At 43.4% G+C, this 72,089-nt stretch overlaps 2 protein-coding genes and 1 pseudogene across 4 annotated transcripts; all 3 read right to left on the bottom strand.

Annotated features, from left to right (window-relative positions):
• Positions 1-1,063: 1,063 nt before the first annotated feature.
• Positions 1,064-11,308, bottom strand: LOC311101491 (Na(+)/H(+) exchange regulatory cofactor NHE-RF3-like; the record flags this gene model as incomplete). The annotated part of the gene is made up of 11 exons (XM_084142643.1): positions 1,064-2,066; positions 2,206-2,430; positions 2,720-2,938; positions 3,214-3,410; positions 3,737-3,944; positions 4,116-4,252; positions 5,320-5,524; positions 5,946-6,157; positions 6,330-6,391; positions 6,550-6,577; positions 10,822-11,308. 11 exons carry the CDS (start codon positions 11,306-11,308, stop codon positions 2,034-2,036), a joined length of 2,013 nt encoding a protein of 670 aa, XP_083998769.1. The 3' UTR covers positions 1,064-2,033.
• Positions 11,309-13,138: 1,830 nt separating this feature from the next.
• On the bottom strand, positions 13,139-27,770 carry LOC311101492 (NLR family member X1-like; annotated as a pseudogene). The gene is made up of 7 exons: positions 27,731-27,770; positions 27,535-27,550; positions 16,596-16,657; positions 16,359-16,422; positions 15,884-15,984; positions 14,714-15,313; positions 13,139-14,494 (listed from the first exon to the last, which is right to left on the bottom strand). The product of its transcript is annotated as an NLR family member X1-like (transcript).
• Positions 27,771-32,389: 4,619 nt separating this feature from the next.
• LOC311101770 (ATP-binding cassette sub-family G member 4-like) lies at positions 32,390-53,140 on the bottom strand (the record flags this gene model as incomplete). Of its 2 annotated transcripts, none has more annotated exons than XM_084142955.1 (14): positions 32,390-32,615; positions 32,917-33,035; positions 33,323-33,481; positions 33,628-33,728; positions 34,230-34,398; positions 34,658-34,756; positions 34,949-35,094; positions 35,308-35,422; positions 35,713-35,836; positions 36,596-36,741; positions 36,871-36,921; positions 37,300-37,432; positions 37,962-38,079; positions 52,915-53,140. In XM_084142955.1, the coding sequence occupies 14 exons, from the start codon at positions 53,138-53,140 to the stop codon at positions 32,390-32,392; spliced, it is 1,932 nt and encodes a 643-aa protein (XP_083999081.1). The 2 variants fall into 2 exon arrangements, with proteins under 2 accessions (XP_083999081.1, XP_083999082.1); XM_084142956.1 differs by having other exon boundaries at positions 34,658-34,749; positions 34,945-35,094.
• Between the last annotated feature and the right edge of the window lie 18,949 nt (positions 53,141-72,089).

Here is a 72,089-nt window from a genome sequence, read left to right on the forward strand (position 1 = left end):
CGCTGTCCTGGCGTCGTGAGGGAGCTTGTTCCATAATTGGGGTGCCAGAGCAGCGAACTGTTTTCACTGGGCTGAGCGGGAACTGTGCTTCTGCAGAGGTAGGGGGGCCAGCAGGCCAGAGGTGGATGAACGCAATGCCCTCCTTTGGGTGTAGGGACTGATCAGAGCCTGAAGGTACGGAGGTGCCGTTCCCCCCACAAATGCGACGACCAATAGGCATGGATCCACTTTCTCCACTAATCGTACTCCCACTGTGCCAGAGTCATCTCGGACATTTTCCTGATCACTGGGGTGAGGCTCGGAAACCTTCACCTCACCTGATGACACAGGTTCTTTCTCCTCACTTTTGTCAGGATCAATTTGAAGTTCACTATCCGTCGGCTGCTCAGGGTCTTCAGGCGCGTAACATGCATTTTTCTCTCCTGTACTTGACCCAAAAGAGAAAGTACTCGGTTTGTATTTTGCAGTCGGTTCGGGTTTGCAACATGCGCCTCGCTTCTTCTCGCCATCCGCCCTCTTCTTCGTCCGGTCCTCCGACACAATGTCTTCCATCTCCTTGTGGGACTTCAGGAAACTCAGTATCGAGCTGCCCGCTGCTGCCATGCTCCCTTAAGAAACCTTTCCACGTCATCCACAACAAAGCTATTGCACCATCCAGGGGTGTATTTCAATAGTCCAAAGTGGTTTCCTCTCTACGTGTCCTTGTCTGGACTGATAAAGTAGGCCTCAACTAAACCTCAACTAAATCTCACAGAAGATTAAGGAAAATATAGGTAATTGTTGACTACTGAGATGTACACTATGGGGAATCAATATAGTCTAAAGATGCTTTATCTCCTCTTCTGTTATCCTTCATTGACAATGATCTGAAAATAAAATCTGGACAGGTTGAATCAGGTTCCTTGGTAGGTTTCCATATATCTTCTCAGATCGTTGCAGCAGAAATAGAGGAGATGAGGAAATGCATGAGTGCGACCTTAGTGATTGCACGACCTCGTCAAGAGGTTAAGACCTCTTAGTGTAATGGTAAATGTATCGAAGGAATCCAGGTTCGAGTCCTGGTCAGGCTATCTTCAGAATTAGCTTTAATATGAAATTCTGCAAAGGTTAAAGTAGGTCTTGTGCGTGCACTGTAGATACTCACTGAATCTCCTTCCACCTTTACCCATCAGAATTCAGATAATTCAGCTTGTAATGGACTTTATAATTTTGTGTTGTTTGATGACACAAACAAGGATCATCAACACATTAGAAGCAAAAAATGTAAATACTCAAAATAAACAAGACATAATTTTGTCTATACTTGCATAGCTATATACTGTACATTGAACTAGTTTTATGCAATTGTATGGCTCGTCAAGTGCTTAATGATAGATCTTTAAACTTTGTGCACCTCCTTGAATCATCGCATACAATAATGATCATATATTCTCAAATGAGCCCCACTGATGTTTTTCCCATCTTATTTTGTTTATCCTGATTTCACCTTAGAATAAACCTAAACTTCATTATCCCATCACATACACATGAGATATCAACAATTTAAACAGTGTGCATTCTACTCTGCAAATCCTCCTTTGCAAGAAGCAGGTCATGGCATAGCTCTATCGGCATAGTCCTGACAAAGAGGACATGTGAGATTGGGAGATTGGGAGATGTGGAGAGAAGGGATTAAATCATCTGACATGTTTCAAATGGAAGCAGACTCACCATGGTTGTGCCCCCAATGGCACCCTTTCCCCCCCATAGGGCCCTGGTCAAAAGTAGTGCACTATATAGGGAATAGGATGCCATTTGGGACGTAGCCCAGGCCAAGCATCTATTTCAGCCCTTCTCTTTCAGGTTGTATTCAGAAGTAGAGGGAACAGCTTCATTGATTTCATCCTGCATTGATTAGCTGTGTTACCATTGGCACAGGAATGAGTGACTGCAGCTGTTTGTTGTTGATGCTGTGTCAGTGCCAGATCCTCCTCTGTTAGGTGAGATGCCTAATGTTGTCTTCATAATGACTTGGGTCACTTCTCAGCATTCCATCACAAGAAAGCGTCATTCGTTTTCTCTAAAACCTGCAACGTATTACATGAATAAGTATTATTTATCTCATTCTATAGTATTAATATTTGTATCTGTGTGTGTGTGTGTGTGTTTGTGTGCATGCATGTGTGTGTGTGTCTGTGTGCATGCATGCATGTGAGTGTTCCTCACCTGAGTGCTGTGGAGTATGACCCCAGGAGTGATTGGAAGCCCACTATGTTTGAATCTCTCATACCCTGACCTCTCCACAACCAGTAATTTCAAAGACGACTCGCTCTTCTTTATCAGCATCACAACGTCCTCAAAGTACTCATTCTCTACATTCTGGCCATTCACTTCCACAACTACATCCCCTTCCCACAGTCCAGCCCTATGTCCTGAGCCCTTTACCACCACCTGCAGGACAAAAGAAAACTGTAGTCATAACCGTGCCACTCATTTCTCATAGGAACCATCTTAACACCTGCCCTCCTCCTTATAGGAATGCTTGTGGAAAACAACACAGCAGATCAATATCAGGAACTTTTGATTAATGATAGCTGTTACTCATTAGCACAACTTTGATTGGGGATGTTTCCAATTGCCTATTTATGTCAGGAAACATCAATAATTATAGACATCAAATAAATGAGCGAGCGAGAGATAGATGACAAGGGTGTTATGTTGTTGATGTTCAAAGGAATACCTGGCCTATGAAAGTTCCTGGCTCATGTTGAACACAGCCCAGATTAAACCCAAAGCCAGATTCTTCTCTCTGGAGGACACAGAGTCTTGGACAGGGAAGTGAACCATGCTCGCTTTTCCTCAGCCCATCCTGAATCTCAGTGCAAGGGGACTGTGTCTTCCTCTTCCCCTCTCCTTCTGGCAGATTGTCCTCATGAAATAGCAGGGGAGATATACCCAACTGCAGTAGGGAACAGAATAGGCTGTTTTTGACTGGGAAGGTATTTTTAGTTGACATAATTCTAAGACAATCTTGTATTTGGTCTCAGCATTAATCTCAGCAACATTTTAACATAAGCATAATCTTACTGTAATTTCCTCCTGAGGATCAATACAATAAAATAAAATTCAGGAAAACTCAGAGGATCCTACTAACTACAGTATCAATATTCTAGCACCAGAACTTGCTTAACTCCTATTCTCCAAACTGCACATGACCTCCGTCCGCTTACACACCTGTGTGTAGAAGTCTCTTCCATGTATGGGTATGGTGGTGAGGCTAACCTGCTTGCCACTCTTCCTCACTTTCCTGACAATATCCTCATGCTGCATGGACTCTGAAGGCTGCCCATTGACCGCCAGCAGCAAGTCTCCATCCTGCATACCAGCCTCTTCTGCTGGACTCCCCACATCCACCTCACGGAGTACGTGAGCTGGAATCAACAGCAAAAAAATTCAGCTCAGCCAGCAGGTATAATGCTTATTACTTGTTATAAGCATGTATGAGTCTTTCTAATGTCCTATTACAAGGTTTGTAATGTGTATAGTATGTCTGTCTATGCAGCACATTTTGTACGGACTTAGAATGACTGTTATTTAGTCAGGATCATTAAGAGATGATAATAAGATATTATAAGGTGGTCATAGTAGGTGCTTGTAACATGGCCATGCATGCTTAAAACAAATGGAAGTTTCTAGCAAAAAAAGCATATGTATTGTTAGATGATGTGTGCGTACTGTATGTGTGCATCATTCTCACCAATACGACCCCCTGATGACAACCTCTCTTGTCGTAATAGGAAGCCGTATCCATCTGACCCCTGCACCAGATGCATCGTTGTGGGTCTGTGTGGTAGGTTGTGAGAGCCGGCCATGATAGGCAAGATGGGCAGTTTCCGCCGGATGTAGCTCGCTTCACTTTCTCTGTCGATGACTAGGACGGTCACATAGACGCTACATTTCTTCACCTGAGCAGTATAAAGAGCTAAACTTTAGGGAGAAATGAGGAACGTGCTCGCACGTGCACACACACAGACATACGAAGACACATACAGAGACACATACAGAGACACACACACATCTGCCATGTGAGTTTGTTTACCAAGAGCAGTTCCGAGAAGGAGGGTCTGTATGTTTACCATTTTACTGATAGCTGAATGGGTGAGCGTTGACACCATGGAACCGTTGATCCACACCAGTCTATCTCCACTACGCACCCCTGCCCTCTCTGCAGGACCCTCACTTACTGTGCTCAACATGTATCGACCCTTCTGACCTGGAGAGATACAAACAGACACAATCAAACATCTTCACAGAGATCCTCTCTTCAGTAATCAAATAAAGTCTTATTTGTCACATACGCCGAATACAACAGGTGTAGACTTTACCGTGAAATGCTTACTTACGAGCTCTTTCCCAACAAAGCAGAGTTAAAAAGTATGAAAAAAAGGAAATAGTAACGCAATAAAATAACAATAACGAGGCTATATACAAGGTACCGAGTCAATGTGCAGGGGTATGAGGTAGTTGAGGTAATATGGACATGTAGGTAGGGGTAAAAGTGACTAGGCAATCAGGATAGATAATAAACAAAGTAGCAGCAGCGTATGTGAAGAGTGTGAAAGTGTGTCTGTGTGTGAGTGTACAGTATGTGTGTGGCGTCAATATGCGTGTGTGTGTGTGTGTGTGTATGTGTGTGTGTGTGTGTGTGTGTGTGTGTGTGTGTGTGTGTGTGTGTGTGTGTGTGTGAGTAGAGTCCAGTGAGTGTGCATTGTGTGTGTGTGTGTGTGTGTGTGTGTGTGTGTGAGTAGAGTCCAGTGAGTGTGCATAGAGCCGGTGCAAGAATGTCAGTGCAAAAATAAGGGGGTCAATGCAAATAGTCCGGGTAGCCATTTGATTAACTGTTCAGCAGTTTTACGGAGAACCCTTTTTGATTCCAGGTAGAACCCTTTTGGTTCCAGGTAGAACCCTTTACACAGAGGGTTCTACATGGAACCCAAAAGAGTTCTACCTGGAACAAAAAAGGGTTCAGGGCCCATGCCAAATATTTTCAGCCTCATAATCATACTATGCAGGCCTAAACATTTACATGAACTCTGCACAACATTTTGAGATAGAAGCCATAGTTTGATTGAGTGGCAAACATCATCATTTCTCAACCTTCTCTCGACCATCTCTCGACTAACCCTAACCCTATATCAACCGACGTTGATAACCTGGGATCAATTCCACAGTCCGGCGTTTCTTAAATTTGACTCCACCCTTATCTGCCTCCCCATCTCCCCCTCTCTCCTTCCTACTGTCTAGCCAAAAAAGATTACGGAATGAATAACTCATAGCTACCTTCAATGGGGATGATGCTGATCCCCAGACCTAAGACAGGGTCTCTGGTGATGTGGCACAGCCTGGGCCGGGAACACGTCTCCCCTCGATAAGCCCTGGTCAGAACCTGGAGGTCCAGTCCCTGGGCCAGTGCCTCCTTATACTCCTCCCCCTTCAGAACCAGCAGGAACAGCTGCAACCCACACGCCTGGATCCTCTGCACCACCTGTCAATCAAAGCAGAACATGCTGCAGCTAAGAAACAAAGACTCTGTTTAGACCAAGTAGGTAAGCCTTGTCGGAGCCAGAATGGCCCATAGGGCAGGAGCCTGTTTATGTAGCGAGGGGCAGCTTTATGTGCATGTACACCCCCTGGACAGGACGCTAGTCTGTTGTATTGAGGCCAAGTATTTGGCACATATTGTATACTTTGAACAATGTGGCTCATTTTCAAATGAAAGTGAGGCAGAGGACACTGTTGGAGACATTGTAAGAGAAGTGGTTCTCTCAGGTCTCTTAAAGTCTGGTTCTGACCCACATGTGATGAAGCAGACCCACTTTACATACAGAACTCAAATCTGTGTGCCAAAGCTTTAAGAAACGTGTGCACAATGATTCCACTGGCATAACGGGACGTCTGGTTCTCACCCTGGGGAACTCCATGTTGTCGACAAAGTCCTCGTTGACCTCCAGCACATGGTCCCCGTCCCTGAGCCCACCGAGCTCTGCAGGACTCCACGGATCCACCTGGCGGACAACATAGCCCCGGCAGCTCCTCTCCATACTCAGGTGGAAGCCAAAACTCTGGCCCTCTTTGCACTTTATCTGGCACAGGCAGGGTACCGGACTCAGGTCTGGCTCTAGAGAGCAAGACAAAACACTGCCATTGACATAGGATGGGCATTGTGTGTGGATACCTAAAGAAGTCAGGCTTATCTTGATTACTATGATTGATGAACTAGTGTTAGACAGATCATTTTCCATGTGTTGGAATGGTGGATCATTTTGGATGTGTTCATTCTCAAACCTTACCAGGGTCGTCCGAGATGACCAAGGCTGGATTGTCGATCCCCTCTTTTGGATTGAAGGTGAACCTTCGCGTAAGGAACATGAAAAATATAAAAGTTGAAAGAAGTGGCTTTAAGGATGTGTGTTAATGACACATTCGCTAATGTCCTATTTTGTATTATGCAAATTGTCTCCAGTCCAATTCTTAGCCATCAAAACAAAAAACTATAATCACTCCTCCTACCGTGGAAATTCCATTGCATCCTCAAGACCTAGAATGACAGAAAAAAGAGATTGACAAAAATCCCTCAAGTTTTTTTTCTCTGCAGTAATGATTCCAGGAATGACCTTCTCCCTGTGGCTTTGTGTCCTTGGTCCAAACATCCAGCTTACTCATCTCCAACTGAGATATAGTGCCTTCAGAAAGTACTCACACCCCTTGACTTTTTCCACATTTTGTTGTGTTACAGCCTAAATTTAAAATGGATTAAATGTTTTACAAATTGTCACTGCCCTACACACAATACCCCATAATGTCAAAATTGAATTATCTTTTTTGACATTTTTACAAATGAATAAAAAGTGAAAAGCTGAAATGTCTTCAGTCAATAAGTATTCAACCTCTTTGTTATGGCAAGCCTAAATAGGTTTAGGATACCTATTGGTAGATGGGTAAAAAATGAACAGATATTCAATATCCCTTTGAGCATGGTGAAGTTATTAATTACACTTTGGATGGTGTACCAATACACCCAGTCACTACAAAGATACAGGCGTCCTTCCAGTTGCTGGAGAGGAAGAAAACCATTCAGGGATTTCACCATGAGGCCAATGGTGACTTTAAAACAGTTACAGAGTTTAATGGCTGTGATAGAAAAAAACTGAGGATTGATCAACAACATTGTAGTTACTCCACCTAATTGACAGAGTGAAAAGAAGGAAGCCTGTACAGAATACAAATATTTCAAAGCATGCATCCTGTTTGCAACAAGGCACAAATAAAATGTGGCAAAGCAATTAACATTCTGTCCTGAATACAAAGTGTTATGTTTGGGGTAAATCCAATACAACACATTACTGAGTACCACTCTCCATGTTTTCAAGCATAGTGGTGGCTGCATCATGTTGTGGGTATGCTTGTAATCGTTAAGGACTGGGTAGTTTTTCAGGATAAAAAATTAACGGAATGGAGCTAAGCACAGGCAAAATCCTAGAGGAAAACCTGGTTCAGTCTGCTTTCCAACATTGGAGTTGCTTACCAAGAAGACAGTGAATGTTCCTGAGTGGCCGAGTTAGGTTTTGATGTAAATTGACTTGAAAATCTATGGCAAGACCTGAAAATGGTTGTCTAGCAATGACCAACAACCAATTTGACAGAGCGTGAAGAATTTTGAAAATAATAATGGGCAAATGTTCAGGTGTGGAAAGCAATTAGAGACTTACCCAGAAAGACTCACAGCTGTAATCACTGCCAAAGGTGCTTTTACAAAGTATTGAATTACTGGTGTAAATTAGATAATTCTGTATAACATTTAAAAAAAACATGAAAATAATTATAAAAACACGTTTCACTCTGTCATTATGGAATATTGTGTAGGTGAGAAAAAATATATATTTAATCTTTTTTGAATTCAGGCTGTAACACAACAAAATGTGGAATAAGTGAAGGGGTATGGATACTTTCTGAAGGCACTGTATGATCCCCCGGCCCAGTCCGGGTGCATGAGCATCACTGGACACAGTCAGAGGTGATCATTAGCTCAAAGATTTCATGTCTCTCCAGCATCCAGCCCTTCTATTTTTCTATGTTTAGCTGTACAGTAAATATCCTTACAGATTACTTTGATGAATGAATCGTACTGAGAGAAAAACTTGTGACCGTGTCAATATAGCATTTGATAGGCACAGTCAAGTCATTCATTACTTATTACTGTAACGTCATTCTAAGGTTAACCTTCATCTTTCATCATAAATATCCTAACCTGGCCTTATTGACTAATATTAGGATGAGGAGGATACTCACACTCACACGCCCCAGCATGCCAGTCCTTATACAAGCATTTCTCATTTGTAAACAGAATTCATCCCTTCCCTTCCTGCTCGACTGTTGCACACACACACACACACACACACACACAGACAACACATACCCACATTCAACCTCTTGGCAAGGAGAGGTCTGTGCAGGCTATCAGGTTGTTAGTGGTGATATCTGCAGTGTCATGTTCCCAGCTATCTGCTGACTGTCATTATTCTAGCTGTGGAGGGACCAAGCAGCTTTTATCACAGGGCCTTTATTAAAGGAATGCTGTCTTTTTTCATTCTCTATTATAGATAGACATAGCAAGGACTGCCCATGTTGTATGTTGACTATCAACATGTTTATTTTGGATACAGCAGTCAATGTAGGCTAGCATATTCATGTATGCTGAGGGGGTAGCAGTTTACAATTCATTATTCATCCAAAAAACGCTAAAATGTACAATCCAGTCTTCATTCTCATTTTGGAATGAAACTTGTTACCTCGTAGAGGTAGAGACATTCATTCCCAGCACTGTCACATAGCACAGAAGGCTACCTTTTATCACCAATGATTAAACACACTTTAGAACACACTCACACTGACTCACAGAGAGAACGCATGTCAGAATATACCTAAAGGCTATTGTAATGTAAAATGCTATTTAAATATACAAATCTCATATTGTGTACTCGTTCGATTTCTAAAGCAAGACCAGCCTAGTGAAGCAGAGAAGCATGTCTGTGTCTTGCCATAGAAAACAATGGAGACTGGTCTTGAGAAAGGCATTGTGCCAAAACGTATACATTAAACATTATATCCTCTTGTCTTTGTTGTGTCTAGATGTAGAAAAACAGACTCTTACCTGTGGTGTACTTCATGGCTGCTGTCCTTGTGTCTGGACGTCCTCCTGGCTGCCTGAGGTTGTATGGAGGTGCAAGGTACACAGCAGATTGGGATGTTAAGATTCCGCTGTTATGTCAACATTTGAGACGGTAACTCCTTCCTCCTCCACCATAACACTAGGCCTCCTAGGCTTAATGTTTAGCTAACCTGTGATGAGATCTGGTAACCCATCACAACACTAAACACTCCCCAGGTTTCTTAGATAACAGTGTTATCATAAAATGGTTTACGAGCTTAAACAACTCTTAGCTGATACCAACAATTTGACAATATTGACTATACTGTGGTCCTCTGTAGCTCAATTGGTAGAGCATGGCGCTTGTAACGCCAGGGTAGTGGGTTCGATCCCCGGGACCACCCATACGTAAAAATGTATGCGCACATGACTATAAGTCGCTTTGGATAAATGCGTCTGCTAAATGGCATATTATTATTATATTAAAAGGCCATTGGGGGTCATGAGTGCTACACTGCAGGTGAAAGAATGGTTCAAAACTTTGCTGGTTGATTATGGACACAATGCGACTAAAACAATAACGAGCCCATCTGGAAATGCTATGAGGATCTAGGTTAGAGCTATGGTTTGAATGCGTTGGTGTGGGGACCTTGAGTAGACGAGGGGACACTCCGGAGAGTCCACAATGAAAAACTGGATATGCTCCCATAGCCCCCCTGCCACCCGGACACGCACGGGGAGAGTGCGCCGGGTGATGAAGCCCGACGTCAACTGCCGGCCGTCCAGGCCCATGACCGGAACCGGCTCGGAGAGGGAGAGTAACGGAACGCTCCACCCTTGGCCAGCCCCGTGTCCATCAGGTTTCCCCCAGAATCCACCAGTGCATGCGAATGATCCCGGGTGAATCCACCAGATCATGGGTGAATTGGTAGGAGTCGGAGCACGCCGGAGTTTGGCTCTCCCACTCCATGGTAGCCTAGGAAAGGGCGCCATGCCCACATGAGGGCGATTGTTTTCCTTGTCCCGGCCAGAGACGCAGGCCATGAGGGAGGGTGCCCAGGAGGGACATTCTGGACCCAGGGCTGATAACAACATTCCATTGCTCCACCCGGAGGCGCCGAGGTGAACGGCTGGGGACGTTCGTCGGGGGGGGGGGGCACTATTACAGGAGGGGGTCGCAGTTCCGGAGCGATCCACTAGGTGTCCTCCTCCTCCAACAACCTTAGGCACCTTCTCACTCACAGTCTGGACTAATTATGATCCTATTGGTGTCACCTGTGTCTACCTGTTCACCTGTGTATTTATACCCTCAATTCCCTGTGTTTGCTTGCTCCGTTTTCTCTGCTAGTTTCTCTATGCTCAGCAGTACTAATCAGTGTCTGATCGGAGAAGTAGGTACAGGTACTCGAGAAGTGTTATCCCTGTTTCTTTATTATTTCAGTCGTAATTACTATTTCGTATTTTGGCTGTCAGCCTGTTTTTGGAGATTTATTTGCTCCACCTTTCTGTTATCGTGTTAAGTCCGTTGTTTTGTATCCTGGCTTTGGGACCACCAGTAAAGATCCTTGTTTCACCATCTCTGCCTACTGTCTATCCTGCACCGCACCTGGGTCACACCTCACACCAACCCTTACAGAAGGCTGTCTTCCACTCGTATCCTTCCCGTATCTGAATCAGATGGTAGGCGTTCCGAATGTCCAACTTGGTGAAGATGACCGCCCCCTGGAGAGGCTCGAAAGACGAGGAGATGAGTGGTAGCGGGTAATGGTTTTTAACCGTAATGTCATTAAGACCCCGGTAGTCGATACATGGATGCAGGGCCTTGTCCTTCTTCTCCACAAAGAAGAACCCTGTGCCGGTGGGGGAGGCAGATGGACACATAATCCCTGCAGCGAGAGAGTCCTCATCGTACCCTTCCATCGCTTTGGTCTCCGGACCCGACAGGGAATAAAGTTTCCCCCAAGGCCGTGCGGTGCCCAGGAGAAGGGCGATAGCACAGTCGTAGGGCCGATGCGGAGGAAGAAATGTGGCACAGGCCTTCTGAAAGCCTCCCGGAGGTCCTGGTACGCCGCAGGAACGGTGGAGAGGTCCGAAGCTTCTTCCGAGCCCACAGGAAGACATGCCGGGGCAGGTTGCACTGACTTCAGGCAATGGGCATGGCAAAACAGACTCCAACCCATGATGGAACCCATAGCCCAGTCGACTAGGGGGTTGTGCCTCTGGAGCCATGAAAACCCCAAAACCATGGGTACACGAGGAGACTCCAGGAGCAGAAACTGCATAGCCTCACTGTGGTTGCCTGACACTCGCAGGTTGATAGAAACCGTATTGTGAGTGACTCTGCCCATAGAGCGCCCATCCAGCGCTCTGACGTCCATCGGGATGGAAAGGGGTTGAGTGGAGATGCCCAGCTCCAACACCAGGGTAGTGTCCATAAAACTCTCGTCAGCCCCAGAGTCAATGAGACCCGGATGGATTTGGACAGGTCTCCCCACAACAGGGTAGCATACAGGGGGTTATGAGTAAAGGGAGATTGGAAACTCCCCTTACGGCTCACCAGTGTACTCATACCTACTGATGAGCCTGGTTTTTTAATGAGCAGGTAGATAAGAAATGTCCCGTAGCTCCACAATACAGACAGCTCTTAGTGTTTAGTCTGCGTAAGCACTCAGCAGGAGAGTCTTGACATAGTTGGAGCAGCTTACGAGCAGCTTCTCTCCCGGACAATGGAGAATCGAACACTTTTTGTACCTCTGCCACGAACTCCTCCAGACTGAGGCAAACGGTGGCCTGTTGCTCCCACACTGCCGTAGCCCAGGCTAGGGCCCTCCCGGACATCAGCGTTATCAAGTATGCTATCTTTGAGCGGTCCGAGGGGAACGAAGAAGGCTGCAGCCCGAAGATGAGGGAGCACTGGGAGAGAAACACCCGGCAGGTTCCAGAATCTCCAGCGTAGCACTCCAGAGGAGGTATGCGAGGTTCTCATGACACCAGGTAGGCTGGGAAGAAGCGCCACTGGTGGTGGGGTTCCTGAGAGTCTGGGGGGTTACTGTTGTGGCTTGCTGTCTAGTTGGGAATCCGTGGAATTGCTCCAGCAATATATTGAACGCATGGGCATGGCGTTCTGCCAGGGTATGGAGTCCCTCCATAAGGCTTTATAGTAACCCCTCGTGTCTTCCAATGGTGGCTCCTTGGAAGGAGACAGCGTTGCGGAGCTGGTCCGAGTCTGCTGGGTCAGTCATGGCCAGTTCGTACTTTCACGGCTGGGGGGGATCTTGGAGGGCTGGTGGGGATCTTGGAGGGCTGGTGGCCTGGCGGTTGGAAGCTTGGGCCGGTGGCTGATGGATCGCTGGTTCGGGTCCCAGTTTTTGACTTTGTTGGAGATCTGTCGACGTGCCCTTGAGCAGGGCGTTGACTGTGGTTTCTTCTGTGTGTCGCTCTGGATGGTAGTCTGTTAGATGACTAAAGTGATGTAGTTGTTGAGCGGCTTCACTGCAAGTATATTGTATGTTTTAAATAAAAAATTAAAAAATAAAAAGACCCAGATGCAGACACAGGAGGCGGATAGTACAAGTCTCAGAGTTTATTACAGTACAAGAGGCAGGCAATCGGTAGGTCAAGGCAGGCAAAGAGTCATAATCCAAATCAGAGGTTTGGACACCTCTCAGTAAATAGAGGATTTGGAGTGTTATTGATAAGGCTTTGGGTCACCTTAGATTTACCATCTGTATTCTGAAAATGATAACATAACTTAGTGAGGTGAACAGAGGGTATATGTAACTTAGTAGGTAAAAATACACTAGTAATATGACGTTTTTACTGTGGTAAGTAGTGACTGTTACCATGGACAGATACAAGAGGTCAATCTTGTGAGTTGGTGAGAATCCTATTTCCCTAGCTCCAATCAAAAAAAAGTTGACTTGACTAAGGCCACACAAATCGAGGCTTCTCTCACTTGAGGTTGTGCGTGTGGTGGAAGGCGGGCCACAGCATGGTCAGCAGGTCATTGGTCAGGTGACAGGAAGAAAGATCCAGCTCCTCCAGGTGGTATCTCGAGGGTGCGCAGGCCAGCACAGAGCTTAGGACGAAGCACTTGAGGGGCGTCATGCGCACGGTGGACAGCTTGATGCTGCAGATGGAGAGCAGAACCTCTGCCGTGGATCTGGAACACGTAGAGGAGCACCATCAGGTCCATGAGCTCCTCAGGGGGCTGCCACTTCACGATCTCCGCAGCCAGGTGCTTCTTGAGGGTCCGTTTGATCTGAGCCACCGTGGTGCTCTTGATGTTGCAGTCCAGCTGCTCCAGCAGAACCCGGTTCCCGTAGTGAAGCAGGCTGCCCATGAAGATGGGGTAGAGCTCGAAGGCCCGGCTGTCCAGGCGCTCCTGGGGAAGGCTCTGCTCTACTTGGTCCAGCACGTCTTCGTTGAAGCTGTCCTGGGTGCGGAACATCTCTGCCACCATGGTGCGGGCGATGCGGACCTTGCTGCGGCTGCAGATCATCTCAAACAGGCTTGGAAAGAGCTTGAGCAGGTTGAAGACAGCGAAGACCCTGAGGGGGATGAACTTGGAGATGATGCTGATGAGGGTGTTGACGTCTCCGCCCACTTGGCCGATGGCCACGGTCACCTCTTTGCTCAGCTTCTCCAGAGCTGTCTTGTTCTCACTGAGGACGACGTACAGGGCAGCCAGGTACTCTTGCATGGCGAGAATGGCAAACACGTAGCGCATCTTCTTTTCATCAACCTCTGACCCTTTGGTCTCGACGCAAGGCACCAGGTAGAAGTCGAGAACATCAGTGCGGGAACACGGCCAGCTGACGCAGTTCCTCGTCTGTTTTGGTCTGTTCCAGTTCTTTGGAGAAGGAAGTGTGCTTTTTGTTGACTCCGTCAAAGGCCAGTTTGCCCACAGTGCAGACTACATAGAGCATCAACGAGTTCTGGTGCTCTAGAGAAGATACTCCCCCACCCATGTCAGCACCTCCTCTCCAAAGTTGAGCCTCAGGAAGCTGGTATAGATACCAGTTAGCGTACATATGGGAAATGTAAAAAGTGGAGGATGGCACAAGTCAGCCAGCAATAGGAAGGTAAAAAGTGGTTCTCCCTCTGTAGGTTGAGGCAAAGCAGCTTGATGAGGGACTGGGCCTCCTGGTTTCTCGGCTTCTCTCCAATCTGTTGCAGCAGTCGGCTTGTGAAGTATGCTCGCTTGCGATTTGGGTCATTGAAGCCACATATCTGTGCATAGCGTTTCACATACTTCGTAGGGCTGTGGTCAAGGGCAGACAACCTGGTGGTGACCAAAATACTGGCCTAAGAAAATTGAGTTAAATTATCAATAAATATACATTACTGAACATTTTTCATAAAAACTTACTGGGGTTGGAAATAGACATACTGAATGGTAACATAATGTATTTTTCTGTTTTATTTTATGGTAGTACTGTCTCTGCATTGCTCAAACAGCACTTCCTTAGCACACATCACATTCTACTGTAAGTAACTGACTAAACGTGTGTTGTGGGCCCTTACCTCAGGCAGCAAGTATTTCCTGAGCAGGTTCACCACCACTGCCCCGGAGGGGAGGGCCTCATTGGGGTCGCTGCACAGCTCCGTGTTGCCAATACAGAAGTCCAGTTTCATCTTCTCCATTTTGTTAAACAGAAACAACACGTCCTTGGCCTGGTCGCTCTCTCCACTCAGCATGGGGATCTTCTTCAGGTGCAGGTATTACCTGCTGACCAGGTCTCTCAGAGATGCGGACTTGGATAACTGGGAGAGGTCCTTGCAGGAGAAGGACACCAGTAGTTTGAACTGGGTCAAAGTGAGCCCGGCACACCAGTCTAGAACCAGCTTCCGCACCACCGTGATCTTCCCTGTCCCGACTGCCCCATACAGCAGCACGTTAAGGTCCTGCTCCCTTCCTCCTTGCTGAGTGGGCTCAAAGAGCTGCTCCACGGTGACCAAGGCGCTCTGAGGGGCCTGGGATGCCTTGAGGAGGGGGGTGATTAAGGGCCCTTTCCTCTCCTCTGGCTTCCTTTCCAGGATGAGGGGCTCCACGTGCATGGTCTCTGGGGTGAAGTGGGTGGCTGAACCATAAGGTAAACTTCTTCTTGTGGATCTCAAAGGGGTCTGTGAAGGAAAGGACCAGTATTTAAACACAGCAATGAACGAACACATGCTCTTGAATTATCAAGAGCACTAAGATTACTGAAATACATAAGCCAAAATCTCTATTGTTGCAGGATTCTACAGGATAGTATGTCCACACATTGCATTACCTACAGTAGGCTTAACTATCTTGTTATAACCTATCTAACTACCCTATAACAGACCAGTCAGTACAGTATAGTACAGTACAATACAGAACATGCTGTTATGGAACACTTACCACTTTGCTCTTACTTTTTGTTTCTTTTTAGTACTGGTCTGTTTATTGCATACTTATTTCCCTGACATAATGTCTGGTATGTGATGTGACGTGTGGCTGAAACATGCAGAGCAAAGGGCAAAATAAGAGAGAAGAGGCTTATGCAATTAGATTGTGCCAATCTTTCCCATTCAATTGGGAAGGAGGTTTCCTAATACATAGCAGGGACCTACAGAACAGATGGTGTGAATTACAAGGACCAGACTTCAACCTTAAGTGATGGGACACATGTACAAGCTCTGTTTACCTGTTTAATTATGGACCAGACTTACCTACCTCAGGCCCACTGGAGCAAAAAAGCCTTGAATGAAATCCACTGGCTGAATAGAAGTATTTCAACTTCCTCCATGGTCCTCCTGGAAGCCTCAGCTGTCTGTGGGGGTGGACACAGAGGCTCACTCAACAACAGTGATTATTTCTCTACTTACATGTCACAACAGGTAGCATGCCTCCAGGACACACAAAATACTGATCTAGCACTAAGACTAGCACTTTATTGGGTGGTTTCCTGGACACAGATTAAGCCTAGTCCTGGAATAAAAAGCAAGCTCAATGGAGAATCGCCATTAAAAAATGCTTTTTAGTCCAGTATTAGGCTTCATCTGTGTCCGGGAAACCGCCCCTATGTGTTGTCTGTCTACACTGTATGTAGGGGTGGAACTGTAAAATGTCAATGTCTGGGTGATGAGTAATTGGTTTGGCATTTGTGTCAAATGTGCACTTCCATGGAAGAGAATTTTGACTAACCTGTGACATGAGCTCATCTTCCTAGGAGTGATGACTCTGCTTGTCAGTGGGCTGAGGTTCACGTCTAAAGACAAACACAGTCACCACGTCATATCATTCTCAGTGGTTATAAGGAATACATAATACTTACAGTATGCAGTAAATATTCCCTCCCTCACTCACTTATTACAATTGTTATACAGACATAACAATACTGTTAATAATACTGTTACGCTACACAGACGTAGTTTTTCTTACCTCTTTGTAAAATAGAGATGTTAGATTGGGGAAGTACATCTTTGACTGTGCCTCGCCATCTCCTGTGTTACAGTTCCCACTGGGCACAGACGTCAATTCAACGTCTATTCCATGTTGGGTCAACGTAATTTCATTGAAATGATGTGGAAACAATGTTGATTCAACCAGTGTGTGCCCAGTGTAGCGGGTGATTTGGATGGAGTCAGGCGCAGGAGATGTAAATAATGGTTTATTCGGCCAATACAGCGGTTCGCAGCAATGCGTAAAACAACTACAGTGCGACTTAATGGCGCACTGGGAAAAACAAAACACACGGGTGAATATCCCGATGATAAAGTACATAATGCTCCACCAAGCTATCGACACCTCCACATGGAAACAATCACACACAAAGACATGGGGGCAGAGGAAATACTTATACAGGGACTGATGAGGGGATATGAACCAGGTGTGGGTAAAAACAAGACAAAACAAATGGAATGATAAGAAGAGGAGTGGCAGTGGCTAGAAGGCCGATGACGACGAACGCCGAAACCTACCCGAACAAGGAGACGAGGCAGCTTCGGAGGAAGTTGTGACAGTATACCCAACCCCCCCCCCCCCCCCCCCTCGGGGACGGCCAGGTGGACGCGGAGAAGGGCGATCCGGATGGCGACGGTGGAAATCCTGCAACAGGGAGGGATCGAGGACATCCTTCACCGGGACCCAGCATCGCTCCTCCGGACCATACCCCTCCCACTCCACGAGGTACTGAAGGCCCCACACCCAGCGTTCCACATCTCCTCCGCGCGCCGAAACCAGCCGTCCACCGCAAGAGCTTCAGTCTGGCTCTGATGCCACGGTGCCAGGACCGGCTGATACCCTAAAACACATTGACATTGTGACAGGTTAGTGGAGGAGTGGCGGAGAGAGTTCTGTGCATATTCAGCCCATGGCAAGAACACTGCCACTCCCCGGCCGGTCCTGGCAGTAGGACTGCAGGAACCTACCCATATCCTGATTCACCCGTTCCACCTGCCCATTAGATTTGGGGTGAAACCCAGAGGTCAGGCTGACCGAGACCCCTAGACGTTCCATGAACGCCTTCCAGACCCTGGACGTAAACTGGGGACACCGGTCAGACACTATGTCCTCTGGCACCCCGTAGTGCCAGAAGACGTGAGTAAACAGGGCTTCTGCAGTTTGCAGGGCTGTGGGGAGACCGGGCAGAGGAAAGAGGCGGCAGGCTTTAGAGAAGCGGTCCACAGCGACCAGGATGGTGTTGTTACCCTGAGAGAGGGGTAGATCAGTTTGGAAATCAATGGATAAGTGGGACCATGGCCGTTGTGGAACTGGTAAGGGTGTAACTTACCTGCTGGAAGGTGCCTAGGTGCCTTACTCTGGGTGCACACCGAGCAGGAGGAGACATGCACCCTCTCGTCCTTAGCCAAGGTAGGCCAACAGTACTTCCCGGTCAGGCAGCGCACTGTACGGCCGATGCCTGAGTGACCAGAGGAGGGGGACGTGTGTGCCCAATAGATAAGACGATCACGGACACTAGACGGCACGTACCGAAGTCCAGCAAGGCACTGAGGTGGAGTTGTCTCTGTGCGTAACGCCCGCTCTATGTCGGCGTCCACCACCCACACCACCGGCGCCACAATGCAGGAGGCCTGGGAGTATGGGGGTGTTGTCAATGGGCCTCTCCTCTGGGTCGTACAGCCGTGACAGTGCGTCTGCCTTCACGTACTTCGTGCCTGGTATATAGGACAGCGTGAAATCAAACCGGGTGAAGAACAGGGCCCACCTGGCCTGGCGAGGGTTCAGCCTCCTCACTGCCCAGATGTACTCCAGGTTATGGTGGTTAGTCCAGACGAAGAAAGGGTGTTTCACCCCCTCGAACCAGTACCTCCACGCTGTCAGGGCTCTGACAACAGCCAACAGCTCCCGATCACCAATGTCATAGTTCTGCTCCGCCAGTTCTGCTCTGTCAGGATCGAGGGAAAGATGAACGGAGAAAAGTTAACCTGCTCTGCTCCAGAGAGCTCAGGACCTCAGACTGGGGCGAAGGCTCCCTAAGCACACAGCCAAGACAACGCAGTAGTGGCATCGGGAAAATTCTCTGAATGTCCTTGAGTGGCCCAGCCAGAGCCCGGACTTGAACCCGATTGAACATCTCTGGAGAGGCCTGAAAATAGCTGTGCAGCGACGCTCCCCATCCAACCTGACAGAGCTTGAGAGGATCCGCAGAGAAGAATACAGGTGTGCCAAGCTTGTAGTGTCATACCCAAGAAGACTTGAGGCTGTAATCGCTGCCAAAGGTGCTTCAACAAAGCACTGAGTAAAGGGTCTGAATTCTTATGTAAATGTGATATTTACATGTTTGCTTTGTCATTATGGGGTATTGTGTGTAGATTGATGAGGGGGAAAAAACACTTTAATCCATTTTAGAATAAGGCTGTAAAGTAACGAAATATGGAAAAAGTCAAGGGGTCTGAATACTTTCCAAATGCACTGTATGCACTCTCCACAAAGCCAGCCAGCCATACAAACAGCCTTCCCTCTCCCAGGCATATGCATTGTCCTAAAGCCAGCCCACTAATACCGCTAATCTGCATTTGCCTTTTAATCGGCATTGGAATAATTTTAGTAGCCTATTTTCAATTGTTGGTGTTGTGCTAGGGTATGCCATACCCTGCCGTACCCAATTGACACGCCTGCGAAGGACCAGAAGGAATGGAACAAAAAAACTGCTTCAATTAGCAAAAGCATTATGCTACATTCTGAATTATAGGCTATTCCTTGGTTACTCAACAAAACTGTCCCATGTCCACTCCAGCAATTCTGATTTGATACATTGTAACAACTAAGGAGTTGCCAGGGCAACTAAGGAGTGGCTCCGTAAGAAGCATCTCAAGGTCCTGGAGTGGCCTAGCCAGTCTCCAGACCTGAACCCAATAGAAAATCTTTGGAGGGAGCTGAAAGTCCAGCGACAGCCCCGAAACCTGAAGGATCTGGAGAAGGTCTGTATGGAGGAGTGGGCCAAAATCCCTGCTGCAGTGTGTGCAAACATATGATCTCTGTAATTGCAAACAAAGGTTTCTGTACCAAATATTAAGTTCTGCTTTTCTGATGTATCAAATACTTATGTCATGCAATAAAATGCAAATTAATTACTTAAATCATACAATGTGATTTTCTGGATTTTTGTTTTAGATTCCGTCTCTCACAGTTGAAGTGTACCTATGATAAAAATTACAGACCTCTACATGCTTTGTAAGTAGGAAAACCTGCAAAATCAGCAGTGTATCAAATACTTGTTCTCCCCACTGTATATACAGTACCAGTCAAAGGTTTGGACACACCTACTCATTCCAGGTTTTTCTTTAATTTTACTATTGCCTCCATTGTAGAATAATAGTGAATTCATAAAAACTATGAAATAACACATATGGAATCATGTAATAACCAAAAAAGTGTTAAACAAACCAAAATATATTTTATATTTGAGATTCCTCAAAGTAGCCACCCTTTGCCTTGATGACAGCTTTGCACACTCTTGGCATTCTCTCAACCAGCTTCATGAGGAATTATTTTCCAACAGTCTTGAAGGAGTTCCCACATATGCTGAGCACTTGTTAGCTGCTTTTCCTTCACTCTGCGTTCCAACTCATCCCAAACCATCTCAATTGGGTTGAGGTCGGGTGATTGTGGAGGCCAGGTCATCTGATGCAGCACTCTATCACTCTCCTTCTTGGTCAAATAGCCCTTACACAGCCTGGAGGTGTGTTTTGGGTCATTGTCCTTTTGAAAAACAAATGATAGTCCTACTAAGCGCAAACCAGATGGGATGGCGTATCGCTGCAGAATGCTGTGGTAGCCATGCTGGTTAAGTGTGCCTTAAATTCTAAATAAATCACTGACAGTGTCACCAGCAAAGCACCCCCACAACACCTCCTCCTCCACACATGTGGAGATCATCCGTTCACCTACTCTGCATCTCACAAAGACACGGCGGTTGGAACCAAAAATCTCAAATTTGGACTCATCAGACAAAATGACATATTTCTACCGGTCTAATGTCTATTGCTCATGTTTCTTGGCCCAAGCAAGTCTCTTCTTATTATTGGTGTCCTTTAGTAGTGATTTCTTTGCAGCAATTCGACCATGAAGTCCTGATTCACACAGTCTCCTCTGAACAGCTGATGTTTAGATGTGTCTGTTACTTGAACTCTGTGAAGCATTTATTTGGGCTGCAATCTGAGGTGCAGTTAACTCTAATGAACTTATCCTCTGCAGCAGAGGTAACTCTGGGTCTTCCTTTCCTGTGGCGGTCCTCATGAGAGCCAGTTTCATCATAGCGCTTGATGTTTTTTGCGACTGCACTTGAAGAAACTTTCAAAGTTCATGAAATGTTCCTTATTGACTGACCTTCATGTCTTAAAGTAATGATGGACTGTCATTTCTCTTTGCATATTTGAGCTCTTCTTGCCATAATATGGACATGGTCTTTTACCAAATAGGGCTATCTTCTGTCTACCAAACCTACCTTGTCACAACACAACTGATTGGTTCACACGCTTTAAGAAGGAAAGAAATTCCACAAATTAACTTTTAACAACGCACACGTGTTAATTGAAATGCATTCCAGGTGACTACCTCATGAAGCTGGTTGAGAGAATGCCAAGGGTGTGCAAAGCTGTCATCAAAAACATGGGTAGTGTTCAAAAATGTAAATAAGTATTCTGCAAGGTTTTTCAAAAAATCTATCACAGATTTGCATTCATTGAACAAGTGAGTCAGATTTTCACCTTCTTTTTCGCAGATATCATCAATATCAACAAATTTGGACAACATAGAATTACATGGATATTTCTTATGTAGAATCTTAAAGTGCACTTCCTTAAATTTGTTTGGGATACAATATTATTAAGGCATCAACCAAGCTTTTTTCCAGACAATGTCAGGAATAAGCATTTTCCAGAATGTCTTTCCCCTAGGCATAAATTGGTTCCGTGAATGGAAAATGTGTCATATGTATTTGTTACAATAAGATTTCTCAAGTAAGCCCACGCGTTCCAAGCTGAGTTCTGGATAAGCTCTGTGATCATCACCAAAGCTAAGATTAGTTTACATTTGTGTAGTTAGACCACTGGGAATGGCTTAGATCACAGAAATAAACTATCTGAAAGGTATTAGAAACTTATAAATTGTTCATATGAAAGAATATTACCCCTGTTGTCGAAAACATCAAGAACAAAGTCAATATTCCTCTCATGCCAGCTAGGGTAGAACAATGACTTATTCCTTACAGTTATTATTCCACAAAAGAGGTTTATGTGAGGAAGAATTTGTCACGCCCTGGCTCTGGGGACACTGTTATGTTGAGCCAGGGTGTGTAATTCTATGTTTGTATTTCTATGTTGGCCTGAGTGACTCCCAATCAGAGGCAACGAGTGTCAGCTGGTTGTCTCTGATTGGGAGCCATATTTAACTGTCTGTCTTTCACTTTGTGTTTGTGGTTTCTTGTTCTATTTTGGTTTGTGTTCAACCGTAGACATCACGTTTTCGTCTGTTGTTTTGATCGTGTGATCATTCTAATAAATATAATGTTCGCATTCAACGCTGCGCCTTGGTCTCTCCCTGACGACCGTGACAGAAGAAACCACCAGAACTGGACCAAGCAGCCTAGTGAGGAGCAGAGTGGGTGGACTTGGCAACAGTGGAGGCAGAGCTTCGACTGGGTCAAGCCGAATGAGGAGCTGAATGGCGGAGATTGGAAGCAGAAGAGCGAGAGTTGGGCGAGAATTATCGAGGCCTGGCCCACGGGGAAGAGAGACTCCCAGAAATTTTTTAGGGGGGGGCTCACGACGTCGGACCAGCAGGAGGCCGCGATAGAGCGGTCCAGCGGGTTGCCAGAGGAGACCGCCAGGTTACGGGGGCCACTGGTCGAAGAGGGGATGGAGGATGTAGAGGCACGGCGAGAGGTACTGGCGTGTGTTGCCAGTCCGGTCCGGCCCGTTCCAGATCCCGGTGTAGGGCCAGTGGTGTGTGTCCCCAGTACGGTCCGGTCCATTCCTGCTCCCCGCACCAAGTCAGTGGTGCGTTTCGTCAGCCCTGTCCGGCCCGGTCCTGCTCTCCGCACCAAGTCTGTGGTGCGCGTCGCCAGCCCAGTCCGGCCCATTCCTGCTCCCCGCACCAAGTCTGTGGTGCGTTTCGTCAGCCCTGTCCGGCCCGTTCCTGCTCTCCGCACCAAGTCTGTGGTGCGCGTCGCCAGCCCAGTCCGGCCCATTCCTGCTCCCCGCACCAAGTCTGTGGTGCGTTTCGTCAGCCCGGCTCGGTCCGCTCCTGCTCCCCACACCAAGCCAGTGGTGTGCGTCGTCGGTCCGGCACGGCCCGTGCCTGTTCCACTGGTGCCTGGTCCGGCACCGGTCAGATGCGTTACGCCGGAGCTAGAGCAATCCGCTCCATCAGTGTGCAGTCCAGCTCCGGCCAGCGGGGCCAGACCGGACCAGGGGTACTTTGGGGGGTTGGAGAGGGAGTGGGGATCAGGCCCGGAGCCGGATCCGCCGCCAAGGCGGAGTGCCCACCCGGTCCCTCCCCTGTGGTATTTAGTTGGCGCGGTCGGAGTCCGCGCCTTTAGGGGGAGGTACTGTCACGCCCTGGCTCTGGGGACACTGTTATGTTGAGCCAGGGTGTGTAATTCTATGTTTGTATTTCTATGTTGGCCTGAGTGACTCCCAATCAGAGGCAACGAGTGTCAGCTGGTTGTCTCTGATTGGGAGCCATATTTAACTGTCTGTCTTTCACTTTGTGTTTGTGGTTTCTTGTTCTATTTTGGTTTGTGTTCAACCGTAGACATCACGTTTTCGTCTGTTGTTTTGATCGTGTGATCATTCTAATAAATATAATGTTCGCATTCAACGCTGCGCCTTGGTCTCTCCCTGACGATCGTGACAGAATTGTGCAGGAAACATATTTTCCAGGACATTAAAGCTTGTTGGTGAAACCTAGCCAATTTCGCAGGTAATCTTTCAGGAATATAATTCCATTTCAGTAAAAATGTAAGACCTCCCAATTTATTAAACACATTTTTTGGAATGAAATACCACAGTGATTCTGTATTGCTCAATCATCTTTTCAACCATTTGATCTTGAAAGTGTTATTTAAACTTCCCAACCTTTTATTTGAGAGGACTGACTTTTTTAGTTTGTGAGACTTTCCAGATGAAGTCAAGAAAGGTCTTGTTGATCTCTTTACAGGTAGAGAGATTTACAAATAAAGATAATGAGGGGTGCACAAAGTAAGACAGTCCCTCTGCCTTGGACAGAAAAACTCTCCCAAGTATAGAAAGATCCCTTTGTAGTCAATTCTTAAATATATGATTGTTTTTCTTAATTTTAGGAGAGAAATTCATATGTTGTCTGACTACGTGTTTTTTTGATAGATGTATTCCTAAATATTTAACACAGTCCTTTACAGGAATATTTTCTATTTCTTTATCATCAGAGTCATATAAACATAAGATTTCACATTTAGAAACGTTCTGTTTTAATCCAGATGCAATAGAGAACGCAGTGATAACATTAAGGGCATGGGCGACCTGGTCTTTAAAAAAAAGAGTAGTATCGTCAGCCAGTTGGGAAGTTTTAATTTCTCTGTTAAAAATGGATAAACCATGCAGATTTGCATTATTCAGAATATCTAGAGTTAGAAGTTCCACAACCAAAATGAATAAAAAGGGCAAAATTGGGCATCCCTGTTGTACACTTCTGTTGATACTGAATCTTTTGGATGTATTAATGTTTAGTATCACAGAACTATTTATATCTTTGTAAAACATGTGAATGACTTTGATAATATTTTCACCGAAACCAAAAAGTTTAAGAGACCGAAAGAGAAATTCATGTTCAATTGTGTCAAAGGCTTTACAGAAGTCCCAATATAAAACAACAGCATCTGAGTCAATTGCATCTGAATAATCTAAAAGGTCCAAGACTAAACGAATGTTGGAATTTATGTGATGGCCCTTCATAAATCCTGTTTGAGTCTCATTTATAATGGGATCTATTCATTTCTTTAATATTTTGGCATAAACCAGAGCAATCAATTTGTAATCAATATTTACTAAAGTAATTGGTCTCCAATTGTCAATGAGAGAAGGGTCTTTATCAAGCTTCGGAATCAGTGAAATAAGGCCCTGTTTCATAGTGGAGACCATTTCACCATTTTCAATGCAATCTTGAAACAAATGAAAAATAGAGTGTTCTAGTAACTGTCACATTTGCTCCTGCAACACCCTCTACTGCTCATCCTGTGTCTCCTGGACCTGCCACCACTCCCCCAGTACTCTCTCTCTCTCTGTGATTGTGTGGGCAGAGACAGGTGTGTTGGAGTTAGAGCAGATCCCCACCAGCTGCAACCTGTTCCATAATCAAGACCTCTACAAATACTCAGTCCTGCCACTTCCACATCGTAATCTCTGCTCAGTCAGTCTACGGTTCTAGCCGTGTGTTACTGTTCAGATCCTGTTGTTTACGTTGACATTTTAGTCATTTAGCAGATGCTCTTATCCAGAGCGACTTACAGTTAATGAGTGCATACATTTTTCATACTGGCCCCCCGTGGGAATCGAACCCACAACCCTGGCGTTGCAAGCGCAATGCTCTACCAACTGAGCTACAGGAGGCCCTGGTGTGCATGTTTTCCTTGCCTGATGCTGTTTTCCTTCTCGCTACAATTCTGCCCGCTCTGACTCTGGTCCCTGTCTCCAGTCCCACGTCACGTCATCCTACTACTCTGTCCTGGATCCCCCACTCTACTACTCTCTTGGATTCCCCTCTGGACCTGCTCACCCTGTCTCAACCCCCCTCGCTCCAGCCGCAGCCTCTGCACCTGGTTTCCAGCAGTTTCCCCTGACCTGCACTCCATCTCCCCCCTGCGTCTCAATAAATACCTTGGTTACTTCATCCCAGTCTCCTCGTCTGAGTCTGTTCTTGGGTTCCCCTGTTCCACTCCGCGTAACAGTAACTCCCAAAACTGCCTATAGAATTCAACTGACAGGCCATCAGGGCCAGGTGATTTCCCTTTTTTCATAGAATTCAGAGCCTCTCTAACTTTGATTGACACAAGTGAATCGCAAACTGAGTGGAAATCATCCTCAATTACAGGGACATAATTCTGAATGTGGAAAATGTAGCTTTCACAACAATCTCCCTGAAATTGTGAGTTGTAAAGGTTTTCATGAAAGGAGTTGACAAATGTTGATATTGTAATGGGATCTTTGCAGAATACATCATTAAGTTTGAGTGCCGTTATAGATTTTATTTTGTAGTTTCTGTTTTCAAGTGCAAAGAAATAACTGGTGTTTCTTTCCCCCTCTTCAATCCATTTCGCTCTTGATCTGACGAAGGCGCCCTTTGACAGATCTGTGTAAAACTGTTCTAATTCTAGTTGTAAAGATGTAAATAATTTAATACATTTCTATAGCGCTTTTCATTACAATTTCAAACCCCTTCAAAGGCTAAAAACAAACAAGCAATACATCATTATGAGTTGCCTAACTATAGTTAGTTCAACCAATAGAGGCCAAGTCTTTGAGTGCAGGCATCCTCCAAAGATGGAGAGGGACAGTTCATGGCTTGATCAGAGGAAGGTGGTCAGGGAGATGGTTGATGAAGAGTCTGGTGACGATCATGTAGAGGCTTACTCTGGGAACAAGCCTGAGTCGTGTAGCTACTCGACTTCTCCTCTTTCACAATGTATGGCACCCACTTGGGTGATGCCTCAGCAGCTCTGGGTGCCAGAAAGCTCACCACACACAGTTCAGAGTAGTAGCCAGTTGTCCTCACTACGAGGCCTCTGCCTCAGCACTGCATTTCTACTGCATCTCCCAGTTTCAGGTGACTCTTCAATTTATGTTTTCAAAAGACCAGGAACCAGCAGCCAGGTGAAACAAAAAAGCTGGTACAGTGTCCAGATGCATCATTCCAACAAAAACAATTTGCCAGCTAGCTAGTCAAGCCAAAAGGATTTGCCTGCCAGTCCATCTGCAAATCGGGTCAAAACCACCAGAAATATACAGTATGGCAAATCCTCAACACTTAGCTACCTCTTCCAAATCAAATGAGCTCGAAAAAAATAAGTGAAAAATGACCAGTGGCAGTTTTAGCATGTAAATCTTGGTGGGGCAAACTCACCCAATTCTTTTTTTTTATGCCAGCAAAGCCAATACACAACACAACATTAAACAATACATAAATTGCACTATAACGGTGACAAACGGTGCCCACAAACTGTTAGGGCCTACATAAAGCTGTCCCAACAGCAGAGCTTTCTTTTCAGCACCATGGAGGGAATCCTTACCACTGCTACACCTGGCTATCAGCAGAGCCTTGTCTAGCAGAGAAACTGTTCATTCAGCCTCATTTACCTGGGGCGGCAGGTAGCTTAGTGGTTAAGAGCGTTGTGCCAGTAACTGAAAGGTCGCTGGTTCTAATCCCCGAGCCAACTAGGTGAAAAATCTGTTGATGTGCCCTTGAGCAAGGCACTTAACCCTAATTGCTCTGGATAAGAGCGTCTGCTAAATGACAAAAATGTAAATGTACTGCCTTTTAAAAAAACATAGCTGATATTGTGACTTGCTTAAACAAATATAACTTTTACTGACAATTGAGATGTACAAATTATGGCATAAGGGAACGATGAGCTGATAAGAGGCAATCCATAATTTTGATTAAGACATTAATGAGCAAGCTAAGATGGACGTAGTCAATATAACTATTTGTTCAGCACTTTTAAAATGTACAGTGACAGAATTCAGAACATGGGCCATTCTTACAGAGTTCTCCCTGTACACCAAGTCAGAACCGTAGTATACATAAGGGGGCATATAAGCAGACAATGAAAGCTCTTACAATATTCAATGATTACATTTCTCTCAAACAGGCTATTGGCTACATGTGCACCACCAAGTCTGAACAGTAGGCGAAATTAAGAGGGGAAAATAGACCAAATTATTAGGGTGAGGCACATGGGCTACTAACAGCTTATTACACAACATACACTTAGTATTACTTTCTTAGCTACAGTATACATATCTTCCAGGCCTATTACATAATTTATGCAGCAGCATACAATACATTTATGGACTCACCTTGTTGTGCTGGGCTCAGGAAGGTGCCGCTGCGATCCATCTTGTCATCAAACTTTGTCATCAAAATCTGGCATTCTCTGGATTTATGGTGCTTTCAAGACAACTGGGAACTCTGAAAAAAACAAGGTTGAATCATGATGTCAGTGATCTTCAGGTCAGAGCTCTAGAAAAAGGCCAGAGTTCCCGACTTGGAATTCCGAATCGGATGACCGTTCAAAACGTATTTTCCCAGTCGGAGCACGTTTCTTCAGAGTTCCCAGTTCTCTTGAACTCACTGAAGTCTGAGATTTCCCAGTTCTGAGTTTCCAGTTGTTTTGAACGCGGCAGAAGTCTTGCTGGCCAAAGTATTCAACCTTTTCTGGCCTATGGTGTGTTGCGAGTGAATGTTTATCCTTTTAAGCTTGGAAAAGAGACCCTTAAATCCAAACATGGACCACACACCCTCTCCACTGAATAGCAGGCTAGTGATTGCTTTGCAAAGCTTGCAGTTAGCCACTGATTCTTTCGAAACCACTCATTGTTGAATTTCCAAATTGTTGTGTACTGTTTATGTCCAATGGCCGATGAGCACCAATACGTTTTATCTATAATTTCTCTTCATATGACAAGGATTGAAAAGGATTTGCCAGTAGATGTCGACTTGATTCATGATGATGACTGCTTGTCTAACTTGCTAGCTAAGATTTTGAAAGTATGATGTTGACATGATTAGTCCAATCAAAGCTACTGTAGATATTACGTGATTTGACGTCATTTTATCTGTGGCCAATGACCTTCTTGTATGGGCACTTCTAATGTAAATCTATGGCAGCACCCAAGGGGATATAATTTTTTTGCTCTCCCTGTAGATTTTCTGGTGACGTAGTGTCCCCATGAGTGACAGAACACTGAGCCAATCACAGCGCAACTAGAGAACATTACCAACCTCTAAGCTCCGTATTTTCCACTGGCTGCCCCACCACCACAGAAAGCACTGAGCTTGGCTGAAACACCTGCATTTTGGAGCTGCCTTACTCAAGAAAGCAAAAAAGAGACCATGTTTGTTTGCGGCTTTAATAACTCAATTATAATTTTTGGGACATTGTTTGCAAACTGATATGGGACACATATTAATGCCAAAATAACATGCAAAACAGGGAGAGAAAAAAATAATCATATATATATATATATATATATATATATATATATATATATATATATATATAAATAGAGACACATTCTGCTGCGTTTAGACGAGGGACGCAAGCACCGTCATACCGGTCGGTGATGGCAAAAGCAAGCCAGCACGACGGTATGCGTTGCTACGATGATTTCAGTAAACATTTCGTCCTCCATGTTGTCTGGATGAAAAATCAACATCCGGTTAATCTTCAACACAATGACAGACAGCAAAAATTGAAATATTTTAACTCTAGCGGCAAGTCCCGTCTACCGTGGCGGTTGACGGCATTCACCTCCAGCCTCAACGGCATTTACCGTCGTGCTCTGATTGAAAACAATGACATCCGGTTTGCCTACGGTCGTACCATCGAAACGCAGCTAGGCGTCAAAGGCATCAGGTAGCCTAGCGGTTAAGATCGTTGGGCCAATAACCGAAAGGCCGCTGATTCGAATCCCCCCAACAACACCTGCTCCCCAGGCACCGATGACATGGACGTCAATTAAGACAGCCCCCCACACCTCTCTGATTTATAGGGGTTTGGTTAAATGTGGAAGGCACATTCTGGTTGAATGCATTCAGTTGTGCAACTGACTAGGTTTCCCCTTCCCAAAAGTGGACAACCTAGCTTCAGTTTCAAAACAATGCATTCTTAAATAAATCACATACTTGCCTTTGATGAGTTTAGGTTAGGGGTGAAAAAACAGCCTGCTGCAACCTGATTGGATGAATGCAATACTCAACATCCGGGACTAGCATTTAGCCCTTCTAACATGGTGGTGGAAATTGGTGTTTCATAAAGAAATAATGCATTTTTTCCCTTTTTTTTTTTTTTTGCCTTGTCGCCATTATATCGAGTTAAGAATGAAATCGAAGACTTTGCAGCCAGAATGGAGAACGTTTTGAGTACGAACCAGTTGCCAGGGGACAGGAGTGTATTACCAGCTGGGCACATTAAAGGAAAACTCCATCCATCTTTTGGGACTATGTCAACAATGGACTAATGAAAGAAATACCAAAAGATAGTTTTTGGGTGGAATTTTCCTTCAAGCCCAGACGATCGGACATCCATAGCACCCACTAGCGGCTGCCCAGGCTAAGTACAGACTAGAGTTTTTTTAATGAAGCTCCAACGCTTTCAAGTTGCTAGCAGTCGTTACTTCAAAAATGTTAATTATTAAACCCTCACCGTGTACCTATGTTTGTCCTCTGTTGTGGCTTGCCTTTCTTTGTTTGCTGAAATCCATACTTTTAATGACCAAATGTCATACTTATACTTACTTATATAATATAAACGTTAATCAAATACAACCACGGACTGTTTCCTCATTGCTAACTTAACGTAGCAGGCATAAAAAGACGCCTGAGCAGAGTCCCCACATCTGTTTTTCAGGGGAAACGGAAGTTAGGTTGAAAACCGGAAACATCTGCTTTCTTCCGTCCCCGGAGAGAGTGCCGTATTGCTGTTGCTCTAAGATGGCAACTCAGTGCGAACGCTCATGTGCCAATTGAATCTCATCAAGGAAACCATCAGTGGTTGTATTTTGACTAACGTTTCATTAAAAAGCATGGATTTCAGCAAACAAAGAAAGGCATTCAACAACAGAAAACAAATATAGGTATACGGTGAGGGTTTAAGAATTTACATCTTTGAAGTATCAACTGCTATCGACTCGAAAAAGTCGGAGCTTAAATTCGTGGAGTTGAGATCTTGGCTATATATACCCCATGACCCATGACAAACACATTGCAACACAATTATTATAAGTTAGTAAAGTTTGAAGTCTTTATTGAAATACCAGCCATTTGCGATGCTGTACAATGGAATTGAGAGAAATGATCAAGCTGGTGCGGAGTAACAGGTCAAAATAGGTGAGATAATTACAATATTTTAGGAATGTCACAGTATATTGTAACTGAAATGTCTGAATCCAACTAGATTTTGCAACATAGCCTACTGTCACTCTTTCTCTTGGCTTGTTTTCCTGAAAGCTGGGTATCCCAATTCCAACCACGGTCAAATATGCAACTCACACACACTCATAAGAAACTATAGAAGACATATCAAGCAAGTCCTACGAACTGAGAAAGTGAATGCTTGTGTGCAAGGTGGCAGGTAGCCATGGATGACTTTACTGTAATGAAGGTGTACATAATACAGGCCTTATATTAAAGGTCCAATGCTGCCGTTTTTATCTCAATATCAAATCATTTCTGGGTAACAATTAAGTACCTTACTGTGATTATTTTAAATGAAAATGGTCAAAAAGAAACAAAAATAGCTTCTTAGCAAAGAGCAATTTCTCAAGCAAGAATTTTGCTAGGACTGTCTTGGAGTGATCTGAGTGGGGAGGGGGAAAACTGAAAACTAGCTGTTATTGGCAGAGAGGTTTGGAACTCTCTTTCTTATTGGTCCATTAACTAATTCACCAGGCAGGCCAAAACGCCATCCCACCAAAACAGGCTGAAATTTCAGGTGTTTTTTTCACCAAACAGCTCTTACAATAAAAGGGCATTATCATCATTTTCACAATTTCACAGTATTATTCCAACCTCATAGTGTGGAAATATATATAAACCACAGGCAATAACGGTTTTGACTGCACTGGGACTTTAAAGTCACCCATGGTTAGGTGGCAGTAAAGTTTGAATGTTGCATCTCTGGTTATACTATAAATATATACATTTCTGTGGCAGTGGAGACATGTTTAGCACTATGATTGAGGACAATATTACCTCCTCTTTGATCTATTACCCAAACTAAACTCAACAATGTTGCATACATACATACAGTACAGTACATCATGTAGGACGTAAACAGTTAAGAATTATATATATTTTAAAATCAAAATCTTGACAGGCTTTGAAAATTGATTAGAGAAACCAAAAATATATAATTAGGAGAATCATCCATTTTAAAGACAGTATAAAACAAGTTAATAGCCTAATAATCTACAGATTTGTTTTTCATACATTTTAATCAGGTAAAATAAGTAATATTTATTTTCTAGTTCTGAAAACTGTAACGAAACCATAGATGAGAGTGAAAGATAGTAGGAAGAAAAGTGAATAGTTCTGTTCAGTTGAGGAAATTGAATCAACACATGATTACAATACTCATTAATTCTGTCTTTAAAAACAGACACACTCCAGTGCAACAGTAGAATGTCCTCTGGCTATGCCAAGGCTAAATTATATGTAAACATTCTCTGTTTTTGGTTGTTTCTGCAGGTCAGTCCTTTGAAGAGTCTGTGTGACCTCATCAGTCTCACCCTACTGTACATGCAGATGCTTAGAGTCCTACTTGCTGAGGTAAAACTATTATGTTTGTTGGAAGATGTCCCTTCTCTGGTCCCATCATGACTTCAACAGAGAAAAGTGATATATTCCAGTTTTTCCAAGCAGCGATTTATGGTATTGATATATAAACTGGATGTGGGACCCACGTGGTACAGTACAGTAGCTTTGCACAGAACAGTGCGGGGCCTTGAGGGTGAGATCTATCGCTCTGACTTGACCTTGTAGCGCAGCACCAGGTAGGTGGCGAATCGGAGGATCACGAAGAAGATCCCCAGAACGATGAAGTCCATGTAGAGCTTGGCGTCCTCCACGTCCAACAGTTGGAGGACCTCCTCAGGCTTCTGGAACTTACACACTTTCCCCGGACAATACAGATAGGTACGGTTCATCCCGTATATGGACAGGATCACCCCCTCAAAGCCGTACCTGGGAGACAACACAGACTAATTGGTCTAAAATCTAGATGAAACCAGACGACTGGTACCTGCATTGTTATTATTTACAGGTCAATACAATGCAAAGATGCATTGGGACATTTTACCCCCTCTCTCTTTTCATATTTTATTGAGATAAACAGGCATGAAGTGAGCAGTAGAGACAGTTATAGGTAGAAGACGTAAAGCGTTGGACTCCGGGGTGGAACCTCCACCGCTAGTGGTCATGTCATGTGTAGTTCAAGGTCAGCAGCGCTACCACCAGACCAGACTCCAGCACAAGTGGGACATACCTGACGTAGGACACATAGGAGCTCCACTGCAGGTACTTGGGAATGGTGTCGAAGTTGACGAAGAAGCCCGAGAAGAGAAGGACAGGGATGGCAGTGACGGGGCCGACGAAAGTGGCTACCTGTGGAAAGATAGGCAGGGAGAGGGGCTAATGGTCTGTACACTTTGCAAGCGACAAGTCATTTAATGGTGCTCGTGGACAAAAAGTAGATCCGGCTGTTCATGCAAACAGATGGCAAATTAAGTCGTTACGTTGTTTAGGTTGCGCTAGGGTAGGAAAATGCTGTGTGTACAGACTAGGAGACGCACACCCATGAAGGCTACATGTGCCATTGCAAAGTGTTAAGAAAATTAGCTAGATGGTGAAACATTAGCATTAGTTAGCATTTAGTTAGATCCAGCAGGTACCTGGAGGTTGGTGGAGGCAGCACCAACCAGGAGCCCTAGTGACTGGGCTACCAGGGCCGTGCAGATGGACAGGGCAAGGAAGAGCAGGAAGCGGGTGGCCTCCGGAGGCTGATCTGTCATCCAGTACACTATACTGCAGTACATGATGGGGCAGAGGACCTGGGGAAGAGAGGGCCGTACTATACATAAACACTGGGTGGCACTGCTGTATCTATGTTGTATTATGCTGTTGGGTTCTCTGAGACACACACACACACACACACACATTCTGCTGTGTGCCTGCTTTGTTTGGATGACCAACTCACCTGGAATGGCATGTCAGCCATGGTCTTAGCCAGATAGTAAGCCTTCAGGCTGTACCAGTAGTTTAGATGTTCCCTCAGAAAAACTGACATCTCCAGAGGAACTGCAGGTCAGACATTAAGAAACAGCAAACAATAATTAAACAGTCTGCCTTCTTTAATATACTTACCAATGTCATGGATCCTAGGGGATCCCTGGGAAACAATGATGTTTGTTGCTGAATGGACTATCCAATGGACTACCCTGACTAAATAAATAAAGATTAATTGACATTGGTTTTAGTTAGCCTAGCAGAGTTAACAAACGCTTGTGTGACCCTTCAGGGTAAGCTAGCTTGTTTAAACCTAGAGTTAATGATAGCCCTAGGGTCTAGGCTAAGAACATGCATTGTGAAAAGGCTTACAGAAACAGAAAACATATTGGTTGCATCCCAAATGGCTCTATTCTATTCTATTATCTATATAGTGCACTACTTTTGACCAGGGAATAGGGTGCCATTTAAGGACAAAACCATTGACTGCAAAGTTCGTACACACTTTGAATGCATATGAGCCTAACAATACTGATTAATGAACAAGTCCCCCTCACAATTCTGTCAACTCACATGTGAGCACGGTGGGCATCAGAGCTCCGAACATGAGGAAGAGCATGGAGAAGAAGAGGAAGCCGGTGTTGTTGAAGACCTTGCTGGCATCGTTGCCGATGTTCAAGTAGAGCAAGCCGATCAGTATTCCTATAGAGATGTGTGACATCAGCCTTAGGTGTGTCAACACCTGAAACAGAAATGCTCACAATGACTCACGGCATGGACGCCCTCCTCTCCTATACAATTCACTCATCCTCATGTCACTGATGTATGTATAGGGCAGGTTTAAAAGCATGCTCAATGGAGAATCTCATTTAAAAGTGCCTTTTCCACTAATCCATGGCTAGGCTTAAAACTAGGCCAACAAGTTGATGTTTACATGCATGCTATTGCAACCTGTTAGCACCCAGCTACCCGAGGACCCCCTTGTAATTCTACTCACATACCTGGTCTCGACATATTGTTATCAACGTTCTATTGAAGAGAATGCAAAACTGTGTCAAAGTACTTGTGGCAAATGAATGGCTCTCAATGGCTCCTGAGTCCTGTGAAAAGAGACAGACGGGGGCATGTCAAGACAAAACAGAGTGCCACTGTTTAAAGTCTGCGTGTGAGTGTGTGTGTGTGTGTGTGTGTGTGTGTGTGTGTGTGTGTGTGTGTGTGTGTGTGTATGTGTGTGTCAGTGAATGGGGCTTATTCCTTAGTGATTCTCAGTTGTATGTAACATTAGTACTCACCTTGAGGCACTTTGTTGGACAAACAGCTGATGTGTCTTTTTTGTCACATGAGTAATTTTTCTCCTCTATGGCACACATTCCACCCTGGACCGCCTCAAACAGAACACTATTCCAATCTCCATACTCCCCTGATGCCACTTCGATGACTGGGACAGAGAAAATCCCGTTAACAATTTCTATGAATACCCTCTTACTAAAATACATTATGCATAGCTAATAAGGCAATATAACTGCATTTTTAAGGCATTATGAAGAGGGTATTAACAAAACATGGTCTGCAATGTGGGGCAAAACACAAACAAAGATATTTAACTGATATTAAGTATGTGTGCTCTGTTCTGAGGTCCCATTGAACTCACTGAAATCTGCCGGGTTGTGGTAGGTGGGGCAGTGGAGCCCTAGGTTCTTCAGATAGGGGATGAGGTATGGGACGGTGCCTTTGTATATGCACTGGCCCTGACTCAGTATGTACAGCTGTGGAAGGACAAGACAACACATCAGGTGGAGAGAAAGACACAGCTGGTCCGTGGGTGGGGACCTGAGTTTTTCCTGATCACGTGACCCTACCAGAAAAAACTCAGGGCTTTTATAGAATACAGCTAGGGGGGCCTGGAATTCTTCTGGTCTGGTCGGGTTACGTGGTTAGGAAAAACTCCTCCCTACACCCAGGGGACAACTGCCACGGCTCTGTATTGTCTCTCATTGTTAATGTGTTGTCTAATCATTTGATGGATTGAAGTGGACAGAGAGGGGCCTGTTTGTACCTTATCAAACATCTCAAAGAGCTTGGCGCTGGGCTGGTGGATGGTGCAGATGATGGTGCGTCCCCCCAGGGCTAGAGATTTCATGAGGGAAACCACTTGGTAACAGGAAGCACTGTCCAGACCACTGGAAACAACAGGAGAGGGTTAGGGAAGCAGGACCAGCAGGATACCGGTAGATGAGAAACAACCTCTATTTCAAACGAATATGGAATGTACTGTATAACACTACGGGTTTATGTCCAATTTACTCAAGCCCCAAAACTCAGGCTACTGATGGCTAAAAAAATTCAATTTAATTCAATTCCATACAACTTTATTCACCCTTGAGGGGCAGTTAGAAAGGCGCTTTCAGTGCATGGCTACATTTCACATATTCTGTAGGAGCAAGAGGGATTTGATCCATGGTAGAGGTGGAGGTCATGTTACGTCATCAGTAGTGTCACGCCTACTCCCGCTGCCCTTCTCCAGCGCTCGACGTCGCCGGTCTACTAACCAGTGGTCCTGGCACCATCGTTACGCACACCTGGACCTCATCATCACCTTGATTACTCTCCCTTTATTTAGCCCTCAGTAGCCTCAGTCATTAGGCAGTATTGGTTTTGTTCACGTTCAGTACGCTTCTCCTGTTTGGTTTATCTGCCTTCGCTTATCATTAAACGTACCTTCTGCACCTGCTTCCTGACTCCAAGCGCATACGTTACAAGTATGACCAGGAGTTTTTCCTCCAGGCCCTGTTATCTCAAATGGACTGAAATCTTGATATCTGAAAGCCCTCCAGGACTTAGATCAAGTAACACTGCCACAATACACCACCAACAAGAATGTACAAGGGCGTATCTTGTCCCATAGTTGACGGATCAGGTGGACATGGTGAGCCTCTTACCTGGTTGGCTCGTCAAAGAACATGACTGGGGGGTTGTTGACTAGCTCAAGGGCGATTGCCAGCCGTTTACACTGCCCCCCAGATAGGGAGCTGGTGCGGGTGTGAGCACACTCCTGGAGCCCTAGAGCAGTCAGGATCTCATTCACCTACACACACACGCACGCACAAACACGCACCCACACACACACATTTTCTACCATTAGTAGGTAAACACAAATCACAGTCGTATGTATAATTTCACACATCTGCAAGTTGTTAATTTCTGTCCAACTCACCAGTTCTTTTTTCACTTCCATATTTTCACTGAGCTTCAAGTTGGCCGAAACCTGAAACAACATCAAATCCATAGAATACAGTAATTTAGCTACGTTTTAGTCATGACAATGTACGATATCCACTGCAAATGTACGATTTCCACTATTCACCCTGCAGTACATCCAGTGGATGGCAGCAGTCACCACTTTCTTCTACACCTCACATTAGTCCATCATTACTGCATAATAACAAACCATAAACAAACAAACTATTCTCCCAATAAGAACATGTGTCTGGGTGATGTTCATTAGGCACCAAACGGAAGAAAACGGACTGAAACAGGGAGGGACTACCTAGATTTGTCCAATAATGATTTTTGTTTTCAGTTTTAAAAAATTAAAAAATGTTTTCCACTGTGTGCCCTAATGAACACGACCCTGTTCTCTCACCATCATGGCCTCCCGGACAGTGAGGTGCGGCAGAAGCATGTCATCCTGCATGATATAACAGGACATCTTACGAAACGTGCGGAGATCTCTGGGTTTCCCATTCACCAGGATCTTCCCTTTCATGCCTGTTTCCCTAAGGAGGACACACAGGAGTGGAGAATGAATTAATACAAACATATTAATTTGACTACTCCTGGTGCAGTGACATGATGATTGATCATAAACACATTGATTAAATTCCATCAAACCCACATGATCATACTTTTATTTCCACTGTGGCTCTTTTCCCATGGTCAAACACATCACACAATTATTTAAAACATCCCAAAATGGTTTTGGGTACTGTGAAAACATACTACTAGGTACTAGATCTTCCTCTCAGTTACTGTAGATGCTTCCAGTTTTTTACAACAATAATGTTATGTGTGGAGGCAGAAGTTTGTAAACAAAGACAATGAGTTAACATTCCAATCACATCTATTTGGGACGAGGTGTTCGTTGAAAATGGGGACCCCTGCCTCAACCCTTTACCCTGTTACACCTATCTCCCTCTCCTTTCTGATATATCTGAATAAAACGTTCAAATATACGTACGGTAGAGTGGTCTTCCATTCTCCTTTAAAACAAAAAACTACGCAAAAGAATGATAGCAGCCCTCTCACCTGTAGCCAGCCAGGATGTTCATCAGAGTTGACTTGCCAGCCCCTGAGGGTCCCATGATTCCAATCAGCTCTCGGCTGCAGAACCTCCCCGACAGGCACTTAAGTAAGGCTTTAAAACCTGGAAAAATACCAAACACTTAGAAAATCCCTCAGAGAGATCAGCGAGATTGTATTGTGTAAGGAATAGGTCCATCTATGTCACAAATGGTATGAGTTAATGCACTAACAAGTCAATTAATTTCAGTAATAGATCAAGTAGATTTAAATACAGACTGGCCTAAATACAAGAGCAGAGTCAGTACTTTTTCTATTGATTTCTATTTTCTATTGATTTTTCTATTGAAAAAAGACAGATGGAGTTAGAGAGAGAGAGAGAGAGAGAGAAAGAGAAAGAGAGAGTGGTGGAGGAAGGATAAATGCTGAGAAGAAAGCTCCCCAGAGCTTTGAGGCGCCTAACAATGGAATTGTAGTCAGCACTGTATCAAGTCTATCAACTGCTCCATGGCCCCATACACACTTAGGTCGTACAACTGATGTACAACGCATTTGACATGAATGGTTGTGATACAACTGATATTGTTGTGATACAACGGAAACTTTGTCTGCACAAAAATGTTAAGACAACTATTGAGTGGTGTCTCCACACTGGTGTAATTATTTTTGTGCAGAAAAATGTATGTTGTATCACAGCCATTGTGCCAAATGTGTTGTACATCAGTTGTAAAACTTAAGTATATACAGGGCCTAGGACTTTAGTTTAGGTAATTAGGCTTCTCCAAGGTCTGATGCTGCTGATGGTCATTAGTAGCCTACCAAACTTGCTAACTGCCTGGTACTCAGCACTCCATTGTCCCTCTAATCACTCTGACATCAATGCAAATCTAATCGAAAATCTAATCAAACACTTCATGAGAGCCCATGAGCTGATGTTGCGCAACATTTCTATAGGCTATGCAATTGCGTGAGAAAACAGAGTGATGGCCTCTATTAAAAAGAGGAGGATCCCATCAGCTTTCTATAGGCTAGGCCTACTATATTTATTTCTAAACTTTCCTAATATTAAGCACAATGCTTCTCTTTACAACAGGAGTATAGCCTACCTAGCTGGCATGAAAATGAACCACGGAAAAGCATCCTCCATTCGCTATTTAATTGCAGAGATTACATTTTTTCCCACTGCCCCTGTTTCGAGACAGGTGCATGATAATTGTCCATTATCACTTTTGAGAATGGTGTTTTCATGCTAGTGGAACAGGTTTTTTTTCCTTCCTTAAAACAGGTTTTTTTATGTTAGTGGTTGTATTAATTTGGGATCTATCGCATCCGACAATTGTCCCAGACTATGTTTGGAATATTTATTTCTCGCACAGAATAGAACAGGTCAACTTTTGTACTATGGGGGATAGTAGATTGACATAGGTTAGTGCTTTTGCTGTTCATTAAGCTTACTCATCTTGTTGGCTGAAGAAAAGTCAATGTGGACAGTTCTTCCAATATCTTCAATATGCGCCTCGGAATTGGATAAGGACCCGCGCAGTTGCGTCCCCGATGTGTCGGTCTTCACTTGTAGCCTGTGAGAAAGACCCGATCAAGTGACTGAGAGCCATGTGAGTGAGAGGTGCTTCAGCACGCAGCCAGGAGAAGGGAATTATAATTATTGTATACAGCCCAAGGGCACAAGGCCACTGGCCGCAAAAGGCATGGATTTTTTTAGTGGGCATTATGGCCACACAAAGGGGATGCAGCCGGGAAATTTGAGGCATTATCAAGTGCTTGTCAAATTGTGAATGAGAGATTGATGAAGTGTGTACAGCCTATGCAAATAAAAAAGCAGAGCTCATGTCTTTCATGCAACCTTTTTCAAATCAACATTAGAGTCGCATCATGCAGCCTTAGAATGTATTAAAAATCAAAACATATAGCCCAACATTTCTATCACACCTAAAGTTACATAAATAACTCTAAATTAGGCATATCGGAGTACCTGTTTCTTTGTTAACCGCTCAACACAGAATAGACGCATGTGCGCACTCCCTCAAATCGTTTGGCAAAAATATCCTTTCTATTTTATTTAGCTATGTTCAACTGTATTCTTCATACTATAAACAAACAAAAAAGAATGCCATGGAATTCTAAGCAAATCTTGTCTGCTAAATGAACCAGTGTAGCCCACAGCCATATGGCATAGCCAGATCAGGGCCTAACATAAGGACAACTCAGAGTATGCTATTCTGTTCTTCTGAAATAGACTACATTTTCTTCATATCATGTTTCTTTAGACCTGTCTAAAATAAATAATGGATGTATTGTGATGGTGTAGGCTATATTAAATTGATTTATTCAACTTTTTAAAATGTAGATGTTCCAAAGGTCTGCATCAGTGGCTTGTAGGCTATGTGTGGAAGCCAGGAGATGCTAAATGTGTTTATGTTAATTCACGGTCAATTACCGTGAGACAGGCAGTTATTTGCTTGACAATCACCAGCTGACAAAATTTTATGACCACCACAGTGTGGATTTGAAATCATGTCTAATGGGATAGAAGGTGGAAGTTCTTCATTAGAGTCAATCACATGTCATTTGTCTGCCAATCCTAACCAAAGTTGACTTATTCTTTAAAAATGGCTGTCTAAACATACATTGGTTGGCATAGGAAAAATAGCTCTGCCTGTCGGTGCAAGATGTATAACCGCTTTAGAATGTTCAGTGTGAATACGGTCCATTCGAATTCACAAAGCATGTCAAGTAGGATACTCATCACAAAAGTAAATCACCAGACCATTCATTGCTACATAGCCTAGACTGCAACATTATCTTCTCCTTGAATAGAAATGCACCTCAATCACCACTACCGTCAAAGGTTCACTCATTGATATTCAGAAGAGTTGGTTTTACAGCTGCTGACCTGTTCCAGGGTGCCTGCTCAGGTCTGCTAATTATAGGTGTGTTAGTCGTTGCAGCTCCAGGTTATTGCTGTCCAATTACTGAGACCTTCTTTATGGATGTTTCAACAAATCAAAATAAAAAATCAAATCAAACTTTATTTGTCACACGCGGCTGAATACAACAGGTGTTTCACCTTATCGTGAAATGCTTACTTACAAGCCCTTAAACAACAATGCAGTTCAGGAAAGAGTAAAACAAATATTTACCAAATCAACTAAAGTAAAAAAAAAAAAAAAATTATACAATAAAATAAGAATAATGAGGCTATATACAGGGGGTACCGGTATCGAGTCAATGTGCGGGGGTACAGGTTAGTCGAGGTAATTTGTACATGTAGGTAGGGATAAAGTGACTATACATAGTGTGAGAGTTCAGTGACCAGCCGGAGGAAGACGGCACGACAGCACCCTCCTCAGGGGATAGGTACTCAGAGTAAAGCCAATTAGCACACAGCTGGGCCCACTAATTGCTTTGTGTCTTCCTCTATATAGGTGTGCCAGGAGAGGAGCTGGGAGAGATTTGGGAGTAGAGACGGGGACCTGTGAGGACGTCGTATTGTCCTACCTCAGAGAAAGCTTCTTCGTCTGGGGCCCCTTGTCTCTCTGTTAACCAAGGCAGACTATAGATAGAGAGAAGCGTTCCTCCTGTAACTGTATGTGTAGACGATAGTCTAAAGACAGGAGGAGCCATTTGTTGTTTTACTTTCCCTTTTTGGGCCACGGCCTTTTGGTCAACGGCTTAGTTTGTAAATTGTTTTGTTACGCTGTTGTTTCAGCGTTGGACGTTACCCTGTTTTGGAATTATTTTGTTGGGCGAAAGAAAACCTGTTCAGTAACAATACAAAAGAAAAGGAACCACAACCACTGCCTCTGGTCTGTTCATTTCATGCCTCTCGCTTGTGTTAGGGTGCTTCGGACAAGCTGATCTGTTCACAATAGATAATAGACAGATAATAGGCGGGGGGGGGGGGGGGGGGGGGGGGGTCAATGTAAATAGTCCGGGTGGCCATTTGATTAATTGTTCAGCAGTCTTATGGCTTGGGGGTAGAAGCTGTTAAGGAGCCTTTTGGTCCTAGACTTGGCGCTCCGGTATCGCTTGCCGTGCGGTAGCAGAGAGAACTGTCTATGACTTGGGTGAATGGAGTCTTTGACAATTATTTGGGCTTTCCTCTGACACCGCCTAGTATATAGGTCCTGGATGGCACGAAGCTTGGCCCCAGTGATGTACTGAGCCGTACGCACTACCCTCTGTAGCGCCTTACGGTCAGATGCCGAGCAGTTGCCATACCAGGTGGTGATGCAACCGGTCAGGATGCTCTCGATGGCGCAGATGTATAACTTTTTGAGGATCTGGGGACCCACGCCAAATCTTTTCAGTCTCCTGAGGGGGAAAAGGTGTTGTCGTGCCCTCTTCACGACTGTCTTGGTGTGTTTGGACCATGATAGTTCATTGGTGATGTGGACACCAAGGAACTTGAAACTCTCGACCCGCTCCACTACAGCCCCGTCGATGTTAATGGTGGCCTGTTCGGCCCGCCTTTACCTGTAGTCCACGATCAGCTCCTTTGTCTTGCTCACATTGAGGGAGAGGTTGTTGTCCTGGCACCACACTGCCAGGTCTCTGACCTCCTCCCTATAGACTGCCTCATCATTGTCGGTGATCAGGCCTACCACTGTTGTGTCGTCAGCAAAAAATAATAATTTTGTATGTTTTTTTTTTATGGGGTAGATCAGCTTTAATATTGCAGATAGATTGTAACTTCCATCAATGTAATTGTCTGCATCACTTCCAATACCCCATATGGTTTTTTTCTCGCAAATATATATATATATATATATATATACATACATACATACACATACAGTGGGGGAAAAAAGTATTTAGTCAGCCACCAATTGTGCAAGTTCTCCCACTTAACAAGATGAGAGAGGCCTGTAATTTTCATCATAGGTACAGGTCAACTATGACAGACAAAATGAGGAAAAAAAATCCTGAAAATCACATTGTAGGATTTTTAATGAATTTATTTGCAAATTATGGTGGAAAATAAGTATTTGGTCAATAACAAAAGTTTCTCAATACTTTGTTATATACCCTTTGTTGGCAATGACACAGGTCAAATGTTTTCTGTAAGTCTTCACAAGGTTTTCACACACTGTTGCTGGTATTTTGGCCCATTCCTCCATGCAGATCTCCTCTAGAGCAGTGATTTTTTGGGGCTGTCACTGGGCAACATGGACTTTCAACTCCCTCCAAAGATTTTCTATGGGGTTGAGATCTGGAGACTGGCTAGGCCACTCCAGGACCTTGAAATGCTTCTTACGAAGCCACTCCTTCGTTGCCCGGGCGGTGTGTTTGGGATCATTGTCATGCTGAAAGACCCAGCCACGTTTCATCTTCAATGCCCTTGCTGATGGAAGGAAGTTTTCACTCAAAATCTCATGATACATGGCCCCATTCATTCTTTCCTTTACACGGATCAGTCGTCCTGGTCCCTTTGCAGAAAAACAGCCCCAAAGCATGATGTTTCCACCCCCATGCTTCACAGTAGGTATGGTGTTCTTTGGATGCAACTCAGCATTCTTTGTCCTCCAAACACGACGAGTTGAGTTTTTACCAAAAAGTTCTATTTTGGTTTCATCTGACCATATGACATTCTCCCAATCCTCTTCTGGATCATCCAAATGCACTCTAGCAAACAAAAGACGGGCCTGGACATGTACTGGCTTAAGCAAGGGGACACGTCTGGCACTGCAGGATTTGAGTCCCTGGCGGTGTAGTGTGTTACTGATGGTAGGCTTTGTTACTTTGGTCCCAGCTCTCTGCAGGTCATTCACTAGGTCCCCCCGTGTGGTTCTGGGATTTTTGCTCACCGTTCTTGTGATCATTTTGACCCCACGGGGTGAGATCTTGCGTGGAGCTCCAGATCGAGGGAGATTATCAGTGGTCTTGTATGTCTTCCATTTCCTAATAATTGCTCCCACAGTTGATTTCTTCAAACCAAGCTGCTTACCTATTGCAGATTCAGTCTTCCCAGCCTGGTGCAGGTCTACAATTTTGTTTCTGGTGTCCTTTGACAGCTCTTTGGTCTTGGCCATAGTGGAGTTTGGAGTGTGACTGTTTGAGGTTGTGGACAGGTGTCTTTTATACTGATAACAAGTTCAAACAGGTGCCATTAATACAGGTAACGAGTGGAGGACAGAGGAGCCTCTTAAAGAAGAAGTTACAGGTCTGTGAGAGCAAGAAATCTTGCTTGTTTGTAGGTGAACAAATACTTATTTTCCACCATAATTTGCAAATAAATTCATTAAAGATCCTACAATGTGATTTTCTGGATTTTTTTTTCTCAATTTGTCTGTCATAGTTGACGTGTACCTATGATGAAAATTACAGGCCTCTCTCATCTTTTTAAGTGGGAGAACTTGCACAATTGGTGGCTGACTAAATACTTTTTTCCCCCACTGTACATATACACATACATACATATAAATACATATACATACATATACAGTGGCTTGCGAAAGTATTCATCCCCCTTGGCATTTTTCCTATTTTGTTGCTTTACAACTTGGAATTAAAATGGATTTTTGGGGGGTTTGTATCATTTGATTTACACAACATGCCTACCACTTTGAAGATGCAAAATATTTTTGGGGGTGAAACAAACAGAAAACTTGAGCGTGCATAACTATTCACCCTCCCAAAGTCAATACTTTGTAGAGCCACCTTTTGCAGCAATTACAGCTGAAAGTCTCTTGGGGTATGTCTCTATAAGCTTGGCACATCTAGCCACTGGGATTTTTGCCCCATTCTTCAAGGCAAAACTGCTCCAGCTCCTTCAAGTTGGATGGGTTCCGCTGGTGTACAGCAATCTTTAAGTCATACCACAAATTCTCAATTGGATTGAGGTCTGGGCTTTGATTAGGCCATTCCAAGACATTTAAATGTTTCCCCTTAAACCACTCAAGTGTTGCTTTAGCAGTATGCTTAGGGTCATTGTCCTGCTGGAAGGTGAACCTCCGTCCCAGTCTCAAATCTCTGGAAGACTGAAACAGTTTTCCCTCAAGAATTTCCCTGTATTTAGTGCCATCCAGCATTCCTTCAATTCTGACCAGTTTCCCAGTCCCTGCCGATTAAAAACATCCCCACAGCATGATGCTGCCACCACCATGCTTCACTGTGGGGATGGTGTTCTCGGAGTGATGAGAGGTGTTGGGTTTGCGCCAGACATAGCATTTTCCTTGATGATCAAAAAGCTCAATTCTGACCAGAGTACCTTCTTCCATACGTAAATCCCAGCTCTGTGGAGTGTACGGCTTAAAGTGGTCCTGTGGACAGATTCTCCAATATCCGCTGTGGAGCTTTGCAGCCCCTTCAGGGTTATCTTTGGTCTCTTTGTTGCCTCTCTGATTAATGCCCTCCTTGCCTGGTCCGTGAGGTTTGGTGGGCGGCCCTCTCTTGGCAGGTTTGTTGTGGTGCCATATTCTTTCCATTTTTTAATAATGGATTTAATGGTACTCCGTGGGATGTGAAAAGTTTCAGACATTTTTTTATAACCCAAGCCTGATCTGTACTTCTCCACAACTTTGTCCCTGACCTGTTTGGAGAGCTCCTTTGTCTTCATGGTGCCGCTTGCTTGGTGGTGCCCCTTGCTTAGTGGTGTTGCAGACTCTGGGGCCTTTCAGAACAGGTGAATATATACTGAGATCATGTGACAGATCATGTGACACTTAGATTGCACACAGGTGGACTTTATTAAACGAATTATGTGACCTCTGAAGGTAATTGGTTGCACCAGATCTTATTTAGGGGCTTCATAGCAAAGGGGGTGAATACATATGCACGCACCACTTTTCTTTTTTTTCTTTTTTTTGTTGAATTTTTTGAAACTAGTTATTTTTTTAATTTCACTTCACCAATTTGGACTATTTTGTGTATGTCCATTACATGAAATCCAAATAAAAATCCATTTAAATTACAGGTTGTAATGCAACAAAATAGGAAAAACGCCAAGGGGGATGAATACTTTTGCAAGGCACTGTATATACATATCCTTTAAGAAAATATATTTCCCTTTATTACTTTCCAACCCCACCACCCCTTAGGCCTTGTCAGGAGGTCAGTGTGATGCAGTAGGACGAAGTCAGGCGTAGGACACAGAGCTAATCGAAAACGTACTTTACTCGTAGGTAACGTAAATAACATAACCTCCACGCAGGGAGGAACAAACCCGCTCACCAGACGACAACCAAACATGAACAAACACGCACAAAACACAGTGGGTTAAATAGGGAAGAAATCAATACATAATGGGAACCAGATGTGAACAATCAAGACAAAACAAGTAGAACACAGAAACATAGATCGGTAGCAGCTAGTACTCCGGCAACGACGAACGCCGAAGCCTGCCGAGCAAGGAGGAGGGGCAGCCTCGGCTGAATCGGTGACAGGCCTCTACTTCCAGCTTATACATACTATATACATTTTATGGACACAGTCAATTTTACAATAATTATTTTTGTTTGTTTTTACTCCTGAACCTCCTCTACCCTCAACCTCTCCGATCATCTTCATGATGTCCATCCGGTTTGCTTCTATATGCCATATCTTTCTAACTGTGCTCTTTCACAAAAGCTCTCAACCGATAACCTATATACTTATTATGGACACAGTATGCTTTACATTAGTTATCTTGTTGTTATTAGTTGTTGTTAGTTGTTATTAGTCCCATCCTTCAACTCCATTCAACACCAATCATCTATCTCTTAACACCATCCATATAGGATTTCTATTTGCCATATATTTTTCAACTGTACTGTGATGTTTTACAAAAGTTCTGAACCTTTCTATTCTCATTGTTTCTACAGATTGTAAATTGAAAATAAACATTTTTGCTAAAAGTATTATTATATTATTGATAGATTGACTATTACTTTTCAGATCACCCAGTAGTGCTATCTGCACGGTTTGCTCCAGGTAAATATTGCAATTCTTTAGCCATTCCTGGACCTGTGTCCAAAAACAAGCTATAAATGGACAGTACCAAAACAAATGATCTAATGATTCTGTCTCTTTGCAGCAAAATCTGCAGAGCTGGGAAGATTGTATCCCCCATATAAATAACATTATATTGGTAGCAAGAATTTTGTATAATAATTGAAATTGAAAAATTATATGTTTTGAATCCGGCGTCGTTTTGCGTATCAGTTCATAAACACTATGCCATGGGATCGGTACGTCAAATATCTCTTCCCAACTATTTTGCAATCTATATGGGATGGCTGGTATACTTTTTTATTCATCACAATTTTCTTTAACCAATTATGTTCTTTAATGCAGGGCCGACAGACAAGTTCCTTACTTTTTCCCCCTTCCACTTTCCTCTTCCATTTTTGCGGTAATGCTGCAGTTATTTGGTTGTAATTTTGGGTAGAGCAGACATTTCCATATGTTTCTGTTAGCTGCATGTGTGACATAACTCCACCAGTCCTACCGATGATATCATTTACGAACCAGTTCAGATTTAAGTATAACTTTTGTATGACTGAAGCTTTTAGTGATAGGTCTAATGCTTTAATATTTAATAATTTCTGTCCTCCGAATTCATGTTCATTATATAAATAGGCCCGTTTAATTTTGTTTGGCTTGCCGTTCCAAATAAAATTGAATATTATTTTCTCATATAATTTAAAAAATTGTTCGCTAGGTGTAGGCAAGACCATAAGCAAATAGGTAAACTGGGATAATACTAAAGAGTTAATCAGGGTGATTTTTCCACAAATTGACAGGTATTTACGTTTCCATGGTAGCAAGATCTTATCTATTTTTGCTAACTTTCTATTAAAATGTATTGGAGTGAGATCATATGTAATCCGAGTATATCCACATCACCATCAGACCATTTTATTGGTAAACTACATGGTAATGTAAAAATTATATTTTTTAATGATCCAATACGTAATATAGTACATTTATCATAATTTGGTTGTAATCCAGAGAGGTTAGAAAATGTATCTAGATCCTCTATGAGGCTGTGGAGGGATTCTAGTTGTGGATTTAAAAGAAAACATGAATCATCAGCGTACAACGACACCTTCGTTTTTAAGCCCTGGTCAGCAAACTTAATGATGGTGTTGGAGTCGTGTTTGGCCACGCAGTCGTAGGTGAACAGGGAGTACAGGAGGGGACTAAGCACGCACCCCTGAGGGGCCATTAGTGACATTCCAGGTAGTCTGCATTGCAGTCTCGCTGAAGCTTAGCAGTAAAACTTGGATAATTTTTTGCCTGTGATGGCAGGCATTTAGAGATGCAAGTGTCTCTCCATCTTGTACGATTTCTGTATCATATTAATGTGGTTTCTGAGAAGAAGAAACACTTCTCCAGCCGTTGAGATCCCATCAGCTGTGCAGCGCGACTGCAAAAAGACGACGACTTGGAACGCCACCATTGGCTAATGATTAGCCGTTGAGAATGACCTTTAGCTTTTAGTGACCTCTAAAGACATGCAGTACACACCTTCTTATGTGTTCAGACTTTCAAATCCTGGCGAAAGAGCGCCACCTGGGCTATGGGTTCAACTAAAAGCCCTACGGTACTAGGGGCTCAATTACAGAGCAGCACTGCTGACGTAAGCAAACTCTGAGTGATCTCTCCAAGAGCTCGGCCAAAATGTAAAAGGACTCAGAGCAGCAACCACGAATCACGGGGCGACGTTTCCTTTTTGTTTTGATCACAGCAAGCGACTACAGTTCACAACATCATCATCATCATCATCATCAGTGTCACCTAGATGTTGTTTTTCTCAGCTTGGAAAGTTGATCCAGAACAGACAGAAGGATTCCCTAGCCTAGAGAAGTATTGCATTTATTCATGACCAGGAAATATGGTGCTATAGACACATTGTTTGGGAGTTGATGCATGGTCAATAATGTTATTTAAACACGGCTGACATAGCATCCCAATGATATCACAAAGGATAAGAGGATATCCAAAGGATAAAGCTGTTGTTGATTAATGTGAGGGTAAAATGTGAGTGTTGAGTTGAGCTCATCCTGGTATTTACTTTCTACATTCAGCTTTCAAGCTGGGTGTTTGTTGTTGTTGCATCCGGTTAATATATCCTCCTTCTTAATTAAAAAAGAACACTTGTAAAACAAACTACAGCATCCAGGAGGCAACGTTGTCACCCAGATCAGGGGAAGGACAGCAGGGCCATTAACTCTACGCATGAATCACGGTCGTGATCTCAACACTGGCGACTCTGGCGGGAATATTTATTTCCCTCCTGTGCAGCCAGCCCCACGAGTGACCTCATCACCTCATCAGATTAATACTCCTTACAGTTGCTGTAAGGTGTTCATAAAGGTGTTATTATATCCTCAGTGTTAAGAGAAACTCCCTCTATATGCCTTAATAGATTGGAAGTGGGGGGGAAAGTACACTACATGACCAAAAGTATGTGGACACCTGCTCGTCAAACATGTCATTCCAAAATCATGGGCATTAGTATGGAATTGGTCCCCCCTTTGCTGCTATAACAACCTCCACTCTTCTGGGAAGGATTTGGAACATTGTTTGCGAGGACTTGCTTCCATTCAGCCACAAGAGCATTAGTGAGGTCGGATACTGATGTTAGGCGATTAGGCCTGGCTCGCAGTCGGCATTCCAATTCATCCCAAAGGTGTTCGATGGGGTTGAGGTCAGGGCTCTGTGCAGACCAGTCAAGTTCTTCCACACTGATCTCGAAAAACCATTTCTGTATGGTCCTCGCTTTGTGCATGGGGGCATCGTAATGCTGAAACAGGAAAGGGACTTCCCCAAACTGTTGCCACAAAGTTGGAAGCACAGAATTGTCTTGTGTGGCCTACCATTTCGCGGCTAAGCCGTTGTTGCTCCTAGACGTTCCCACTTCACAATAACAGCACTTACAGTTGAACGGGGCAGGTCTAGCAGGACAGAAATTTGACGAACTGACTTGTTGCCACGTTGAAAGTCACTGAGCTCTTCAGTAAGGCCATTCTACTGCCAATGTTTGTCTATGGAGATTGCATGGCGGTGTGCTCGATTTTATACACCCGTCAGCAATGGGTGTGGCTGAAATAGCCGAATCCACTAATTTGAAGGGGTGTCCACATACTTTTGAATATATAGTGTATGTCAAAAGTAGCATTTCCTATTAGCAAGTTCTACCTTGTCCTTGATCTCTGTGATGTGAGGTGATAACAGCACCATCACAATACTAAGGCAGGGTCAAAATGAATTAAACACATGCACGTGCATGCACACACAGCCATGTTCACGTTACTTTTCTATTCTTTTTGGTGAGAAACAATGTATTCCCATTGAAAATCCAATTTTCCCAAAACCCTAAACATAATCCTAACCGTAAACCTAACCCTTACCTTATCCCAAACCCCTAACCTTAAACCTAAACCTAAACCTAACCCTGACCCCTAACCCTAAATTTAGCCCTAACCCCAAACCCTAAACCTAACCCGTAAACCTAAAATAGCATTTAGACTTTTCCTATCGTGTCAGGACATTCTGGTCTTGACAAGATAGGACAACAAGTCCACACACACACACACACACACACACACACACACACACACACACACACACACACACACACACACACACACACACACACACACACACACACACACACACACACACACACACAGAGCGAGAGAGAGAAAAAGAGGCTGGAGGTGTTTACATCTTTGTATTTGCTTTGGAGAACAGTTGAAAGGAAACTGGAATACTGTAAGACAGTGTAAGACATTGTTATATGCCAAAATATAATGTTGCTATTATGCAGGAAAACAGGTGCTTTTTCTGTCTCAGTTAGCTCTCCATGGCTTAAGATCTCTTTAAACTCCATCCCAGGAAGCACACTGTTCTATTAACTCACACATCTCTCCACATTATGGAGCTCCTGAGTGGCGCAGCGGTCTAAGGCACTGCATCTCAGTGCTTGAGGCGTCACTACAGACCACCTGGTTCGATTCCAGGCTGTATCACAACCGGCCGTGATTGGGAGTCCCATAGGGCGGCACACAATTGGCCCAGCGTCGTCCGGGTTTGGCCGGTGTAGGCCGTCATTGTAAATAAGAATTTGTTCTTAACTGACTTGCCTAGTTAAATAAAGGTTAAATAAAAAATAAAATTATCTCCTCACACAGCTTAGCTGTCTATTTTAAGGAACACATTTGAGGCAGGATTTCAGCTGGGAGATGTATGCTACTTATTCACGTTTCTTTGTTTAGAAAAGGGCTTATCAGCAGCCAGCTGCACCACATCACGCAATGGCTCATTGAGAGTGCAGTGGATGGATGGATGGATGGATGGTGTGTGTGTGTGTGTGTGCAGTTTGTATGTATCAGTCTGGTTCACATGCACACAGACACAAAAACACACACCCACCCACGCACGCACGCACGCACACGTAGCTGTGATTGAATTTGAATATGCCACTTATTCTCGAGTGCTCTCTCCAAAGTCTGATTCAGTCTGCAATGCTAAATAAGGCAATGACATTTCAAACAACCTTCAATGCAGCTGACATTCCATTATGTGATATCTGAGAGCCTGTGTAGAATGAGAGAACCAGCCTATATGACACAGACTCGTCACCACTGCATGAGTCTAGGCAGTGATGCTGCTGGACCGAGGGTAAGATGACAAACACTGACAATGGAAAGTGTTTTATTCAAGGTTTGCTCATTGCTTTTGAGATGGTCAAAGATCAGGGCTTTGCCAGCTCTGAACTACAGGTCTACTAGTGTCTTTGACAGCTTGCGTGAGATTTGATCATGGCTTTGAAAATTCAGATCTTCAGGTCTACCCTTAATTATTGTATAACTAGGGCCAGGTCATATGGTTAGGAAAAACTCCTGGGCCTAATTATGATTGGGTGATGATGGTAAATCCATGGGTTTCATCGCAGATTACTAGCATGTCTGTGTGCCAGCTGGCATACATCTGTGTCAGTCATCTGTGCTTACCTTGAACCTATGCTCCACTAAACCATCATCATGTACAGTGGTGCATACATAAACATACAGTACAAAATCTACACTCAGTCAACTAGTGTAATTCTCTGACCCAGGTATCTACTGTATTATCAATAGATTAGCTGTACTTAAATTCCTTGGCTGTCACACAGCCAAATTCACACAGCCAAATTCACACAGCCAAATTCACACATCCAAATTCATGTCACTTGCTGGGGAGGAATCAACTGTTGCTGTTTCCTTGATGATGGGGGACATAAAACAGTTACTATATTGATCTAGCCCTGTCTGCCAGCAATGTGGATGCAGCCCCAGAGTGAGATGTGGATTAGGGTGGACATAGCCATTCAAAACAACTGCCGACTGTTTGCAAGCCTGTCAAACTCCTAGGCTAGGCCAGGGGACACTTACACACTCAACTTTTCTTCAAAACATAGAAATGTGCAGTTTTCACATATGTAGACAATGGTATTGTGCTGGAGAAAATGAAAATGAGGTTGAAAAGTGGTGGAGTTGCCCTTTAAGGTCACAGTCCTAATGCATGAGTTCTCCTCTCATTAGTGTCCTCAGAAGGACCCCTCCCACTAGTACAGCACACTGGTAAGTGGAGAGCTCATCTGCTCTCAGTCATTGCTTTTGTCTACGTACATCTATTTAATCATGCATTGCAAATCTAGACACTGAGGTATCTCTAAATCTCACATATTCTGACAGCTATCACCAAGAAACAAATGCTCAATTCAGTAGCCTACTATATACAACAGAGGAGGTACTACAAATTGGTCCTAAACGTTTTAGGAAGCCTCAACTAGGGCCAGGAGCTTTTCCTGACAACAAGACCTGAATAGGGAAAAACTCAGGGCCTTAGTTCTAGGCCATAACCAAGGTCCATCGTTTTTTCTGGTCAGGGCACGTGGTCATGAAAAACTCCTGCCCCATACATCTGTTCGCTTGAGGATCGTAGACAGACAATGTGGTGTTTGTTACTGTACCGTTCTTTCTCCAGCACGGCCCTTCCCGGATGGTGTAGGAGAGCTCTGTGAATTCCAGGTCCACCGCCGAACGCTTGGGGAGATGGGAGAAACGCTGGGCTTCTGTGATGTGGTTCTCCACCTTCTTCAGATTTGTCAACAGAGATGGCTCCTGTGTTCCCCCATTACAGATGGTTTCCTCCATCGGGATGCTGACTGATTCAGGTTCAGGAGGCTTTTCAGCCATGTCACTATCAGCCGTACCACCGTTCTGCAACAGGGGTGTAGGCGTGTGTATTAGGCCCTACAGGAGGGAGGAAAGAAAATATTTGGCTTTTTTTCCCATATAACTTTATTTTTATTTACATTGTTTTATGTTTTATATTGTGTGTTGTGTATTCATCCTGCCTGCAAACCAAATTTCCATTTGGAATAATAAAGATTACCTTTAACCACATGGCGGTGCAATTCCGATAGGATATGGTGGTCCAAATGTGCCACATACACACACAATCCGGCAATTGTGCAGCTGGTAAGAACATCATCTGACAAAATGTATTCTTCCTTCCTTCCTATCCATAAAGTACAGGTCTGTGAGGTGGAGCTGGTCTAGATGTTAGTGCTCTGGTAAGAAGCACATATCTGGTTGCGGTCTAAAGAGGCTGTGCTGATGCATGGACATCCCTGAGTAGCAGCAAGTCCCAGGAGGTTGTTTTGAGGAGAGGAAACACCACTGGCTAACTGCAGAAGCAGTGAACAAACATGTCTGTCTGTCTGTCTGTCTGTCTGTCTGTCTGTCTGTCTACTCAACCCTCAGAGCCAAACCCCATGGATTCTGTTCTGCTCAAGCTGTAAGGGGGATGTGTGCTTGTGATAAGAACTGGCTGTAGTTTCACTTTGACAAGGATTGTATGATTGTATAACGTTCCTTGGGAAGTTCGGAATTACATGTAGGGGTAACTGTATTCCGAGGACTTCCTTTGTCTCGGAAGATGCTAAGCGCCTGAGAAATTCAATATTTTCCGTCATCATAAAGTGATTATTGAGATTATTGAAATAGAGATATGTAATCTGGACTTTGTTCTTAATAGAGTACATTTCACAGACGAAGGTGGTATAGTCATTTGTCCTTTTTTTCTGAAGACCGAAGTCACATTTAATCACTCATGGGTTCCTAATCTGTTGAGGATTAACATGTACTTTCATTTATCCTTGATCTGGGAGGGCTGGGAGCTGATGCTGGGAGCTAAGCGGCTGAGTCTTGGGAAAGTTGCAGCCGTTTCAAGTACACTACCAAGCACTGGCATTCCACTAATGTATGGGAATGGTGTGATCCTCGACTTGCCCTTATTACAAATCTCGGCGCACACATTCTACTGACAGAGGGGAGAGAGGAAACTCTATTGGTGTCAAGGGATCCAGATTTGACAGAAGATACAGCCATGTTACGTAGGCCTAATATGTCACGAGTCATGACAGCCAAACTAGAAACTACTGTACTCTAGGCTAATCCATGCCTGTCTTCTTCTGAACTGACCTCACTTATCAGGCCTTAAATCATTCAACCCAAATATCCCATAGCAGGCCTACAGTACATCTCTAGTTAGGACCTTATGACACCTTCGTAAGGATTACATAACACCTATATTTATTCATGTTCATACATTTTTGTTCAGGAAGATATTAACATCTCACCTGTTATATTTGAATGCCAGGTTAATTGTGTCTCATTTCACAAGTATTTCAATCAGGACAGTTTTTTTGTCAGATGGTCATTTCCATCTACACTCTTTAAAAAAAGGTTCTAAATGGTTCTTCACCTTGTCTCTGTAGAATAACATGTAATGGTTCCAGGTAGGACCCCTAGAACCTTCTTGGATGACAAAGGCTTCATGTAGAACCCTTGTCCCTGTGTAGAGGAACATTTGGAACCTTTTTTTCGAATAGTGTAGGACTGTGTGTAAATGTTGGTTAGTTATGGAAATCAAGAAGGGTTCAATTAAGTTACTACTTTTAAAACATACGCTATAGACAGTGCTGGCGAACACAATGGGATGGAGAAATGGATCTACGGGTCTAACCTCTACTGTTGTCATATGAATCATATCATATCACATCAATCATATTGTCATATCACATCAATCTACCTACATTTATGAATTTGTTTGATCACTATGTTATCACAGGAAGGAGAGCAAAAGATTATCATATTTCAACTAAGGGCTGAGGAAGGCAAGCTTTTTGATAAGTAATGTAGAATCTCTGCCTGAATAATAATGAGATCAACAGGGAAGTGGGCTTGGTCTCTTTTGACTTACTTTAGGCTTCTAGTAAGACCTAAAGTCGTAGAAGAGTCTTTGGAGAAAGGCTCACATTCCAACTGAATGCCTGTACAGCATAGCCCCCCACCACACATACAACACTTTGATTTGCCACGTGAAAGGAGTCAGTTAACCCATGTCATCATGTCCAAATCCATGGAAGTACAACAAATAATGGCATGACACACTAGGCGAATCAATACATCCCACTGATGTTATGGTCTCTTATTAACAGGTCCCTGGTTGCTCCATTTCTCACAATTAGGCCCTATCTATGTGAATTAACCAGACGAAATAGCTATATCTACACTGTAAAGGGGTTACCATGAATTTGACAGTATTTTACAGGCAGCTCGGTGGCAAATACAATTCTGTATTTAATATTACAGCATACCTACTGTAATATAAATACAGTATCAAAGCAAGTACTGTGTAACGACACATAATACAATACCGCAGATTTGACTGTATTATACTGTAAAAAGTCAATGCTACCGTAATCGGAATGAATGAATGGATGAATGAATGAATGGATGAATGAATGGATGAATGAACAAAATTCATTGAGGGGAGGTTTTTTTTATTTATCAGTATTTTACTGTAATTACAAGGGATAGGTGAAAGCAGGTTGGCTGCTAGGTAAAGTGTTTACACATTACAGCATATTAATGATTTATAGACGCCTTAACAAAGGCTTCCAAACTGGCAGCGACTACAGGGAAAAACAGGCCAGAAGGACCAAAATGCTCAACCATTTAAGGTTTAAGAGTAGCTGCCCCTCCAATCTGTCCCCTATAGATAGATATAGCTCTGTATGTAGCAATTCTCCCACTATCATCCATTGCCCAAGAAAGGGGCAGTAACTGAACTGAATGACTACTGACCCGTAGTATTCACTTCCGTCATCATGAAGAGCTTTGAGAGGCTAGTCAAAGACCACATAACCTCCTCCCTTCCCGACACACTCGACCGTCTCCAAATCGGGTCCTGGACTTCCTGATGGGCCGCCCCCAGGTGGTGAAAGTAGGCAACTACCTCCTCCACACTGATCCTCAACACGGGAGCCCCACAAGGGTGCGTCCTCAGTCCCCTTCTGTACTCCCTGTATACCCACGACTGCATCCAACTCCATCATCAAGTTCGCTGACGACACGACAGTAGTAGGCCTGGTTACCAATAACGACGAGACGGCCTATAGGGAGGAGGTAGGCACTCTGACGGTGTGGTGCCAGGTAAACACACTCTCTCTCAACGTCAGCAAAACAAAGGAGCTGATTGTGGACTTCAGGAGGAACCAGGCTGGCCATCCTCATCAACGGGGCAGCCGTGGAGACGGTCAAAAACGTTCAGTTCCTCGGTGTACACATCTCCAGGGAGCTGAAATGGTCAAACTATACAGACACAGTGTAGAAAAAGGCACGACAGCGACTTTTCAACCTCAGGAGGCTGAAAAAATGTGACCTGACCCCGAGGGCCCTCACAGTGTTATACAGGAGCACCATAGAGAGCACACTGTTGGGCTGCATCACAGCCTGGTACGGCAACTCCACCGCTGCCGACCATAAGGCGCTGCAGAGGGTGGTACGTTCAACCGAACACACCATTGGGTTCATACTGCCTGCCCTCCAGGACACCTACAACACCAGGTCGCAGGAAGGCCAAGAAGATCATCAGGGACCCCAGCCATCCGAGCCACGGACTGTTCTCCCCGCTTCCATCACTCAGACGCGGGCAGTATAGGATCATCATGGCAAAAACTGAAAGACCAATAGCCAATAGCTCCTACCCTCAGACCAGGTTGCTGAATAGCCAACACTAGTCAGCTACCTGCTCCGCCTGTCCCCCTAATGCACCCCTGGACTCCTCCCATGCTGCTCCCCCTATGGAGCTTAAGATTTTCACTGTACCCTGCATTTACATCTGCAACCCTGTGCATGTGACTAATAAACTCTCTAAATCTCTACATTTGAAATTGATGGGGCACTATAATCACATAGGGCGTTCAATTTGTACAGCATCCCCCCCTCATGGGTGCAACTAATGTAGCCTCATACAAGGCACGCCTCAAAATATATTAATGAGCCAGAAACAACAATACCATGCACCTAGAGGTCAAAAGGGTTTTGGCACTCCAAAGATATGATACAGTACTGTTTTCTGTCGAGTGGAACTACAGTACAATTTTCTCACAAAGCACCATCATTTACCATAACGTTTCCCACACTGCACCATAACGTTTCAGATCTTTATTTTAATTTTACTGTAGTACCATATAAATTACAGTTTTCTGTTAGTGTATATGTAATAAATGGATCTGATTAAATTTGACATGATACAATGACAAATTTAATAATATTTCATAATAATAATTTAAAAAACATCGTTATGAAAGCACTCACCTGAAGTTAACTCAGGACAAGAGGAACGTCTTCTGTTCCTTGCTCTATCATGTGAATTAAGACGAGACAGGATTAATTTAACAGTTCTTGTAAATAAAATCGATTGAATCTAACAAAATAACAGAAATGACAGGTGACGTTCGATGTCAAGTAGCACATGCGGATTACAATAACGTCTGGTCCATGTTGATGTGTCCTTACGATTAGTATGTGTAGATGACAACTCGCTCTCCTCTTCTAAATCTCGAGGTGCACTAGAACTGGCAGATGTGTCCTGAAATAGAATGATCCGCTCTCATTTCCGAGATGTGACGACCGTCAGTCATTCAGTCCCATTTCGGAAAGAGAATGAATGGATAGCCCATCCTGTGTTTCTGTGACAAAATGCAACGTTCAACTAAATTATATGACAACTGATACAATGACAGACCTTACATTCCGGGCTTCCAAATAAGTTTGCTTTTTCTGGCGGTATTCAGCCTGTTGTCTTCACACTGCGTACCGCAACATAGGCTGCTAGGCTACACAGACGTTACTTGCGGGCTTTCTGGGTGGGGACCAGCGGGCCGTTTTGAGGCGAGATGTTAAAGCGTCAATCAGTAGTTGAAACAATATCAAAGCACACCCCGCCACTGTTTAGCTAAAAAGTTGAGGGACGGGACTGTAGTAATGTAACCACTCTCAAATTCATAGACAGAGCTATGGATGCAAGGACTTTTTCCTCATGGGAAATATTCGAGGACATGCTGCCTACATTGTTCTTGGAAATACAGTTCCATTCATCTTAATTTAGGATGACAGGGGAAGTTATGTAAACTGTATCCTACATTAATGGATAACCTACAGAATAGCCTTATAGTATTAATTTCTAATATCTTAGAAATGTCAAATGAATGTAGCTATGCAGGGATAGATTGGCCTAGTTATATATATTTCTTAGCCATTGTATAAGCTATGATATGTCCTGTAATATAGCCCTATGTATAGCCTAAATCAGTTGTATAAGATCAGTCTTGACCCCCAGCTTGCCCCCTTTCCCTGAAACTTAGGCCCACCATTAGCCTACTTATCAAAACTATTGGAAACTATGGGGGCTGACAAGAGTGAGGAGAATGTCTGTGACATCTTGAATGTTGCACAACTGTGTGTGTCTGTGTTTGTGTTTATCTGTGTGTGTATCTGTGTGTGTATCTGTGTGTGTTTGTAGGTGTCTCTACACATGCGTGTGTGTATGTGAATGTGTTTTATATCTTCAAGCAATGTTCATGATATTGTTGTTCCTTTAGGTTGTTGGAGACAACATTGAATTCCACAGAAAATGGGATGTGACGATAATGGCAACGTGCCACAACTAGTCGACCGGGGGGCTGCATTTCTAAGAGACTGTCTCCGCCCTCTGAACACAGCATGGCAAGTTGAGGCTTGAACACTTGAAAATGCACAAACATCCACTGTTGCATTGTTTCGTTGTCATTTAATGTCCCTCAACAGCTAGAGAGCAGGAATTTGTCAGCATTGGGGTGTGGGGAGACGTACGCCGTAATTCAATCAATTGCAGATAAAGGTAAACCACACTCTAGGTTCCCTCAGGACGTACATGCTTTATTCCAAGGACTTGTGTGGTTTATGTCCATATCCAATGGGAATATCAGAGACATGCCACATTCAAGTGCTAGTCGGAACTAGGAAACTCAGACATTTTCGCCTCGCTAACTTGTTGTAGTTATACGTGTGCCGCGTTCAACCAGTTAGCAAGTCGGAAATTTCAGAGTTTCCTAGTTCTGACTAGGAAGTGAATGCGGCAACAGTCACAGCAACAACTTGAAGGGTGTGGTTAACTCTGATACAATACATTCTGAGTGAATCCACAGTGTGGTTTTCCCTTTATCTGCAACTGATTGAATAGGGCCTAAGAGCACAAGGTTTGAAGTGACTACTCTGAAACAAGCAAAATAAAAATAAATAACTAACCAATTGACTGGAAATAAACTGTTTTTATAACTTTGGAAGCCAAGTTGCACTCCTACCACCAGGGCATGCAAGTACTGTATGCTCTTTGCATGAAAGGCTCTTCTGGACGTAATGAAGCAAAATAAAAATCAAAGGCACTGTGTAGTTCTAAAAAGCCTTCATTAACCTATTTCAACAGCATATCAGTTTAAATTAGCTTACCTTTATCGAAAAAGTTAAGAACAGTTGTAAAGCTGTGAGGGGACACATGTACACACACAGACACACTATAACACACACATCATTGTTTTGTTGTATTGTTTGTATAATTTTGTTGTTAAATTTTTGTGACTGTCCTTGTCTATCAGCGTATCAGTGTTTTGTTACTTGTCATATTTTATGTTTTTTTTGCGGACACCAGGAAGAGTATCTGCTGCTTCTGCAAAAGCTGATGGGGATCCAAATAAAGAAATAAAGCTGTGTGTAAATTCAAATCAAAAATTGTGATAATTTCATCCTATTGTGTGAATATTTTTTTTTTTTACTGGTAACTAACATTATTTGCACTGTCCCTTTAAGACCGGCACCTGTTCCATTGATGCTGATGCTGCAGAGTCTAGGTTACTTTGGGTGAGGCTTGAGGTTACTAGAGTTCAGATGACTTCTCAAGTGTATGCATCAACACACTATCTAACAATAAAGCATGGTCAGATCTACTATATCTTCATATGTGTATGCATAATGTACTGTAGGTTCATATGGAGATAAGATACAGTACGTACAGTGCCTTCGGAAAGTATTCAGACCCCTTGACTTTTTCCACATTTTGTTACGTTACAGCCTTATTCTAAAATTGATTAAATTGTTTTATTTTACTCATCAATACCCCATAATGACAAACCAAAAACAGGTTTTTATATATTTTTTTAAATTCTTTTTAGTTTAACTTTTTTGTTGTTGTTGCAAAACAATGATAATAATTACTGAATTATCACATTTACATAAGTATTCAGACCCTTTACTCAGTACTTTGTTGAAGCACCTTTGGCAGCGATTACAGCCTCAAGTCTTCTTGGGTATGACGCTACAAGCTTGGCACACCTGCATTTGGGGAGTTTCTCCCATTCTTCTCTGCAGATCCTCTCAAGCTCAGTCAGGTTGGATGAGGAGCGTCGCTGTACAGTTATTTTCAGGTCTCTCCAGAGATAATAGATCGGGTTCAAGTCCGGGCTCTGGCTGGGCTACTCAAGGACATTCAGAGACTTGTTCTGAAGCCACTCCTCCTTCATCAAGGATCTCTCTGTACTTTGCTCCGTTCATCTTTCACTCAATACTGACTAGTCTCCCAGTCCCTGCCGCTGAAAAACATCCCCACAGCATGATGCTGCCACCACCGTGCTTCACCGTAGGGATGGTGCCAGGTTTCCTCCAGACGTGACGCTTCGCATTCAGGCCAAAGAGTTCAATCTTGGTTTCATCAGACCAGAGAATCTTGTTTCTCATGGTCTGAGTCCTTTAGATGCCTTTTGGCAAACTCCAAGCGGGCTGTCATGTGCCTTCTACTGAGGAGTGGCTTCCGTCTGGCCACTCTACAATAAAGGCCTGATTGGTGGAGTGCTGCAGAGATGGTTGTCCTTCTGGAAGGTTCTCCCATCTCCACAGAGGAACTCTGGAGCTCTGTCAGAGTGACCATTGGGTTCTTGGTCACCTCCCTGACCAAGGCCCTTCTCCCATGACTTGTCAGTTTGGCCGGGCGGCCAGCGCTAGGAAGAGTCTTAGTAGTTCCAAACATCTTCAATTTAAGAAAGACGGAGGCCACTGTGTTCTTGGGGACCTTCAATGCTGCAGACATTTTTTGGTACCCTTCCCCAGATTGGTGCCTTGACACAATCCGGTCTCGGAGTTCTAAGGACAATTCCTTCGACCTCATGGCTTGGTTTTTCTCTGACATGCACTGTCAACTGTGGGACCTTATATAGACAGGTGTGTGCCTTTCCATATCATGTCCAATCAATTGAATTTACCACAGGTGGTCTCCATTCAAGTTGTAGAAACATTTCAAGGATGATCAATGGAAACAGGATGCACCTGAGCTCAATTTCGAGTCTCATAGCAAAGGGTCTGAATACTTATGTAAATAAGGTATTTCTGTTTTTTATTTTTACTACATTTGTTATAATTTCTAAATATATATTTCTAAATATCTGTTTTCACTTTGTCATTATGGGGTATTGTGTGTAGATTGATAAAATATTTTATGAATTTTTGAATAAGGCTATAACGTAACAAAATGTGGAAAAAGTCAAGGTGTCTGAATACTTTCTGAATGCACTATATATTGCAAAAGGCATTAAAGGTTGGAAATTATTATTATATTTAACAAATGAACATGCTACATGAGCAGAGAGAGAGCAGGATGAAGTTTAGGGAGTGGTAGGCTGAGGGGAGGGAATTGATCCACAGAACAATCAAGAAAAATAAACAGACTGGATAACTTCACATAACAAATAGTTCACTCAAATGACATTCTGTAAGTACTCTGGTTTGTATACTCCACATAGCCAGAGCTATAGGAATAGAATAATTATACGATACAGGTACAGTGAGGGAAAAAAGTATTTGATCCCCTGCTGATTTTGTACGTTTGCCCACTGACAAAGACATGATCAGTCTATAATTTTAATGGTAGGTTTATTTGAACAGTGAGAGACAGAATAACAACAAATAAATCCAGAAAAACGCATGTCAAAAATGTTATAAATTGATTTGCATTTTAATGAGGGAAAGAAGTATTTGACCCCTCTGCAAAAACATGACTTAGTACTTGGTGGCAAAACCCTTGATGGCAATCAGAGGTCAGACGTTTCTTGTAGTTGGCCAGCAGGTTTGCACACATCTCAGGAGGGATTTTGTCCCACTCCTCTTTGCAGATCTTCTCCAAGTCATTAAGGTTTCGAGGCTGACGTTTGGCAACTCGAACCTTCAGCTCCCGCCACAGATTTTCTATGGAATTAAGGTCTGGAGACTGGCTAGGCCACTCCAGGACCTTAATGTGCTTCTTCTTGAGCCACTCCTTTGTTGCCTTGGCTGTGTGTTTTGGGTCATTGTCATGCTGGAATACCCACCCACAACCCATTTTCAATGCCCTGGCTGAGGGAAGGAGGTTCTCACCCAAGATTTGACGGTACATGGCCCCGTCCATCGTCCCTTTGATGCGATGAAGTTGTCCTGTCCCCTTAGCAGAAAAACTGCTAAGCTTAGTTATGACATTTGTGTTTCTTAACGTAATATGTAATTGTTGTACTGTATGTGTGTCTATAGTTTTGTTCAATGTTGTGTTAGTGTATGTAAGTAGTTTTGTCTGAAACTTTGTTTCCCCTGCTGCTGTTGGACCAGGTCTCTCTTGAAAAATAGATTTTATCTCAATGAGAAAAACCTGTTTAAATAAAGGTTAAATAAAATAAAAAATTAGACCGGTGGAAATTTGTCCTTTGGTCTGGAGTCCAAATTTTTTGATTTTTGGTTTCAACCGCCGTGTCTTTGTGTGGGTGAACGGATGATCTTCGCATGTGTTGTTCCCACCATAAAGCTACAGCGTGGTCCTCCGTAGCTCAGCTGGTAGAGCACGGCGCTTGTAACGCCAAGGTAGTGGGTTCGATCCCCGGGACCACCCATACACAAAAATGTATGCACGCATGACTGTGAGTCGCTTTGGATAAAAGCGTCTGCTAATTGGCATATTATTATTATTATTATGGAGGAGGTGTTATGGTGTGGGGGTGCATTGCTGGTGACACTGTCTGTGATTCATTTAGAATTCAAGGCACACTTAACCAGCATGGCTACCACAGCATTCTGCAGCGATACGCCTTCCCATGTGGTTTGGGCTTAGTGGGACTATCATTTGTTTTTCAACAGGACAATGACCCAACACACCTCCAGGCTGTGTAAGGGCTATTTTACCAAGAAGGAGAGTGATGGAGTGCTGCATTAGATGACCTGGCCTCCACAATCCCCCGACCTCAACCCAATTGAGATGGTTTGGGATGAGTCGGGCGGCAGAGTGAAGGAAAAGCAGCCAACAAGTGCTAAGCATATGTGGGATCTCCTTCAAGACTGTTGGAAAACCATTCCAGTTGAAGCTGGTTGAGAGAATGCCAAGAGTGTGCAAAGTTGTCATCAAGGCAAAGGGTGGCTATTTGAAGCTCAAATATATTTTGATTTGTTTAACACTTTTTTGGTTACTACATGATTCCATGTGTGTTATTTCATAGTTTTGATGTCTTCACTATTATTCTACAATGTAGAAAATAGTAAAAATAAAGAAAAACCCTTGAATTAGTAGGTGTGTCCAAACTTTTGACTGGTACTGTATGTGTAAATGTATTTTGCAACAATGATACCCAATAGGCAGTGGTGTAAAGTACTTAAGTAAAAATACTTTAAAATACTACTTAAGTAGATTTTTCTGGTATCTTTACTTTACCATTTACATTTTTGACAAATTTTACTTTTACTCCGCTACATTCCTAAAGAAAATAATGTACTTTTTACTCCATACATTTTCTCTGACACCCAAAAGTACTCGTTACATTTCGAATGCTTAGCAGGACAGGAAAATGGTCCAATTCACACACTTATCAAGAGAACATCCCTGGTCATCCCTACTGCCTCTGATCTGGCGGACTCACTAAACACAAATGCTTTGTTTGCAAATGATGTCTGAGTGTTGGAGTGTGCCCCCGGCTATCCGTAAATTTAAAAAACAAGAAAATCGTGCCATCTGGTTTTCTTAATACAAGGAATGTGAAATTATTTATACTTTTACTTTTACTTTTGATACTTAAGTATATTTTAGCAATTACATTTACTTTTGATACTTAAGTATATTTAAAACCAAATACTTTTAGACTTTTACTCAAGTAGTATTTTACTGGGTGACTTTCCCTTTGACTTGAGTAATTTTCTATTAAAGTATCTTTACTTTTACTCAAGTATGACTATTGGGTACTTCACAACTGCCAATAGGTACTCAAATTCAGTGCTACACCACTTGGTGGTGTGCATGTGTAATGACATGTAAATTACACGTTACCGCAATAAAACTAATACAAACGTCCTGGCATAATTACGGTATCAAGTCGATAATTGTTATGTTGTGTCTGAAAACATGTTGCTAATCATGCTGTGGAGGACAAGGAGATCCGCTGACACTGTACTTTGATTATAAAGGTTTATTCATAACAAAGGATTTCAGCGTCGATTTACAGATACCTGCAGGCATCTGGAGAACAGTGGACCCAAAACAATATGTTGTTCTGACCTCCTTTGTCTTCACCAAGTATTTATAATCTTTACCAAGATAGGGGTGGCTTCCCCTACAGACCAATCCCATCACTCCACACAACAGACTTCCTCTGTTTTAGGGTACTCCTGTAGAACTGCTCTCCAGATGTCTCCCTGGGCCAAATCAACATTCTCTAAGCTACCATTTGCAAACACTAACAAAGTCATAAATTCCTTAGATACCACACTACCATTTGCAAATGCCCACAAAGTCATACATTCCTTAGATACCACATTACCATTTGCAAAGCTAACAAAGTCATAAATTCCTTAGATACCACATTACCATTTGCAAAGCTAACAAAGTCATACATTCCTTAGATACCACAGTTACAATGCAACTAATGAAGTACATGACTATTAACTCAATGTTAGAGAAATACATATTTTGTAGTAGGCCAATTTTTACTTTTCGTTTCTTGTTTATTTGGCAGATTGTCACTTCATATCAAAGTAAGACTACAGCGAAAACAACTGTAGGGTCAGATATAGCTGGCAGCATTGAAAATGTCTCAAGGGGTAACTGGGCAACAGCCGCAAAATTGGTCATAGTGCATGAAAAACTATCCCAAGAGATATGGAAGCAAGTCGGGCTGTAGGTAGAGAGGGAGGCCAAGGCTATGTTGGTTTCCATCCTGAAAAGAACCTCCCCAGATGATCTTAAAACCTTCACATATGAAGCAATGGAGGAGGAAGTATTTACAATGGTTCCATAGTTTTCAACCGGTTCTCTAAGATGTGTCTTTCAACTACCCATCACAACACTGTAAAAAAAAATAACAGAGAGAAATGGCCACTGGCTTTGACCATACAGTCAAAGGTTGGAAGGAGGACTGTGAGCGTTATCACCAACATTGCGCAAACAGTGCAGCATGCACTCCTCCACTCATTCAAGCTGGACCAGCAGTGCCGGAAGAGAACCAAGCTCTTTCAATTCCACGATCACAAATGAAGAGTTGGCATGGTTGGATCTTCAGAGACTAGATATGGAACCTGACACACCATCTCCTGTCATTGAACCACAACAAACCCCTCCATCATACACCATCATCTTTGACAATTATAACTTTTTTGTGAGGGTGCACAAGGAAGCCAACAACAAACACAACAAGCTTCTAAACTGGACCCATCACACCTCACCACCTTCCCAACGAAAGACACATCAAATCCCTGTCAGACTTCTGTCTGCAAACACAGGAGCACGTGAGAAGGGAGTTCATAGTTCTTGGCAGCAGGATACTTACAAAGCACGTGGACGGATGCATTTGAACCCCTTCAAGGCTGTGGTGGTGAGGCACATCCCACGTACTGTATCTACTCAGAGGAGATGACAAATACGTCCACAGCGGTAAGATTAAACGAAAGCATGGTAGAATGTAATTGATTCATGATTAAATACACTGAGTGTACAAAACATTAAGAACACCTTCCTAATATTCAGTTGCCCCTCCCGCCCCTCTTTTGCCCTCAGATTAGACTCAATTCGTTGGGGCATGGACTCTACAAGGTGTCGAAAGCATTCCACAGGTTGCTGGCCCATGTTGACTCCAATGCTTCCCATGGTTGTGTCAAGTTGGCTGGATGTCCTTTGGGTGGTGGACCATTCTTGATATACACGGGAAACTGTTGAGCGTGAAAAACCCAGTAGAGTTGCAGTTCTTGACACAAACTGGTGCGCCTGGCACCTACTACCATGTCCCGTTTAAAGGCACTTAAATATTTTATCTTGCCCATTCACCCTCTGAATGACACACATACACAATCCATGTCTCAAATGTCTCAATGCTTAAAAATCCTTCTTTAACCTGTCTCCTCCCCTTCATATTCACTGATTTAAAGTGGATTTAACAAGTGACATCAAAAAGGATCATAGCTTTCACCTGGATTCAACTGGTCAATTAACCCCCAACAACCACTGCTCCCCAGGCGCAGATGATGTTGATTAAGGCAGCACCTCTCTGATTCAGAAGGGTTGGGTTAAATGCGAAAGACTAATTTTGATTAAATGCGTTCAGTTGTGCAACTGACTAGTTTTCCCTTACACTTATGAATATTAAGATTTTTTTTTTTTTTACAAACTTTTATATTTTACCTTTTAGATATACCACTGTGTATTCTACTCTGAGGAATAGTCACTCTTTGGCAATGACAAGGAGTGGCAAAGAGTGGAACGTTAACTAAAGAGACTCGTACTCAGGCTACTATAAACTGGTACAACAAGTAAACTATGAAAGGTGAATAGAAGGTCATTGTGCGATAATCCAAGTTTACTTTTTAAAGTGCCCCGAAACAATTGACTGATGGTGATACATACAAGATACGGTCCCGTGTAGCTCAGTTGGTAGAGCATGGCGCTTGCAACGCCAGGGTTGTGGGTTCGATTCCCACGGGGGGGCAGTATGAAAAAATGTATGCACTCACTAACTGTAAGTCGCTCTGGATAAGAGCGTTGACTAAAATGTAAACACAAACTTAATGTTGAGTTTAGCAGTACAATACACAGCATGACAAATGAATGAAAATCAGATTATTTACAGTCCTTGCTAACATGTTGCCTAGATAAGGAATATGCACTCATTAAAGGAGTGGCTACAAGTCTAATATAAAAAGTAGTACTGTACACTTCCAACTGAATACATGATGAGTATGATGACCATAGCATCTTTTCTCTCCGCAGCTCTGCTGTTGTTGGTTCCTGGGATCTTGACTGAAAGTCATTTAGAACATATTTACTTACTTTACCTCTTTGTAATTGTATCTTTATAACCTACACAGTACAGTTCAAATGTAAAATGTTTATTTTATTACAGAAGTTTATGGACAAAACCTCACCGAGTTAAAGATAGTCAACAGCATCTCCAATGCACCCAATCGGTGCCATGAGGAGACTGCAGGAGACGAATGCAGACTTCAAGTTAGTAGACATTTAGATTCCATTGTCTAATTGATTTTTAGAATAGCTCATATATTCAATACAGATGATACAGTTTGAGAAATAGTTTTCTATGCCAATTTACAGACAATGTTTTTAGTTCAAGGTGTAATTTATTGCATGGCATGGAGTGGTACAGCATTTTCCTGTTTTCAATATCTAAAGTAATGGTGATATATTCTTGCTGTTTCAATGGATAAGGGGTATTATAATTGCCAGGTGATGTGTCAAAGATGTTATGTTATGTCAGTAGTCAGTGAGCATTGTTCTTCCTGGTTTACCTACAAAGAGGACCCAAACTATGGTCCTTTCCTGGAGAGTGTGAATGCCGGGGACAATGCTGAGCACACTTACTGGGAGCTCCTTGTTCAGACTGTGAAGAATGGACCCGTGATCAGACCTGATGTTGATGAGTAATGATTTAGAATCTCTCTCTCCATCTCTCTTTCTCTTTCTCTCTCCCGCTCGCTGTCGCTCTCTGCAAAGCTCCAGAATTAAGCAGAAGCGCAAGTGTCATTTACAACAATCTATTTGTCACATGAATTGTGCACATACTGAAACACAAAATGACCTGTTGAAGTCGGAGGTTTACATACACTTAGGTTGGAGTCATTAAAACTTGTTTTTCAACCACTCCACACATTTCTTGTTAACAAACTATAGTTTTGGCAAGTCGGTTAGGACATCTACTTTGTGCATGACACATGTAATTTTTCCAACAATTGTTTATAGATAGATTATTTCACTGTATCACAATTCCAGTGGGTCAGACGTTTACATACACTAAGTTGACTGTGCCTTTAAACAGCTTGGAAAATTCCAGAAAATGATGTCATGGCTTTAGAAGCTTCTGATAGGCTAATTGACATCATTTGAGTCAATTGGAGGTGTACCTGTGGATGTATTTCAAGCCCTACCTTCAAACTCAGTGCCTCTTTGCTTGACATCATGGGAAAATCCAAAGAAATCAGCCAAGACCTCAGAAAATCAATTGTAGACCTCCACAAGTCTGGTTCATCCTTGGGAGCAATTTCCAAACGCCTGAAGGTACCACGTTCGTCTTTACAAACAATAGTACGCAAGTATAAACACCATGGGACCACGCAGCTGTCATACCGCTCAGGAAGGAGACGCGTTCTGTCTCCTAGAGATGAACGTACTTTGGTGCGAAAAGTGCAAATCAAACCCAGAACAACAGCAAAGGACCTTGTGAAGATGCTGGAGGAAACAGGTACAAAAGTATCGATACCCACAGTAAACGAGTCCTATATCGCAAAATGGCTTAAGGACAGCAAAGTCAAGGTATTGGAGTGGCCATCACAAAGCCCTGACCTCAATCCTATGGACATTTGTGGGCAGAACTGAAAAAGTGTGTGCGAGCAAGGAGGCCTACAAACCTGACTCAGTTACACCAGCTCTGTCAGGAGGAATGGGACAAAATTCACCCAACTTATTGTGGGAAGCTTGTGGAAGGCTACCTGAAACGTTTGACCCAAGTTAAACAATTTAAAGGCAATGCTACCAAATACTAATTGAGTGTATGTAAACTTCTGACCCACTGGGAATGTGATGAAAGAATAAAAGCTGAAATAAATCATTCTCTCTACTATTATTCTGACATTTCACATTCTTAAAATAAAGTGGTGATCGTAACTGACCTAAGACAGGGAATTTTTACTAGGATTAAATGTCAGGAATTGTGAAAAACTGAGTTTAAATGTATTTGGCTAAGGTGTATGTAAACTTCCGACTTCAACTGTATTTGGACCTTGTTTTCACAGGTATTGGCTGTTACATCCCAGAACCAAAGGACCGCATCATCCTGAATAAAAATGTTTTGTGAACATTCAGAAGCACCTGACTGACACTGTTTCATGATTTGAAAAAGTGCTGTTATGCAATTTATTAAATGTGCCATCACAGGAAAAAAGTAAGGAATTCAGTCATTTGCAGGATTGTCCAATATTAAGACCCTGTTTAGAATTTAAATAAAAATAGTTTCACCCTGACATGATACTGTTATAGTTGATTTAAAGGAACATAAATCAACCATTTATCGGATCATCAAGAACTTCAAGGAGAGAGGTTCAATTGTTGTGAAGAAGGCTTCAGGGCGCCCAAGAATGTCCAGCAAGCGCCAGGACCGTCTCCTAAAGTTGATTCAGCTGCAGTATCGGGGCACCACCAGTGCAGAGCTTGCTCAGGAATGGCAGCAGGCAGGTGTGAGTGCATCTGCATGCACAGTGAGGAAAATACTTTTGGAGGATGGCCTGGTGTCAAGAAGGTCAGCGAGGAAGCCACTTCTCTCCAGGAAAAACATCAGGGACAGATTGATATTCTGCAAAAGGTACAGGGATTGGACTGCTGAGGACTGGGGTAAGGTCATTTTCTCTGATGAATCCCCTTTCCGATTGTTTGGGGCATCTGGAAAAAAGCTTGTCCGGAGAAGACAAGGTGAGCGCTACCATCAGTCCTGTGTCATGCCAACAGTAAAGCATCCTGAGACCATTCATGAGTGGGGTTGCTTCTCAGCCAAGGGAGTGGGCTCACTCACAATTTTGCCTAAGAACACAGCCATGAATAAAGAATGGTACCAACACATCCTCCGAGAGCAACTTCTCCCAACCATCCAATAACAGTTTGGTGATGAACAATGCCTTTTCCAGCATGATGGAGCACCTTGCCATAAGGCAAAAGTGATAACTAAGTGGCTCGGGGAACAAAACATCGACATTTTGGGTCCATGGCCAGGAAACTCCCCAGACCTTAATCCCATTGAGAACTTGTGGTCAATCCTCAAGAGATGGGTGGACAAACAAAAACCCACAAATTCTGACAAACTCCAAGCATTATGCAAGAATGGGCTGCCATCAGTCAGGATGTGGCCCAAAAGTTAATTGACAGTATGCCAGGGCGGATTGCAGAGGTCTTGAAAAAGAAGGGTCAACACTGCAAATACTGACTCTTTGCATAAACGTAATGTAATTGTCAATAAAAGCCTTTGACACTTATGGAATGCTTGTAATTATACTTCAGTATACCATAGTAACATCTGGCAAAAATATCTAAAAACACTGAAGCAGCAAACTTTGTGAAGACCAATACTTGTGTCATTCTCAAAACTTTTGACCACGACTGTACACACACACACACACACACACACACACACACACACACACACACACACACACACACACACACACACACACACACACACACACACACACATACACACACACACACACACACATACACACACACACACACACACACACACACACACACACACACACACACACACACACACACACACACACACAAAATAATTTCAGAAATGACATTATACCACATATTTACTTTATGTATTTCTTTACATACTGTATATTTCTATATACAGTGCATTCGGAAAGTATTCAGACCCCTTGACTTTTTCCAAATTGTGGTACTAGCAGCCTTATTCTAAAATTGATTAAATCGTTTTTCCCCCTCATCAATCTACACACAATACCCCATAATGACAAAGCAAAAACAGGTTGTTAGACATTTTTGCAAAAAAAAAATGGAAATATTTCATTTACATAAGTATTCAGACCCTTTACTCAGTACTTTGTTGAAGCACCTTTGGCAGCGATTACAGTCTTGAGACTTATTGGGATGATGCTACAAGCTTGGCACACCTGTATTTGGGGAGTTTCTCCCATTCCTCTCTGCAGATCCTCTCAAGCTCTGTCAGATTGGATGGGGAGCATCGCTGCATAGCTATTTTCAGGTCTCTCCAGAGATGTTCGAGCGGGTTCAAGTCCGGGCTCTAGCTGGGCCACTCAAGGACATTCAGAGACTTGTCCTGAAGCCACTCCTGCGTTGTCTTGGCTGTGTGCTTAGGGTTGTTGTCCTGTTGAAAGGTGAACCTTCGCCCCAGTCTGAGATCTTGAGCGCTCTGGAGCAGGTTTTCATTAAGGATCTCTCTGTACTTTGGTCTGATCATCTTTCCCTCAATCCTTACTAGTCTCCCAGTCCCTGCTGCTGAAAAACATCCCCACCATGTTTCACCATAAGGAGGTGCCAGGTTTCCTCCAGATGTGACGCTTGGCATTCAGGCCAAAGAGTTCAATCTTGCTTTCATCAGACCAGAGAATCTTGTTTCTCATGGTCTGAGAGTCATTTAGGTGCCTTTTGGCAAACTTCAAGCGAGCTGTCATGTGCCTTTTACTGAGGAGTGGCTTCCGTCTGGCCACTCTACCATAAAGG

Source organism: Coregonus lavaretus, assembly GCF_964263955.1.
Source record: "Coregonus lavaretus genome assembly, chromosome: 26".
Lineage (NCBI taxonomy): Eukaryota > Metazoa > Chordata > Actinopteri > Salmoniformes > Salmonidae > Coregonus > Coregonus lavaretus.